We start from the raw sequence: 72,089 nt of genomic DNA, 5'->3' as shown, positions 1-72,089 counted from the left end.
CCCTACAGTCCAAAGACATGCGGTTAGGTTAATATGGGACGGCCTTGGGCTGAGGTGCCCATGAGCGAGGCACCTAACTCCCAACTGCTCCCCGGGTGCTGTTAGCATGGCTGCCCACTGCTCTGGGTGTGTGTGCATGTGTGTGTTCACTGCTTCAGATGGGTTAAATGCAGAGAGGAATTTCACAAGTGTGTGATGAACAAAGTTGTGCTTTCTTTCTTTCTTAAATTATTCACCACGATGTGCAGGGAAACTCTCAGTGGATGTGTATCATTTAACGTTGTTTTGCGCTACAGTATAGGCTAGAGATGCTGTGCGTAGTCGCAGATGATGTAGCAGGAGAAGGTGAAAATGCAAAGCAAGATGAAGGAGAAGTTGTTGAACAAGGGCAAGAAGTTGAGGAAGAAGAAATAGACATACAGTCCAGAGCCGAGGAGACGACAGGGTGAGACAGCAGAGCGGAGGAGAGACAGCCTGAGATTATCCCCAGTGGTCTCCATGGTAAGATGTCTGTCTGAATTTGAATATATGTTACAACCCCGATTCCAAAAAAGTTGGGACAAAGTACAAATTGTAAATAAAAACGGAATGCAATAATTTACAAATCTCAAAAACTGATATTGTATTCACAATAGAACATAGACAACATATCAAATGTCGAAAGTGAGACATTTTGAAATTTCATGCCAAATATTGGCTCATTTGAAATTTCATGACAGCAACACATCTCAAAAAAAGTTGGGACAGGGGCAATAAGAGGCTGGAAAAGTTAAAGGTACAAAAAAGGAACAGCTGGAGGACCAAATTGCAACTCATTAGGTCAATTGGCAATAGGTCATTAACATGACTGGGTATAAAAAGAGCATCTTGGAGTGGCAGCGGCTCTCAGAAGTAAAGATGGTAAGAGGATCACCAATCCCCCTAATTCTGCGCCGACAAATAGTGGAGCAATATCAGAAAGGAGTTCGACAGTGTAAAATTGCAAAGAGTTTGAACATACAGTATCATCATCTACAGTGCATAATATCATCAAAAGATTCAGAGAATCTGGAAGAATCTCTGTGCATAAGGGTCATGGCCGGAAAACCATACTGGATGCCCATGATCTTCGGGCCCTTAGATGGCACTGCATCACATACAGGCATGCTTCTGTATTGGAAATCACAAAATGGGCTCAGGAATATTTCCAGAGAACATTATCTGTGAACACAATTCACCATGCCATCCGCCGTTGCCAGCTAAAACTCTATACTGTAGTTCAAAGAAGAAGCCGTGTCAAAACATGATCCAGAAGCGCAGACGTCTTCTCTGGGCCAAGGCTCATTTAAAATGGACTGTGGCAAAGTGGAAAACTGTTCTGTGGTCAGACGAATCAAAATTTGAAGTTCTTTATGGAAATCAGGGACGCCGTGTCATTCGGACTAAAGAGGAGAAGGACGACCCAAGTTGTTATCAGTGCTCAGTTCAGAAGCCTGCATCTCTGATGGTATGGGGTTGCATTAGTGCGTGTGGCATGGGCAGCTTACACATCTGGAAAGACACCATCAATGCTGAAAGGTATATCCAGGTTCTACAACAACATATGCTCCCATCCAGATGAGGTCTCTTTCAGGGAAGACCTTGCATTTTCCAACATGACAATGCCAAACCACATACTGCATCAATTACAGCATCATGGCTGCGTAGAAGAAGGGTCTGGGTACTGAACTGGCCAGCCTGCAGTCCAGATCTTTCACCCATAGAAAACATTTGGCGCATCATAAAACGGAAGATACGACAAAAAAGACCTAAGAAAGTTGAGCAACTAGAATCCTACATTAGACAAGAATGGGTTAACATTCCTATCCCTAAACTTGAGCAACTTGTCTCCTCAGTCCCCAGACATTTACAGACTGTTGTAAAGAGAAAAGGGGATGTCTCACAGTGGTAAACATGGCCTTGTCCCAACTTTTTTGAGATGTGTTGTTGTCATGAAATTTAAAATCACCTAATTTTTCTCTTTAAATGATACATTTTCTCATTTTAAACATTTGATATGTCATGTATGTTCTATTCTGAATAAAATATGGAATTTTGAAACTTCCACATCATTGCATTCCGTTTTTATTTACAATTTGTACTTTGTCCCAACTTTTTTGGAATCGGGGTTGTCGAAGAGGAAATGCTATATTGACATTGTTATGGTTGTGGTGTTTGCTTCTGCTTGTGTTTCTCCCCAAGTACCGACTTCCTTTTTTCTCCCAGTGAGATGATTGGTCGAGCACATGAGTACTGAATTGATCCTCATCAGGGCCTTGAGCAGGAGTGCACATACGGTGCCAGTGGGTCAATTTGGCACCGTTTATTCTGTGTGTGGTGTGCAACAACCAGACAGTAGTTAACTCCCTCTAATATTTACCTGTGATGGTGTTTGCATGGGGTAGCATGGTGGTGTCGTGGTTAGCACTGTCGCCTCACAGCAAGAAAGTCCTGGGTTTGAGCCCAGTGGCCGACGAGGGCCTTTCTGTGTGGAGTTTGCATGTTCTCCCCGTGTCTGCGTACATTTCCTCCGGGTGCTCCGGTTTCCCCCACAGTCCAAAGACATGCAGGTTAGGCTAATTAGTGGCTCTAAATTGAATGTAGGTGTGAATATGAATGGTTGTTTGTCTCTGTGTCAGCCCTGCGATAATGTGGCGACTTGTCCAGGGTATACCCTTCCCCTTGCCCATAGTCAGCTGAGATAGGCTCCAGCTTGCCTGCGACCCTGTAGAACAGGATAAGCAGCTACAGATAATGGATGGATGGAAAGGTGTTTGCATGCTTTCACAGTGAAGTTCTTGTGGAAATATTTGTGTCATCTGTTTTCTTGGTGATTGAATTTCAGAATTTTTATCCTGAAAATACATCTGTTTTGTTCATATACTTCCACTTCCTCTCCTCCTTTTTCATTCAGGGCTAATTTTACTTTGTTGCTGCCTCAATCCCCTGGATTTATTCATTGGGGTCATAACAGACATGCAAGAATGAATTAGAGTAAGGTTTGAAATAATGTGTAAAGATTATTAGCATTGTGTTGCATTACAAAATTAACTTTTGCAGCGCTTATCAGATTTATTTGAACAATATCCAAATTCAGAAATGATGGCCGCACACAGCCACATGATCTGAGATGTCCCATGACATATCAAGGATGTGTCAGGAGGAGCTTCTGCCCAGAATGGTACAAAACAACACATCCTTGGTTGGAATATTCCCAGAGTAAAGACTCTTGTTGTTTTGCTTGCCAGCATTTCTCCCTTCCTTATGCCCCCAAAAGTGTATTTACTTCAAATGAGGGAAATCATAATTGGAAGAAAGCAGTGTTTAAAGCATATACGCAGAGCCATGGCCTCACTTTCGTTTATAAATGCCTTGAGACCTCAAGAATGGCACACAGGAATGAGAATTTTCCGCCAATCGGCAGATTTCCGACTTTTTCAGACCAAAATGATCGTTTTTGAGATTGATGTAAATCTGTTGAGAATTTTTTTTTTTTTTTTTGGGGGGGGTATGGTTAATGATCTGTGGTCACCTTATAACGTCTTGATTCTTGGTGGGCTCCAAGTTAACACACTCAAGTCTTTCGATATGTCGTAATTAACATTCACTTTTGCGACAATGTTCGACTTATTTGCGGTAGAATTTTCGGGAAGTCCCATCGCGTGCAGTGTATAAACACAAGTGCGCATGCTCTCCACGAATGGCTTGCAATCGCCGTTCAGAACACTGAATGTCGAGATCGACGAGCAGACTGTCACAATGAAGCTTGGTGATCACATACGGAAAATAGATGTCTCAGGAAAAGTACTTTGCTCATTGTGTTCTGACATGATAAACTACGCTAGTAGAGGGGCAAGGACTATCGAACTTCACATATACACCAAAAAACACAAAGGTAGGTCGATAATTATTTTGCCTGTTCATTGATTCATTATATTTATAATGTATATCACACGAATCAATGCCATGGTGTGTGTGTGTATCTCAAATACATGTCATATATGTGTATCTTTTATAAATGGGGTTAGCTTATCTAATGTAGCATGTTGGGGAGAATCATAGTATCATATCTATATTTCTGATAAAATTTTAGGTATGATACCATGTATAACACTCCTACTTATTGCTCATTTCATAGGGGGACGGTGGGTGGGGGTGGGGGGGATTGCTGGCATGTGCCGCGCGTGAACGTCTGCCCAAATTTTTTAGGCCGAGATGAACTTGTAGTTTTTGATTTTAAAAAAATTTCCAATATGTAATGCCAATTGTACATGCCTGTTCTTTCATTCAAAATCACCACCTTGATCTTCAAATTGACCATATGATATATGTATTACAACCCCGATTGCAAAAAAGTTGGGACAAAGTACAAATTGTAAATAAAAACGGAATGCAATAATTTACAAATCTCAAAAACTGATATTGTATTCACAATAGAACATAGACAACATATCAAATATAGAAAGTGAGACATTTTGAAATTTCATGCCAAATATTGGCTCATTTGAAATTTCATGACAGCAACACATCTCAAAAAAAGTTGGGACAGGGGCAATAAGAGGCTGGAAAAGTTAAAGGTACAAAAAAGGAACAGCTGGAGGACCAAATTGCAACTCATTAGGTCAATTGGCAATAGGTCATTAACATGACTGGGTATAAAAAGAACATCTTGGAGTGGCAGCGGCTCTCAGAAGTAAAGATGGGAAGAGGATCACCAATCCCCCTAATTCTGCGCCGACAAATAGTGGAGCAATATCAGAAAGGAGTTCGACAGTGTAAAATTGCAAAGAGTTTGAACATATCCTCATCTACAGTGCATAATATCATCAAAAGATTCAGAGAATCTGGAAGAATCTCTGCGTAAGGGTCAAGGCCGGAAAACCATACTGGGTGCCCGTGATCTTCGGGCCCTTAGACGGCACTGTATCACATACAGGCATGCTTCTATATTGGAAATCACAAAATGGGCTCAGGAATATTTCCAGAGAACATTATCTGTGAACACAATTCACCGTGCCATCCGCCGTTGCCAGCTAAAACTCTATAGTTCAAAGAAGAAGCCGTATCTAAATATGATCCAGAAGCGCAAACGTCTTCTCTGGGCCAAGGCTCATTTAAAATGGACTGTGGCAAAGTGGAAAACTGTTCTGTGGTCAGACGAATCAAAATTTGAAGTTCTTTATGGAAATCAGGGACGCCGTGTCATTCGGACTAAAGAGGAGAAGGACGACCCAAGTTGTTATCAGCGCTCAGTTCAGCAGCCTGCATCTCTGATGGTATGGGGTTGCATTAGTGCATGTGGCATGGGCAGCTTACACATCTGGAAAGACACCATCAATGCTGAAAGGTATATCCAGGTTCTAGAGCAACATATGCTCCCATCCAGATGACGTCTCTTTCAGGGAAGACCTTGCATTTTCCAACATGACAATGCCAAACCACATACTGCATCAATTACAGCATCATGGCTGCGTAGAAGAAGGGTCCGGGTACTGAACTGGCCAGCCTGCAGTCCAGATCTTTCACCCATAGAAAACATTTGGCGCATCATAAAACGGAAGATACGACAAAAAAGACCTAAGGCAGTTGAGCGACTAGAATCCTACATTAGACAAGAATGGGTTAACATTCCTATCCCTAAACTTGAGCAACTTGTCTCCTCAGTCCCCAGATGTTTACAGACTGTTGTAAAGAGAAAAGGGGATGTCTCACAGTGGTAAACATGGCCTTGTCCCAACTTTTTTGAGATGTGTTGTTGTCATGAAATTTAAAATCACCTAATTTTTCTCTTTAAATGATACATTTTCTCAGTTTAAACATTTGATATGTCATCTATGTTCTATTCTGAATAAAATATGGAATTTTGAAACTTCCACATCATTGCATTCCGTTTTTATTTACAATTTGTACTTTGTCCCAACTTTTTTGGAATTGGGGTTGTACATTACACAACATCCTGTCCAGATAAAACCTAGTTAGTACACACAACAGTTGAAAGGGAAGTGATAAGTGATGTTGAATGTTACCTGCTTAATATGCAAGACCTCCTGTTACCATGATAACATCAGAAGAAAGCTTAAGAGAATTATATGATAGAACGTTTTTCTGGTTTGCACTTCATTTTAAAGGATTAGAGTATCCAAAGACATGAATAGCAAAAATGCAGAAATATAATACTGTAGAGCTCGTTTATATTAAAAGGTGCATTGATTTTTTGAAATCATCAAATGTGAATTGATTAAAAACAAGTCTCTTGTACCATATTAATCATTTTCACTTGGTAGTCCACCAAGAAGGGGAATTTATTTCCAAATAAATTGCAACTTTTTACTGATAAAATTAATGGTTTTGGGGTAAAAAAACAAAATAGCCAAAAATCATTAGCTTCCGCACCCTGGGCCCCCACCGGGGCTCTGCCCCTGGGCCCCACTGGGTGCCTGCGGCCCCCAAACCCCCGGCTTTTTTCAGACTTTTTAAATATTTTTCATTCTCATCCCTGGGCACAGGAATAGTTTTAAGCATTAACAATGAATCTAATATAGTAATTTTTATGATTAAAGTGATTTATATAGGTAGTGGTCTGAGTGAATGACCTTGACGTCCGTAACGTCACAGCAGGAAGGCTATCAGTCTCATCGCCATTTCTGCTATACTAAAACGCAGAGCTGACTGCAACTCCAATCCTCCATTTTGAGGCTAATTTATCACCATACCACGTAGATGTGCTGCTGCACCCACCAGCAACTCAACAGAAGGTGGATTTATGTTGCATGCATGGTCCAAGAATGTTCAAACTGCAAAGATTTGAGCGTGCTTTGCAAGAAGTTCACGGGCACATTGGGTGCCTGTGAAGTGGTCTCTCCTCTGTTCTACACATTTTACTGAGGACTCGTACAAAACCTCTGATCTGTTGAGGAGCGTTGGCTATAAGCCCATATTGAAAGAGGGTGCAGGACCAACAATTAAAGAAAAAGAAACTACAAGAAAAGGAAAGTATTTATTTAATTTATTTATTTTTTTAAAAAGCAAAGTTCAGTTGCACCAGTCCTCCCGGAGTGAGCCAAGGGTTGTTGCTAAAACCCGGGATGGAACAGGATGTGGCATATCGCTCGGGCAGTGACCTCCCCGCAGTTGTTGCTAAAACCGGTGACGTCCTGTTCTGTCCCGGGTTTTAGTAATTGCCTGAGCTGAGCAGTAATGATGGAGTACTCCGCATGGACAAAACAGAGAATGAGTGGAGCAGCCGTCTTATTTCTAAATTGGATATTGCTGCCATCTCGCCCTTACATGGAAGAAGTGAATGAACGGAGACCTGAACGAACAACTGAAAATCAGATTGTTTTGAAACAATCAGCCACAAGATCGGCCTTCAAGAAGCGAGAACGCAGACGGGTAAGCTCCAACTCTTATTTGGATTAAAAAAACAACAAAAACACATTTACCTGCATTTAGATTAATACATGTAACTTGTATTGTGTATTTAATTTACGGGTATAAGATTATTTAATTTGCTTCAGAATGTGATTGTCTCAGTTCATCTGATTATTTAATTAGCCTTTTACGTTTTATCAGTGAAAATGCATGCATCTACATGTATGTTGCATAAGTTATAACACCTATCCTGTTTTAATGAGAGTCAACCCACAATCAATGAAGTCAAATCAGTCTTAGTTAAGCAAGTCGGTAACGGGATTTCTTACTTTCCCCATAAATTTTTATTTATATGACTTTGGTCTATAGCTGTAAAAGGCCTCGGCCTTAAAACTGGTTACCGCTGTGATGTCACGCACTCAGGGCTGGCTGGCTCAGCGGGGCAGCTCAAATGCCAATTTTGCGGTCGATTTTAACTCTCAATAATATGTTTTTTATTCCCATTTATGCAGCATGCAAGAGTCAAGGATGGAGATACTATCCACTCAAATTTATTTAAAAATAAAGGTTCTGTGTATTGGGTTCTGTTCTCATGTCAAATCTCAGCATCATAAAACAGCAATGATTGCATGGGTAGAGAATGAAAAAAATGAATTTCTCTTCTCATCTCATTATCTCTAGCCGCTTTATCCTGTTCTACAGGGTCGCAGGCAAACTGGAGCCTATCCCAGCTGACTACGGGCGAAAGGCGGGGTACACCCTGGACAAGTCGCCAGGTCATCACAGGGCCGACACATAGACACAGACAACCATTCACACTCACATTCACACCTATGGTCAATTTAGAGTCACCAATTAACCTAACCTGCATGTCTTTGGACTGTGGGGGAAACCGGAGCACCCAGAGGAAACCCACACGGACACGGGGAGAACATGCAAACTCTGCACAGAAAGGCCCTCACCGGCCATGGGGCTCGAACCTGGACCTTCTTGCTGTGAGGCAACAGCGCTAACCACTACACCACCGTGCCGCCCAAAAATGAATTTCTGATGACTGTAAAAGATGCCCATTACCAGAAACAGGTGCTTAAAATCAGGCATACATTAAAACCATAGCAGGAGCTCTAGAAAGATGAATTGTTTTGAGAAATTTGGGTACTCTTTGTGAATGTGTTGATATAATAAAAAGAAAATCACACTGTGGCAGCGGGGGGGGTGGCCAAGCGTTGGTTTGTGAATGGAGGGAAGGTGAGTGGTCATGTCACTACACCTGTTGTCAATTAACGTGTGTTTGTGTGTCTCCTCCAGTGACCGCGCCCTATAAAAGGAAAGTGAGAAGGGGAGGTCGGCGCTGAGGGCTTGCTACTAGCCTGTGTGTGTATGTGTGTGTCTGTGAGAGAGAGTCCTTGTTGTGTGCTGAAAAGCAGCAATAAAGGAAATACAAGTCGCAAACAACCACCTGCTGTGCTTCTGTGCTCCACCCACATCAGAGTCTCGCTACAGTGGTGCTGAAACCCGGGAGAGTGCAGAAGGGAACAACCCCATGGAGTCCTCGCTGTTTAAGGACCTGATCCATGCCCTCTCCACAGTCCAGCAGAACCAGCACCAAGCGCTGGTCGCCCTCCGAAAGGAGCAAGAACAATGGTTCAAAGCCTTGGTGCTGGTCCAACAGGAGGACCGCGAGGCATTCCAACACCTGCTCGCGTCAGCGGGGCCCACGACCGCCACCGGAGAGGACCATCCCCACCTTACCCTAATGAAGATGGGTCCGCACGACGACCCGGAAACCTTCCTCGCACTCTTCGAGCAGGCAGCAGAGGCGCGGGGTTGGCCAGTGGACCAGAGCACGGTGCGCCTCCTCCCCCTGCTGATGGGTGAGGCACAACTGGCCATGCTGCAGCTCCCCGCCAACAGCTGGCTCATGTACGCGGACCTTCGAAGAGCCATCCTCCAGCGTGTCAGTCGCTCCCCAGAGCAACAACGGCAGCTCTTCCACTCGCTGCGCTTGGAGGAGGTCGGCGGGTCAGCCGTTTGCGTTCGGGCAGCAACTCCAGGATGCCTGCCGGTGGTGGCTGAGGGCAGACGACCGTGACGCCGAGAGAGTGATCGAGCTGGTGACACTGGAACAATTTGTCGCGCGACTTCCGGAAGGAATGGAAGAGTGGGTCCAGTGTCATTGCCCGACGTCACTGGACCAGGCAATTGATCTGGCAGAGGACCACATGGCAGCCGTTCCAATGGTAGGACGGCGTGTCTCCTCTCTCTTCTCTCTCCCTCTGCTTCCCGTCCTTGCCCCATTCCCCCACCACGGAGGCGGGGGCCGGCTCCCCCCCAGCCGGCCCGGCGCACCCGTGGTGTCCTCCCATTTCCCCCTTCCTTGTCTGTGTCTCCTCCCCCTCAGGTGAGTGATGTTCGTAACACCGGTGCAGAGGGAGAGCCTGGGTCGGTGTGCTGGCACTGTGGGGAGCCAGGACATCTCCAACATCAGTGCTCCGCGATGGAGGTGGTTGTGGTGGTCCAGGTCCCCGACGTGCCAGAAACCGCCCTTGATCGGGCCAGAGCGTATCAAATACTGGTAAGTGTCCAAGGGGATACGTATCAGGCTTTGGTGGATTCTGGCTGTAACCAGACCTCAATCCACCAAAGCCTGGTGCAAGGTGAGGCATTGGGGAGATTACGAAAGGTGAAGTTGTTGTGTGTGCATGGGGATGTTCACAACTACCCTTTAGTGTCTGTCCACATTCTATTTTGAGGGGAAAAACATCCGGTAAAGGCAGCGGTTAACCCTCGTCTCACCCACTCGCTAATTTTGGGGACTGATTGGCCAGGGTTTAAGGAATTAATGACGCACATACAGTGGTGCTTGAAAGTTTGTGAACCCTTTAGAATTTTCTATATTTCTGCATAAATATGACCTAAAACATCATCAGATTTTCACAAAAGTCCTAAAAGTAGATAAAGAGCACCCAATTAAACAAATGAGGCAAAAATATTATACTTGGTCATTTATTTATTGAGGAAAATAATCCAATATTACATATCTGTGAGTGGCAAAAGTATGTGAACCTTTGCTTTCAGTATCTGGTGTGACCCCCTTGTGTAGCAGTAACTGCAACTAAACGTTTCTGGTAACTGTTGATCAGTCCTGCACACCGGCTTGGAGGAATTTTAGCCCGTTCCCCCATACAGAACAGCTTCAACTCTGGGATGTTGGTGGGTTTCCTCACATGAACTGCTTGTTTCAGGTCCTTCCACAACATTTCAATTGGATTAAGGTCAGGACTTTGACTTGGCCATTCCAAAACATTAACTTTATTCTTCTTTAACCATTCTTTGGTAGAATGACTTGTGTGCTTAGGGTCGTTGTCTTGCTGCATGACCCACCTTCTCTTGAGATTCAGTTCATGGACAGATGTCCTGACATTTTCCTTTAGAATTCACTGGTATAATTCAGAATTCATTGTTCCTGTTAAGGTTTTGCTGGGAATCGAACCCGGGTCACTGGTGTAATGATCTAACAAACCCCCACTAAGCCACCAGGGGAATGACTCAAGTGCAGAGGCATGAGGCGAAGGTAGAAAGTAGCAAAAAACAGTTTATTACAATATGTACACTATTTACAATCCAGGGCAAAAAACAAAAAGTATAATCCAAAGGTTCAGGGGCAAAAAACAAAAGGTATAATCCACAAATGAAAACAGAAGGGGCAAAATGCAAAACGCTCAGAAGATCCAAAAGGGTAGAAAAAATCCAAAGAAAACAAAATACCAAAAAACTCAAGAGCACAGGCAAGGTACATGGGACAGAGGAAACTTGCACTAGACAGCATAGCATAAAGACTCCGTGACTAGGGACTGAACTGAGGGAGTATATATACACAAACTAAATGGGAAACAGGTGAAAATAATGAGGACTAAACAGGCAATAAACACAAACAAAAAACACAGGAATAGTGGCGGCCTCTAGAGGCCAAAACAAACATGACATGAAAAGGAAATAACAGCGGCCTCTAGAGGCCAAAACAGTCCCAGTCCTAACAGTTCCATCAATGATGGCAAGCCGTCCTGGCCCAGATGCAGCAAAACAGGCCCAAACCATGATGCTACCACCACAATGTTTCACAGATGGGATAAGGTTCTTACGCTGGAATGCAGTGTTTTCCTTTCTCCAAACATAACGCTTCTCATTTAAACCAAAAAGTTCTATTTTGGTCTCATCCGTCCACAAAACATTTTTCTAATAGCCTTCTGGCTTGTCCATGTGATCTTTAGCAAACTGCAGATGAGCAGCAATGTTCCTTTTGGAGAGCAGTGGCTTTCTCTTTGCAACCCTGCCATGCACACCATTGTTGTTCAGTGTTCTCCTCATGGTGGACTCATGAACATTAACATTAGCCAATGTGAGAGAGGCCTTCAGTTGCTTAGAAGTTACCCTGGGGTCCTTTGTGATCTCACCAACTATTACACGCCTTGCTCTTAGAGTGATCTTTGTTGGTCGACCACTCCTGGGGAGGGTAACAATGGTCTTGAATTTCCTCCATTTGTACACAATCTGTCTGACTGGATTGGTGGAGTCCAAACTCTTTAGAGATGGTTTTGTAACTTTTTCCAGCCTGATGAGCATCAACAACGCTTTTTCTGAGGTCCTCAGAAATCTCCTTTGTTCGTGCCATGATACACTTCCACAAACATGTGTTGTGAAGATCAGACTTTGATAGATCCCTGTTCTTTAAATAAAACAGGGTGCCCACTCACACCTGATTGTCATCCCATTGATTGAAAACACCTGACTTTAATTTCACCTTCAAATTAACTGCTAATCCTAGAGGTTCACATACTTTTGCCACTCACAGATATGTAATATTGGATCATTTTCCTCAATAAATAAATGACCAAGTATAATATTTTTGTCTCATTTGTTTAACTGGGTTCTTTTTATCTACTTTTAAGACTTGTGTGAAAATCTGATGATGTTTTAGGTCATATTTATGCAGAAATATAGAAAATTCTAAAGGGTTCACAAACTTTCAAGCACCACTGTAGTAAAGAGTGGGTCCTGCCGTAATTCAGCTAGGGAAAGCCCCGGAGTAGCATTGGCTTGAGAAGCTGTCACAGAGCCGTCTACGTCAGCACCGCGTCAGGGCGATACGTGGAGTGAGGAGCGCCCCGCCCCTCCTCCCTCTCTCGGGGATTCCCTTGGGGATTTCCCGTTAGAGCAGTCACGAGACGGGACTCTGCGGCATGCATTTGACCAAGTGAGAGTAATCGATGGTCAAACTCTCAACCAAATGCGACGCCGGCCTTCCCCTACTTTGCTATTATTAAGGATAGACTATACCGAGTGACGCAGGACACTCAAACTGGCGAAAAAGTAACACAGCTGTTAATTCTTTAGAGCCACTGGGAATTCATATTCCAAGCGGCTCACTTTAATCCCATGGCTGGACACTTTGGGCAGGATAAGACACTAGCCGGAATAATGGCCCAGTTCTATTGGTCAGGGTTTCGCGGGGATGTCCGTCGGTGGTGTGCGGCGTGCTGCGAATGCCAATTAGTAAATCCCGCGGCCACTCCAAAAGTGCCTTTGCGCCCTCTCCCTTTAATCGAGACCCCGTTTGAAAGAATTGGGATGGATCTTGTCGGGCCATTAGATCGGTCAGCACGGGGATATCGTTTTATTTTAGTTCTGGTGGACTATGCAACGCGATATCTGGAAGCAGTGCCTCTCCGCAGTATTGCAGAGGCGATCTTCCACTTTATCTCCCGGGTCGGGATTCCGAAAGAAATCCTGACAGACCAAGGCACTACATCCATGTCACACGCACTGCGCAAGCTGTCTGGGTTACTGGGGATTAAGCCTATCTGCACCAGCGTTTATCACCCACAAATGGATGGCTTAGTAGAACGGTTCAATTGAACTCTCAAAAATATAATTCGGAAGTTCGTAAGCGAAGATGCACGTAATTGGGATAAGTGGCTTGAGCCCCTGTTATTTGCAGTACGAGAGGTCCCGCAAGCCTCCACAGGTTTATAGAATTATAATTATAATTATAATTAGGAGGAATTTCAGTCGCTCCTAACTTTTAAATTAACTGCTTGGCGGCAGTTTGGTACGTACTTGATAATAGAAATAAAAACCGGTTGTAACTCATTTGAGTTAGATCGCGCAATTTTTGGATTTTTACCATGGCCAAAGGTAAACAAAGAAATCACGCTGAATCGTGGATCTTGCAAGAGAGAAGAAAAGACATCTTATTTTGGGTTTGCTCGTGGAGCGAATCCTCTTTGTATCCAGACGGCTTGGAGTCCAGACGGAAAGAGGAGGAAGCGGAAACGTGTTCCATTACTTATGTCTTCATGGTGGATGTGACGTTGGTGATCCCGCCCCCACGTGACGCAGGTCAATGCGGAAGCTGGTGATGGGAAATGTAGTCCTTAAAGGGACTGTTGTGGTTCTTAGATGGAATGTACCTACAACCCCCCTTTTGGTCTCAGGGGTATGATGGAGTCGTAGCACTGAGAGCACAGTACCGTACAGTCCACATGTCCGTAGTCCTTGAGGTAGCCTTGCTCTGCACAGTCCATGGTGTCCTGTGAAAACTGTGTAAACTCATGAGTTCCAGTAAGACAGTTGGAGGCAGAGGCATTTTGGGCATATACTCAGGCTATGGGCATTTTGGGCATATAATCACTCTAGCTAACTAGGTCAAAGTCACCTCTAAAAAAAATTAAACATTGAACATGAAACATGTATACTTCATTTCCTACGCATAAAAAAAAGAAAAGAGAAGAAATGAAGGAAGAAAAGAAGTGTTAGTGTTTGGGTTGGTAAACCTAATCTTCTAGAAAAGGATTGGGTTGGTAAACCTAATCTTCTAGAGAGGTGATAGCAGCGGGTGGTCTGGCCAGAAAGCGTGTGCTACTGCGTCTAAAGCTGTCAGGGATGCAGACCATCTTATCCAGCTTGGCGTGTAGTGTTATGTATGGGTTGCCTGGGCAGACCCAGTGGATGTCTTTAGTGGAGGTGCACATCTCTAAGTCTTGTGGATTCACAAAAATGAGGATAGCACTGCCAAGACTATATGCCAGGTGTATTTGCGATGAATACACACTAGTAATAATAGCGGATTTTAGTATTTTATCTACCATGTTATACCGAAGGGTTATTACTTTATTGGGTTGGTAAGTCTGACCGGGAATGTTAGTGTATGCTTATGGGTGAGTGAGGCGTACAAGCTAGGTGGACAGGATGGGCCTAGCTATCGTCTCCCCCTCTTGGAGTGAGGACTGTTCAAAAGGCTTGATTTGATTGTTATGGAAATCGATATGAGAGCGTTTGATTGGGCCTGGATGTCCTAATGCGATACGCGACGGGGGACAGTTTTCCTACGATCAAAAGGTCCCGACCAGTGTGGTAGGAACTTTTTTTTTTTTTTAAACTCCTACCAGTTTGGTAAAGTTAAAATATAGGACTTTGTCGCCTATTTAATATTTGTGATGGGAGGCTTTTCGGTCATAGTAGGCCTTTTGTTCTTTTACGCTCATTTCGATTTATTTTGTTGAGGGGTCTGACCTCTTTTGTAACAGTTCTTTAATCTCAGCCAACTGGGCTTTTAAAGATTCTAGCTCTGAGCGGAACTCACCAGGTTGGTCTGAGTCACTGTGTCGGTCATCTCTACCCCTACGTTTAGAGTTACGGTCGGAACGCTCCTGCCGTCTCTGGCCAGAGCGGGGATGACGGTCTTGCTGCCAACCGCCTTGTTCCCTACGACCCTTTTCATGTGATGGGCGGTTGCCATAGTCACTGTGGACTTGCCTTCGGTCCTTCCTGGCCTTACCTTGCCGATTTCTCAGCTCACACTGGTGATGGCTCAGCAAGAGGTGGTTCAGACCGGGATTTCTCCAGGGGGGGTCCCCCTTTTGGAGCTTCGTCTCCTTCTAAGGCTAGCAGGGGCTCGTCTGCATCCTGGAGCCTAAGGACTCTGGGTTCATCATCGTTTCCATTTGCGGTTTTGACAATGGTCTCCCAGGTCATTTGGGCTAGTTGCCTAATTTCCCTCATCGAGTGGAAACCCTGTCGACACGTCAGTGCGACTTGAGTCCGCACACTTGGGTGGAGGTTATGTAAGAAGAGGGATTTGAAGCCTCTATCTTCTTCCAAGCCTGGTGCGCTACTACCCTGGAAATAGGCAGTACGTAGCCGTCTATAATATTCACGAGGTGCCTCAGACCGTTTTTGTTTGATTTGTAATGCACACAATGTCGCGGAGGTTTCGTCCGTGTACGGCGCATATTCTTCCCTCATGTAGTTGCGAAGTTTCGAATAACTATCGCAAATGTTTGGGGGTAGAGTCTCTAAAAGGGCCCGAACGCTGCTACTGGAGGTTTTCCAGATCAGCTTAAGTTTTTCTTGTGTTGTGGTGTTCGGCAGGTCCATCAGGCATTGGTCTATTTCTTGCAAATAATCATTCACATTTGTTCTTTGATTGTCAGGATCGAATCGCTCGACATCTTTGGCAAGTAGGTCAATTTGCCATAAGCGAAGAGTTTGGTACATGTCCTTGTGCGGCCTTCTTGGCTCTCCTGAGTACTCATTGTCTAAGCTACTCTGGTGTTGCTCCAGTTTCGCACTAGATTCATAGCCTGATTCATCCAACGATGGATCAGGGACACTGTAGCACACTGACTTGGCTGTGCTATGGGTCTGGGCTCAGGATGAGCACAGTACGGCTCCACCCTGGCTAAACGACGAAGTCGTGTAGCGAGTTGATGGAGTTTGGCGGGGTGTCTGGTCCTCGACCAGGTAATCTACGGTGTCCAGTTCGGATGCCTCTTCCCGCTCTGAGCTTCGGCACATTGTTGGGGGTCTTTCATGCCCCTCGCGCTCTTCTTGGGGGGTCTGCTCCTCAGCAGCCCTCTGGGCAGCCTTTTTGGCTTTCTCTAGCCTTTTGGCGCAATCAAGGGAGTTCTTCAAGAGCTCACGCTCCCTATGTAACTCATTATTATCGGCTGCCAGCTAGGCGTTGCTGGTGGTCAGCCTTTCAACCTCTCTGCGGAGGTGTCTGATTTCTGAATCAGTATCTCGGAGGTATGATAGGAATAGCTTACCTAGTGCCGCTTGGACACTAGTAGTTGTTTCTTTTGGATCTCTCATATGTTTGTTCGAGTTATCTATGTTGTTTTGGCATTCACTCTTACTCATGTTCCTAATGTTTGCCTTTTCGGAGGCAGAGCAGTGAATGAGGTCTGCAATGACCTCAAGGAGAGACACGTCTTGAGCGTTGTCTTCAATTTTTGAGACACGAGGGGATGCCATTTCGCTTAGGTTGGATATTGGATAATTAATTAATCAATGAGTTAATTTATTAATTAATTTTTATTAATTAATATTAACTACATAATTAATTAATCAGTTGATAAGGCTGTTTTTGCTGACAATGCTCTCTTATCCTAAGTTATCAATAGGTTATTAGTATTTTGTGATATGGTTATCACGCTACTGTTAACCGTTTAACACACCTGGGGATATACTTTAGCAGTTGCTTAAACAAACTGATGGTTTATCTGTTGTTGCAGTATTCAAGAAGTCAACAAACCAATCGCCTCACACGGGGCACCAATTTAATGTAGGTGCATTTGGGTAATTGAGTGATCAATCTCATTAAATCTGAAGGTTAATAATTAAAATTGAATCAGTCTCATTTGAATCATACCATTGAATCATTCTCATTGAATCAGTCTCATATTATCGTTTTCATTGAATCAGTCTCATATTATCATCAAATCACTCATGGAATCAGTCTGATTAATTAATACCATTAATTTTGGTGCTTAATAATAAATTACCAAACAGCTAAATTATGGTATTCCAATTATTATGATCACTTACCGTATTACACAACCTATATGCACCTTTAGAATTCTTTGGAGATTGGGCAACCTCGAGCATATTATTAGGCACAACAAATAAAGACACATAGTTTCAATAATAATGGAATTTATTATAACAAAGATAAAAATGGATAATAACAGTTGAAATCATTATATACAAATATGATATGGTGTGTGCGTGTGTGAAAGGCCCTATGGCCTGAGCAGAAGGCTAGCGTGGGATGCTAGCTAGGTATGTTCATGTGTGTCCACGTGGTGTAGGGATCACCACGTGGGATTTGAGGAGAACAAAGGAATTAGCCTTGTGTTGCTAAGCTGAGACAAAGGAATGCTAGCTAAGGTGTGTTTGTGAGTGGCCACGTGGCCTGAACAAAGAGTTAGCATGGATTGCTAGCTAAGGTGTGTTTGTGTGTGTCAGGCCTGGTGAGGCCTGGAGACCACGTGTTCGTGTAGGCCTAGATTAGCCTTGTGTTTAGCTAAGACAAAGGAATGCTAGCTAAGGTGTGTTGGTGTGTGTGTGGGAGGACCGCCACATGTTTCTAAGACAATACACTTAGCTTTGGATGCTAATGGGACAAAAGAAATTAGCTGTAGGCTAATTTCACTAGCTTATAACAGTACTGAATCCACTGAAACCTTGATAAGGTCAAAATGTGTGATAAGGAAATTAAAGTGTTAGTGAGGAATAAAGAGAAGCATGCACAGCCTATCTATTAAAACAACTGAGAGATTAAAACAAAATAATAATCAATTCAACACACTGTGTGTTTACAGTGTAAACAATTAAACCATTCCTGAGTTTAAATTCACACTACTTCAGTAAAAGCTAATTCCTAAGACTAGGTTTATCTGCCCAAATGCCAGTCTTACTCAGTATCTTGCCTTTAGCAAAATTATGAAGAGATGTTCCGAGACTTTGGAATTTCACCATTGTGAAGCCTTCCGTGAAGCAGAGGATTTCTTGGTCCGACGCGTGGTCGCTCGTGATGAAAAGAAAGTCTCTGATCAAACAATGTGCACAGAATTATAATTAGGAGGAATTTCGGTTGCTCCTAACTTTTAAATTAACTGCTTGGCGGCAGTTTGGTACGTACTTGATAATAGAAATAAAAACTGGTTGTAACTCATTTGAGTTAGATCGCGCGATTTTTGGATTTTTACCGTGGCCAAAGGTAAAGAAAGAAATCGCACTGAATCGTGGCTCTTGCAAGAAAGAGAAGAAAAGACGTCTTATTTTGGGTTTGCTCGTGGAGCGAATCCTCTTTGTATCCAGACGGCTTGGAGTCCAGACGGAAAGAGGAGGAAGCGGAAACATGTTCCATTACTTATGCCTTCATGGTGGATGTGATGTTGGTGAGCCCGCCCCCACGTGACGCAGGTCAACACGGAAGCTGGTGATGGGAAATGTAGTCCTTAAAGGGACTGTTGTGGTTCTTAGATGGACTGTACCTACACCCCCGGGGGTGGTAGTGCACAGCCGCCCTTACCGTCTGCCCGAACACAAAAAAAAGGTGGTCTGGGATGAACTTGAAGCCATGCTCAAAATGGGCATAATCGAGGAGTCCCACAGTGACTGGAGCAGACCAGTGGTCCTGGTCCCCAAGACCGATGGGTCAGTCCGGTTCTGTGTGGACTATAGGAAAGTCAATGTTGTGTCTAAATTTGACGCATACCCAATGTCTCGCATTGACGAGTTGCTCGATCGATTAGGCGCTGCTCGTTTTTATTCGACACTGGATTTAACGAAGGGATATTGGCAGATCCCCTTGACTCCTCTGTCCCGAGAGAAAACGGCCTTTTCCACACCGTTTGGCTTACACCAATTCGTAACACTTCCTTTTGGGCTGTTTGGGGCACCTGCTATGTTCCAGCGGCTTATGGACAGGGTCCTCCACCCCCACGCCACCTACGCAGCCGCGTATCTGGATGACATAATCATCTACAGTAATGACTGGCCGCGAACACCTGAGGGCCGTCCTAAAGTCGCTGAGGCGGGCGGGTCTCACAGCTAACCCAAAGAAATGTGCGATTGGGCGGGTGGAAGTATGGTATCTGGGTTTCCACTTGGGCCATGGGCAGGTGCGTCCCCAAATTAATAAGACAGTGGCGATTGCGGCCTGCCTGAGGCCCAAGACCAAAAAAGGGGTGAGACAGTTCCTGGGGCTGGCTGGCTACTATCGGAAGTTCATACCTAATTATTCGGCCGTCACCAGCCCGCTGACTGATCTCACTAAAAAGGGAGCACCAGATCCGGTCCAGTGGACGGAGCAATGCCAACAGGCTTTCTCGAAGGTAAAGGCTGCACTGTATGGAGGGCCACTGTTACACTCCCCTGACTTTTCTCTCCCTGCCTGACGTGCTTCTGTGCTCCACCCACATCAGACTCTCGCTACACACACCTTGGCTTGAAGATATTTAGTTTATCTTCTAGTATTGAAAAACTTGCATTTTTCATAAATACTTTGCAGATCTAAGTCTCATCTCATCTCATTATCTCTAGCCGCTTTATCCTTCTACAGGGTCACAGGCAAGCTGGAGCCTATCCCAGTTGACTACAGGCGAAAGGCGGGGTACACCCTGGACAAGTCGCCAGGTCATCACAGGGCTGACACATAGATACAGACAACCATTCACACTCACATTCACACCTACGGTCAATTTAGAGTCACCAGTTAACCTAACCTGCATGTCTTTGGACTATGGGGGAAACCGGAGCACCCGGAGGAAACCCACGCGGACACGGGGAGAACATGCAAACTCCACACAGAAAGGCCCTCGCCGGCCACAGGGCTCGAACCCGGACCTTCTTGCTGTGAGGTGACAGCACTAACCACTACACCACCGTGCCGCCCGCAGCTCTAAGTGACATATTTAAATAGTATTGGCTGGCTTTGAGTGGTATATTAGATATATTCCATTCAGCTCGTCTTTGACTCATTCACTATCATTCTAGCTGAATGAAATATATCTGATATACCATGAAAAAAGCCATTATTATTATTATTATTATTATTATTATTATTATTATACACACTTTCTTTTCCAGTTTTTCAATGTCCATTGGTATGTTTTTCTCTTGTAAACAGAGAGGAACCGTCAGGACCTTCTAGGCCTTCCAAGAAGGCCCAAGCATATCAGCATTTCAAATCTTTTATTTAATTTATTTCATTCTTTAATTTCTTTCATTCTTTTACAATTTAATTTAAATTTTTCTCTTCTAATTGTAACTTGGCCTCATTTTCTATCAAATTTGCTTCAGAAATGAAAGGGTTACTGTCCTGAAAACATTAGAGTTATCCAATGAGATTTTTTTGTTTGTTGTTCCTTGGCTGAGAAGAGTTTAGAGCTGGCTCACTTATTGGTTAGGACTTCAATGCCGGGACAGAAGGCCATGGCAGCATATGTTTATGTAGGAAGTGACAGATGAATTAGTCAATCAGATTTTGATTTATAGTGGGAGGGACCAAAAATTTATCACCCTAGGCTTTCTCGAAGGCCAACACTAGATTAACCATGAATCAGCGCCATCAGCACAGCAGTGAAGTCATCTTCTAGCTGGTGGAGCGTTTATCAATAGTGTTAGTGAATGCTAATAAAGCAGTCAGGCCAGTGCTATCAAGAGCAAGTAGCACAGGCTAACGACCGAGAAACTAAGATTTCTGTCTCCAGACTCATCTTCTGCACACGCTGGCCACAGTATTTTTCACTCAGACTTAAGTGTTCATTTCCTGACTGTGGCAGTGGGGGCGTGGCCGAGCATAAGTTTGTGAATGGAGGGTGGGATCAGGGAAGGTGAGTGGCAAAGTCAGTACACCAGTTGTCAGTTAATGTTGTGCACAGCAAAAAATGATATCTTAGCAAGGTAAAATATCTTGAAAATAGTTGAAACGATCTAGCATTTCCTATTATAAGAATGCAAGACACCAATTCTGAGATTATTAAACCTAGTTCTAGATTGCAACCAACTTATTCTAAGATGTCTTATCAAGTAAAAATATCTGTCCCTGCAGCAAGATAATTTAATTAGTATTAAGTATTTTTCTCCTCAAATTCAGCTTTCAATTTTTTGCAGTGTTCCTGTGTTTTGCAGTGACGACAAAGGGTAGAAAAGGAGGGAGAGAGCGAAGTGAGAGGATCTCTCCCAACCAGAGCACATGTCTGTGTGTGTGTGTGTGTGTCAAGCAAAAGCTGAAAAGCAAAAGTGAAAAACTCAAAATAAAGTCGGTGCTTAACCTCATTTCCCACCTACCGCGCTTCAGTATTCCACCCACATCAGGGTCTTACTACAGTGGTGCCAAAAGCTGGGATACTGAAGTGGACCACACATGGAGTCCTCCCCACTTAAGGATCTGATCCATGCCCTCGCTACCACCCAACAGAACCAGCACCAAGCACTGATCGCCCTCCGAAAGGAATAGAAACAACGCTTTAAAGCCTTGCTGCTGGCCCAGCAGGAAGATTGCCAGGCATTCTGGCAACTGCTCACATTGGCGGGGTCCTCGACCGCTACCACAGCAGACCCTCCCCACGTCATCTTCACCAAGATGGGGCTGCACGACAATCCGGAAGCCTTCATAGCACACTTCAAGCAAGCAGCCAAAGCATGGGGGTGACCGGTCAAGCAGCGTGCGGCGCTACTGTCTGAAGAGGCACAGCTCACCGTGCAGCAGCTCCCCACCAACAGTCGGCTCATCTATGCGGACCTGAAGCAAGCCATCCTGCAGTGTGTTGGCTGCTTCCCAGAACAACATCGTCAGCGCTTCCGGACGCTGACATTGAAGGACGTCGGCTGGCCATTTGCATTTGGCCAACAGCTCCAGGATGCCTGCCCGCAGTAGCTGAGGGCAGATGACCATGACACTGAGGGGATCATCGACCTGTTGAAACTGGAGCAGTTTGTTGCGCGACTTCCAGAAGGAACAGCGGAGTGGGTCCAGTGCCATTGCCTGGTGTCGCTGGATCAAGCCATCGAGTTAGTGGGGGACCATTTGGCAGTAGTTCCAGCAGCAGGCAGACCTGCCACTTCCTCTCTTTTTCTCTCTCCTCCTCCCTCCTACCCTCTCTCCTCTTCCCATCCCTGCCCTGTTCCCCCACCACGGAGGTGGGGGCTGGCTCCCCCCCATCCAGCTCACCACACCCATGGTATCCTCCTGTCTTCCCCTTCTGTGTCTGTGTCTTCTCCCACCAGATGAGTGACTCCCATAACACCAGTGCAGAGGTGAAGCCTGGGCCAGTATGCTGGTGCTGTGGGGAGCCCGGGCATCTCCAGGGCCAGTGCTCTGCGATGGAGGTGGGTGCTGTGGTCCGGATCCCCAATGCACCAGAGACCGCCCTCAATCAGGCTCAGGGATGAAAGTCTTCCGGATTTACTCGGAAATCCGGATATTTGACAAAACTCTTGAAAATCTCCAGTTTTCCAAATGGAGAAATTTATTTTTCAGATTTTTCGCATTCCTAGATGTGGCGTAATACTTCGCATCATCCTTGCATGGGTGCGGTCCTTAAATAGCCCAAACATAGTTCATTGATTAAAGACAGGTGTTCTTTGTTAACGGTGCGCGTGCCGGAGCTCGTTAGGCACACGCGCCCAAGGCACACCTTCAAGTGCACGTGCTAAGGCGCGCAGGACTGACACCGTTCTGCACAAGCGGAACACAATCGCACTAGAAAGCATTTTCAAGCTGCCAGTGTAGCTGCAGTCTTTTTAGTTGCAAATTACAAGTATTTCCTCATGTTAATAATTCGCCATGTCAAAACAAGCAAAACTTTTCTCCTTCTTTCGACGTGAAGAGAGGTAAGCAATTTATTATATATTTTTTTCCCCATCAAAGTTGCATTTTGTGGTTTTGAAGCTAAGTTTTAGTGCCGTTTCTAGAACACAACATCAAGAAAACGTGGAAGAAACAGCAATAATGGAAGAGCCGGTTTCTAAGCTACCTAAAACTAGCAATGGTAATTATTTTTTGTTACATAATGCACTCAGGCTGCCAGTCAGTGTGTGATCCCCCCCCCCCCGAAAAATCCTAGCTACGCCCCTGATTTATATGAGAAATTTGGTATTCATTAGTGTGTTTAAATTTACAGACAATACGAACTAATGTAAACAATTGGCTTCAACTCGCATAAATATGAATTGGAAATTTTTAGTTCACTTTAGCTTATGCAAACACACAACTCTACTAAAAGATTGATAAACGAGGCTCAATGACCCCAACATTGAAACCTGAAAGCTTTAGAAACTCTAACAGACATTTACTTTTTAACAGTAATGTTTTGGGATTTTGCTGAGTTTATCTTCAACTGTCTGATTTTTTTCAAAGTAATGAACTGTGTAGCCAGGAAAATCACCGCGTTTTCTAAATGCACTCCTGAAAATTACTCATTAACTAGGGGAATTAAATTTGATACTTTTGACATGTTAATCATTAATGCACATGAAAGAAAAAGGCTTAAAAGTTATAATTTGTTTTAGTGAAAATAAGTACTAAAATGCACTAGAATGCAGGGTTTTGCGTGTTATGTTATTAAAATATTTTCGGGGGACGTTTTCCCCCCCAATCTTAGTTTGACTTTCAAAAGTTCAGGGTTTTTTTCTTTGCTCCTTTTTCATCTCTACAGGCTGGAGTGTATCGTATACCGGTGAGTGTTCAAGGGGATACGTATCATGCGTTGGTGGATTCTGGCTGTAATCAGACCTCAATCCACCAAAACCTGGTGCAAGGTGAGGCATTGGGGAGAGTACAAGTGGTAAAGGTTTTGTGTGTGCACAGGGATGTTCACAAATATCCACTAGTGTCCGTCCACATTCTATTTCAGGGTGAAAAGCATAAAGGCAGCGGTTAACCCACGGTTCACCCACCAACTGATTCTAGGAACTGATTGGCCAGTGTTCAGAGGTTTAATGGAGCACATAGTAGTGGGCGGGTCCTGCAGCAACACGTCACGGGGGGATCCCGAATAATGGCCTGATTCTATTGGCCAGGGATTTGCGGGGATGACCCTCGGTGGTGTGCAGCATGCTGCGAATGCCAACTAGTAAATCCAATGGCCACTCCAAAAGCACCTGTGCAAAGCAGATGGGAAGAGGAGAGAGGGGAGGAAGGAGGAGGAAAGAGAAAAAGAGAGGAAGTTTTAGGTCTGCCTGCCGCTGGAACTACTGCCAAATGATCCCCCACCAACTCGATGGCTTGATCCAGCGATGCCAGGTGGTGGCACTGGACCCACTCTGCTGTTCCTTCTGGAAGTCGCGCAACGAACTGCTCCAGTGTCAACAGGTCGATGATCCCCTCGGCGTTATGGTCATCTGCCCTCAGCCACCGCCGGCAGGCATCCTGGAGCTGTTGGCTAAATGCAAATGGCCAGCCGACATCCTCCAATGTTTATTTATTTAGCTTTTGCCATAGGAAGATCTATATATATGTGTACATACATCATGGCATGGGAAACCACAACAGCTTGTGCCAATTACAGTGGCCCCATTGTACCAAATCTGCATGTCTTTAAACTGTGGGGGAAACCGGAGCACCCAGAGGAAACCCACGCGGACACGGGGAGAACATGCAAACTCCACACAGAAAGGCCCCCGCCGGCCGTGAGGTTCGAACCCGGAACCTTCTTGCTGTGAGGTGACAGTGCTAACCACTACACCACCGTGCCGTCAATGTCAGCGTCCGGAAGCACTGACGATGTTGTTCTGGGCCAATCAGACCAACACACTGCAGGATGGCTTGCTTCAGGTCTGTATAGATGAGCTGACTGTTGGTGGGGAGCTGCTGTGTGGTGAGCTGTGCCTCTCCAGACAGTAGCGCCACACGCTGCTTGACCAGCCACCCCCATGCTTCAGCTGCTTGCTTGAAGACTGCTATGAAGGCTTCCAGATTGTCGTGCAGCCCCATCTTGGTGAAGGTGACGTGAGGAGGGTCTGCTGTGGTGGCGGTCGAGGACCCCGCTGACGTGAGCAGTTGCCGGAACGCCTGGCAATCTTCCTGCTGGGCCAGCAGCAAGGCTTCAAAGTGTTGTTCCTATTCCTTTTGGAGGGTGATCAGTGCTTGGTGCTGGTTCTGTTGGGTGGTAGCGAGGGCATGGATCAGGTCCTTAAGTGGAGAGGACTCCATGTGTGGTCCACTTCAGTATCCCGGCTTTACCTCTCCCTCTAATCAAGACCCCCTTCAAGAGAGTTGGCATGGATCTCATCAGGCCATTAGATCAGTCAGCACAGGGATATCGCATTATTTTAGTCCTGGTGGACTATGCAACGCGATATCCTGGTGGACTATTCCAGAGGTTTGAGACTGGGACAAAGGTTCACGTTCCAGCAGGACAATGACCCTAAACATACTGCTAAAGCTACACTGGAGTGGTTTAAAGAGAAACATTTAAATGTCTTGGAATGGCCTCGTCAAAGCCCAGACCTCAATCCAATTGAGAATCTGTGGCATAACTTGAAGATTGCTGTACAATAATGCAACCCATCTAACTTGAAGGAGCTGAAGCAGTTTTGCCTTGAGGAATGGGCAAAAATCCCAGTGGCTAGATGTGCTAAGCTAAAAGAGACATACCCCAAGAAACTTGCAACTGTAATTGCAGCAAAAGGTGGCTCTACAAAGTATTGCCTTTTTTTTTTGGGGGGGGGGGGGGGAGATACTCCAGATTTCCATTTTTTCCTCTTAATTATTATTTGTGTCACAATAAAACAACAATTTTCACCTTTAAAGTGGTAGGCATGTGTAAATCAAATGGTGCTAATTCCCCAAAAATCCATTTTAATTCCAGCTTGTAATGCGGCAAAACAGGACAAACACCAAAGGGGATAAATACTTTTGCAAGAAACTGTAGATATGATGTGAACCGACTTACTATTACCAAATAACTGTCCTATATGTAAGATTGTTTTACCTGCTCTCTAGTTTACAGTTCACAGAAATAAAACACAGCTGGCTCATTAATTCATTCAGTCATTTATTTATTTATTTATTTATTCATTTATTTATTTTTATTAATTTATTTATTCACTTATTTATTCATTCATTCATTCATTTATTTATTTAATGGTCCATGTGGTTCCAGCACTTTTAAGATCTTTCTTCGATTGCTGACGTCCCTGTAGCCGTGTGGAAGTGTGAAACATGCTGCATATCTCTTACTTTGGTTCCAAACACTTTCAGCAAGGTGTTAACGCTCTCTGTCTCCTCTGTAAAGTACTGGTATGGAGAAAAATGTACAGTACAAACAAAAAATATTGAGAAAATTATTATTATTATGTATTAAAATAAGCATCATTATTTCCTTCACCATCCTTCAGAATGAATATAACATGTACAGTACATTGTCATAAAATGCATGCAGACAAAAAAAGACAGTAACCCACACATGGATAATGAGGTGAGCTTACAAATACAGTATGAACACAAACGTATTAACACACACACCGTTACCCTGGTCAGTGCCTTAATAAACTTCTGCAGTACAGGCTTTTCAAGGTGTGGACACTAAGGTGTCACCTGAGCCACACTAGCTGAGCAAACAATACAGAGTGCTACGCTGAGACTAAAATGTGCATACAACCATGACAAAAATGCACGCGTGCACACACACACACACAGAGCTGTAATTAACTATTTACTTAGCTATATAAAATTATTAGTTTTATAATTTCATGTTATGCAGATCACCTTGTGCAGCATTTTTAGGGGATTTGGACCAAGCATATTTGTTAGTTTACTGATATTGTCTGCATTCAGGACAAGATCCTGTTAACATATACGACAATACATTGCAAACCTTTACAGTGACTAGGTGAAACAATGTTTTAACTTGTTTTATACCACAGCGCAGTTGAATTCACAAATTCACCTTATTCCTAGGGACTTGTATTACAGCTGCTCTACATAAATGTATGGCGAATAATAATTGAACAAGCAGGATATTTAACAAAGAAAATGTATAATAACTGATATGGTGAACTTCTCTGTAAAATGATGCTTAACATTTATGGAAGGAGTCTCAAGTGTCAGTGCATAATGATCAGTAAGTTTTTTTATCATGGGAAAGTCTTCAGGACTCTGTTCTGAAAGATATGCTGGTGAAAGGGATGCTGGTGAGCAAATAACTGAGCTGCTTATACAATATAAGTGATAACAAGAAGTAACTTATCTCACAGGTGTTCCACAATTTTAAATTTAACTATAAACTGTTAAAAAGAACAATGTATCATTCATTAATAAATTGTTATAATGGGCAAATCACTGTGATATATAAGAGGAGTAAAACACTTTGGGATGTGCTGTTGCACTGAGCCATATCACACCACCCCATCATGGATTGATTTTTCTATAACAGCATAAAACCCTGTTATGTTTTATTCCTTACTTCAACATTGGTGGTAATACAGAGCAGGTATTGTTTGTATCCTAGTGAGATTCATCACTCGTCCAACTGGTTTCTGACCTTTAGTTTTTCTAACCAGATCCACATCAGAGCACTGAGAACTTTTGGGTTGATCTCCATTGCCAGTGTGGCCCATCCATAAGCACTGATGTTCATTTCCTCCTGTGGGATTGTGAAGCGTGTAGACACTATAAGAAAAGCCTCTACACATGTTCAGTACATATTATACGTTCTCATTCAGAAACACTGTGTTAACTAAAACCATAATACAAAATGCCATAAAATGATTATCAATAAAGATTAGGTATTTATGTATTAATTTATTGTTGTGATACAGAATACAAAAACTTGAGTCCGAAAAGTTTATACATCAAATATATTTATGTCACATTTTTTGCATGCTTGTATCAAATGAGTTTACTGGAAGCACGATACAGCTTTGCTTTTTTGGGAAAGACTTGTCAGTAACGGAGTCTAACCTGTAATATTGTGGCTCTTTGCAGGATTTTGCTGCCTATTGGTTCCTTTTGTGCCATTGCTTTCACAACAGCTCTTGATGCTAATGATGCTTTTCCATACTTGTTATTTTTATGGAGCTTAATACATAAATTAAAAAAAGAAGTAAAACAAAAACAATGCATTGACCATCATTGTATAACAGCAAATAAGAAACCTACACTCATGGGCTTGTTAGAAACTCGAACATGAACAATTCCACTAATCTTTACCTTTTGTGTAGAACTGTATGCTTGTCAGAGAATGGAAATGTAAACTTAAACTCACCGCAATACTGGAGTTGAATTTTGGGAATCCCTAAGATGCTTTCATCATGCACTTTGCCATCTTGGTAGCACTGAGCTTACACAGGTGATGATTTGATGATGAAATGTGTGTGTCTGTTGCACAGTTGGACTCATTTATCTAGACAGAAAAGGCAGGATTTGTTGATTTCTCCTTTCTTAAATGACTCATAATTCCTTTACAGACTTTACCACCATTCTCAAAAAGTGTGGAACTGTGTATAAATTTAATATATTGGAAAGAGAGAGAAATCTCAGATATATCAGGAACTGAAAAGTTTAGAACGTAATTTAAACATCCATCCATTATCTGTAGCTGCTTATCCTGTACAGGGTCGCAGGCAAGCTGGAGCCTATCCCAGCTAACTATGGGCGAAAGGCGGAGTACACCCTGGACAAATCGCCAGGTCATCTGCAGGGCTGACACACAGAGATAAACAACCATTCACACTCACATTCACACCTACAGTCATTTTGAGCCACCAATTACCCTAACCTGCATGTCTTTGGACTGTGGGGGAAACTGGAGCACCCAGAGGAAACTCATGCAGACACGGGGAGAACATGCAAACTCCACACAGAAAGGCCCCCATTGGCCACTGGGCTCAAACCCAGGACCTTCTTGCTGTGAGGTGACAGTGCTAACCACTACACCACTGTGCCGCCCCCTAGTTTAGACAATGTAAGAAAATCTGTGAAACTGAAAAAGCACCGATTTATGATTAAATTATAAGCTGACATGTGATTCATGCTAAAACATTATTGTAAGCATGTTTGTCAATCATCCTAATGTTTAGTTTCACCAAAGCATCTTAAAGTTAAACAATGCATTTTGGAAACACATTATAATTTGTTCTCACCTTGTGCAGAGAAATTTTGCTGACGTCTGATTCACTGTAACTGCGCTTATTCAAAAGCATTTCCCTCTTCCTTTCTACAAATCCAATAGGCTCATCCCAGGAAGGGACAGACTCGCAAGATTCTTCCTTATTCACCAGGACAGGCGCATACCACTGCACTATTAAACATTCCTCACTGCCTTCTGGAGAACCAAAATGTCTACTTTTTTCTCGAGTTCCTACTGAACTTCTGGAGGACTGGCTGTTCCCTGAGCGAGGGCTGTCAGCAGGCTGCAGAGAAAATGCAAGATCTTTGGTGTGTGTGCAAAGGAATGGACCTCTTCACCATGTAAGAGCATAGATTGGTGCTGAAGATACTGCCTCATACTGAATGGGGCACCATGCCGCATGTTCAGCATTGGGTATTGCGCCAGCTAGGAACCCAGGAGCCTTGCAAAGTCAAACACCAAAAGATAGTCTTTAAGAGATAAGAGTAAGGGGATGGTTAATCATCCATGTCCATAACTGGTGGGGCAAGATATTCTGAATGATGGACACCAAAGGTGAAGCTGGGAGCGCTGGATCGTGTCAAGATCACCTACAGAACACACACACACACACATATATTTTAAGGATCATTTGAAATTGTCTAGTGTATGTGTGTTTGTTTGGGGGGGATATGTATTTATATCTTAGTGGAGACAAATGGCTTCACAGATAGAGGAATATCTGAAAGTTTTTACCTTGTGCGGACATTCAGTTGGTCCTCACAAGGAAAACTGCTTATTGTTAACAGAAACAGTTTTTTCTTCAAAAAAATCAGAGTTCTCTTTTTACAGACTACTGAAAGTGAAAGAAAAGAGAAAAATGGAGGTACACTGGTGCTTCAAAGTTTGTGAACCCTTTAGAATTTTCTGTATTTCTGCTTAAATATGACCTAAAATAACATCAGATTTTCGCACAAGTCCTAAAAGTAGATAAAGAGAACCCAGTTAAACAAATGAGACAAAAATATTATACTTGGTCATTTATTTACTGAGGAAAATGATCCAATATTACATATCTGTGAGTGGCAAAAGTATGTGAATCTTTGCTTTCAGTATCTGGTGTGACCCCCTTGTGCAGCAATAACTGCAACGAAATGTTTCCGGTAACTGTTGATCAGTCCTGCACACCAGCTTGGAGGAATTTTAGCCCATTCCTCCATACAGAACAGCTTCAACTCTGGGATGTTGGTGGGTTTCCTGACATGAACTGCTCACTTCAGGTCCTTCCACAACATTTCAATTGGAATAAGGTCAGGACTTTGACTTGGCCATTCCAAAACATTAGCTTTATTCTTCTTTAACCATTCTTTGGTAGAACGACTTGTGTGCTTAGGGTCATTGTCTTGCTGCATGACCCACCTTCTGTTGAGATTCAGTTCATGGACAGATGTCCTGACATTTTCCTTTAGAATTCGCTGGTATAATTCAGAATTCATTGTTCCATTAATGATGGCAAGCCGTCCTGGCCCAGATGCAGCAAAACAGGCCCAAACCATGATACTACCACCACCATGTTTCACAGATGAGATAAGATTCTTATGCTGGAATGCAGTGTTTTCCTTTCTCCAAAGATAATGCTTCTCATTTAAACCAGAAAGTTCTATTTTGGTCTCATCCTTCCACAAAACATTTTTCCAATAGCCTTCTGCCTTGTCCACATGATCTTTAGCAAACTCTAGACGAGCAGCAATGTTCTTTTTGGAGAGCAGTGGCTTTCTCCTTGCAACTCTGCCATGCACGGCATTGTTGTTCAGTGTTCTCCTGATGGTGGACTCATGAACATTAACATTAGCCAATGTGAGAGAGGCCTTCAGTTGCTTAGAAGTTACCCTGGGGTCCTTTATGAACTCGGCGACTATTAGATGCCTTGCTCTTGGAGTGATCTTTGTTGGTCAACCACTCCTGGGGAGGGTAACAATGGTCTTGAATTTCCTCCATTTGTACACAATCTGTCTGACTGTGGCTTGGTGGAGTCCAAACTCTTTAAAGATGGTTTTGTAACCTTTTCCAGCCTGATGAGCATCAACAACGCTTTTTCTGAGGTCCTCAGAAATCTCCTTTGTTCAGGCCATGATACACTTCCACAAACATGTGTTGTGAAGATCAGACTTTGATAGATCCCTGTTCTTTAAATAAAACAGGGTGCCCACTCACACCTGGTTGTCATCCAATTGATTGAAAACACCTGACTCTAATTTTACCTTCAAATTAACTGCTAATCCTAGAGGTTCACATACTTTTGCCTCTCACAGATATGTAATATTGGATCATTTTCCTCAATAAATAAATGACCAAGTATAATATGTTTGTCTCATTTGTTTAACTGGGTTCTCTTTATCTACTTTTAGGACTTGTGTGAAAATCTGATGATGTTTTAGGTCATATTTATACAGAAATATAGAAAATTCTAAAGGGTTCACAAACTTTCAAGCACCACTGTAGCTGGTTTGTGTTTTAAGCTGACTACAGCCTTCACAAATGTTCATAAAGGTTTATTCAGAAACGGCCTATTTGTTATTAGCTTTTTAAATTTTATTAAAAGGAATATTTTAGTTAATAGGCTATTTTACGCTTTATGTTTGTGGGTAATTATTATTGGTTATGAAGAAAATGGAAAAGTTTTTTTTAATTATTATTTAACAAAAGGAATACTTAAGTTGATAAAGAACTGGAAAATAAGCATTGCAATTTTTTGGCAATAAAAACTTATTTGCTTTGTTTAATTTTTTTTTTCAAAAATATTGTGGGGAAAATTGAATTAACCCAGAATCATGAATCACTCCATGCCCATAAGCTGTATTAATAATTATGTCAATAGAAAGTCATCAGAAAAGACAGTAAAATAAATCTGTGACGTACCTGCTCTGGATAGTGAGCTCCAGGCCCTGGCTTCTTGGTTTTATCACCAGGCAAGCTGTTGCGGCCGAGAATGCTGTACTGTGCGGATTTTGATCTGTAAATGTTTGTATCTACAACTTTGTAAGTCCCAGGACCTGGAGTCTAAGAAAAGCAGAGGAATTTATTATCATGAAAACAATAAGAGTGAAAATGTTGACCTCTTGCATTTCTTTTATTATGTGTTTTTCATGTGATTCTTACCTTCTTCAAATCTTCATAGAAGGTGCCTATTTTGCTGCGGCCAGTGAGGGAGATGTTTGGGGCAGATCTTTTACACACTGATACTGGCCCCACCACTGGGGGAAGCATGTACGCAGCAGGCCCTGAGTGGAGGAAAAACAGAATCAGTGCATGCTCGGTGATAATAAACTGCACCTGGTGTGTGATTCTGAGGTAGAGTGTGTACCTGGTGTTTGGACTTTGAACAATTTGGTCCTTGCAGACATTGAGTATGCAGGGGAAGAATGAAAGGTTTTCAACGCTGCTTTCTCGGGGCAATGAGTCCCTGCAAAAATTAAAACCAAATGGTCTCTTGGATATTTATTTTGAGACTTTTCTTTAAACTATATTCTATTGCTTGTAAGTGGTTATATGTGTGTGCACATGTGTTCCCACCTGGTCCTGGGGTCTGGAAGGGCTTTAGTTCTTTGGGTCGACCATAGAGCGAATACGCAGGGTTGCCATGACGTCCATTTCTCGTGATATTCGAGGGTATGAGGTAGGCAGGTCCAGGCGTGCAGCTTTCTCTGAATTGCAGATGCTGTATTCCAAAGCTATATGCAGGAGCTTTCCATTTCCGTGGGTCATGCTCATTTACACCTGATCAACAAAAAGTACATCTGGAAATAACTTGCAATCAACTCAGAAAAGGTACTTAAACTGTATAATTCCTTGTCACTGGGGTAGTACAATCAAGCATACACCTTTTGTCCCTTCAGTATATCCTACTACTACTACTCTTACTACTACTAATAATAATAATAGAAAGAAAGCACAACTTTATTCATCACACACTTGTGAAATTTCCTCTCTGCATTTAACCCATCTGAAGCAGTGAACACACACATGCACAAACACGTGAGCAATGAGCACGCACACATACCCAGAGCAGTGGGCAGCCATGCTAACAGCGCCCGGGGAGCAGTTGGGAGTTAGGTGCCTTGCTCAAGGGCACCGCAGCCCAAGGCCGTCCCATATTAACCTAACCGCATGTCTTTGGACTGTGGGGGAAACCGGAGCACCCGGAGGAAACCCACGCAGACACGGGGAGAACATGCAAACTCCACACAGAAAGGCCCCCGCTAGCCGCTGAGTTCGAACCCAGAACCTTGCTGTGAGGCGACCATGCTAACCACTACACCACCGTGCCATATTAATAATAATAATAATAATTTTATGCTAAAAATTGCCGTGGTTGTGATCCGTAACCTTCTGCTTAACTGTATCCTGCATCACCCAAATGAGCATATGTACTGGATTATGTTTTATTTTATACTATAATTATATTTATAAGTATTTGACTTCCAAAATTTACAGCATATTACTGGAAACATACAGTAAGGTACTGTAAAAAAAAACAAAAAACAGGAATTATCTGTAAAGGCATTACACTGCTTTACTCTGAATGTTTCAAAGTTCGTCACTTTAAAGTCATTTACTAGTAAATCTACTACTAGTAAATTCCTGTATGTTTACAGTAAATGTTTTACAGTAATTACAGTCTTTTGTTTTTCTTCTTTGTCTTTATTATGACTTTGCAAAAAAAGTGCTCATCATATTAAAATATTTACAATTAAATATAAAACAATAATAGGTAATATTAAATGCATAAATAATTTAAATAAAACATTAAAAATTTTGAAATTTTTATAAAGCTAACTTATATTGAAAAATGCCATCTCTTAAAAAAGCTAGACTTAAAATGTTCAGTATTAACATGTGGAAGTAGACTTCCCAGATTTCTAAGGCAGAAGGAATGGTGTTTAATCTCATCTCATCTCATCTCATCTCATTATCTCTAGCCGCTTTATCCTGTTCTACAGGGTTGCAGGCAAGCTGGAGCCTATCCCAGCTGACAATGGGCGAAAGGCGGGGTACACCCTGGACAAGACGCCAGGTCATCACAGGGCTGACACATAGACACAGACAACCATTCACACTCACATTCACACCTACGGTCAATTTAGAGTCACCAGTTAACCTAACCTGCATGTCTTTGGACTGTGGGGGAAACCGGAGCACCTGGAGGAAACCCACACGGACACGGGGAGAACATGCAAACTCCGCACAGAAGGGCCCTCGCCGGCCACGGGGCTCGAACCCGGACCTTCTTACTGTGAGGCGACAGCGCTAACCACTACACCACCGTGCTGCCCACGGTGTTTAATACAAGGTAAAATATGTAAAAGAAGATGTCAATGCTTACTTGAAATTCTATTGAAAAGAGAAAGATTTGATTTTTCTACCAGGTCAAAGATAGTAATTGGTTGGGAAATGTACTTGCGTTTGTAGCAGCGTGTAAGGAAATTCTGTACGTTAGTAAGTTCTGGAGGAGAAGCGGGATAGACAGATAAACCATTTTTAGTAATTTTTGGTAAAACTAGATAAAAACAGAAAGTCGATATCAGGTTGCTGGTAACCTTCCATACATAAGGATCTAAGGACGTATAGACACTTGTTTGCCTCTGTAAGTTTTCCTTTAATATGCTCATTAAATCTATTATTACTCTGAAAGGTTACTCCTAGTATTTTAAGCTTCTCTACTTGCTTTATGCTACTAACTGAATTCATGTCTACCTTAGTTTTCTTAAGGATAACTAGTTCATTACATTTATTAATATTGCAAGGTATGCAATTGTCCCTAGACCAATCAAAATATTATTCAACAACTTCCTTACATATCTGATCATTAGTATTAGTATCCTTGCTCTTGCATACCTTAACTTGGATGGTAGTATCGTCTGCATATTTAGCTATATGACTCAGTTCATTTTCAACAATATCAAGATCATTAATAAACAAATTAAAAAGATGCGGGCCACTTACACTTCTTTGAGTTGTTCCCTTATTAACATGATGCTACTGATAACCATTACCCTTAAAAATGGGCATTTGTGTTCGATCTTTAAGAAAATTCAAGTACCAGTTAATTATGTAAGGGTCCATATTGAGAGTCTTAAGTTTTTCACCTAATAAAGAATGTTTAACATTGCCAAAGGCCTTAGAAAAGTCCATTGCAAAAAGTCTAACACACGTGCATTCCTTGTCATCTAGAGCCTTTAATTAGTTATGCTGCATTTCAACCAGAGCATCTGTGCAGTTACAGCCATCTCTGTAAGTATACTGAGTCAAAGTAAGGTTTCCCTTGAACACCCTTTTGCTGAAGTGGTGATAGACAGTTTTTTCAAAACAGCGAGCAATAACGGGAGTGACATTTATGCAGACATCCCAAGTCTCCCGGAAGTTCCGGGAGTCTCCTGCGTATTGATAGCAGCGCCCACAAATTACAAACAATCCCATGGAATCTAGAGCAAGCGAGCAAGGTCATCCCGAACCTATCGACTAGATGCAAACTTGTGTACGTCACAATAGCAGGCCCACGCAGCCTGTGGAAGTGGTGGCAGTGTGGCACACTATTGAGTAGGGTAGGGTGCGGTTTGGGATGCAGCCAATTTCACAATGCGTATTTCTGGTTTAAAGAAAAAACAAAACAAGTGTACGCACGGAGCGGCACGGTGGTGTAGTGGTTAGCGCTGTCACGTCACAGCAAGAAGGTCCGGGTTCGAGCCCTGTGGATGGCGAGGGCCCTTCTGTGTGGAGTTTGCATGTTCTCCCCGTGTCCGCGTGGGTTTCCTCCGGGTGCTCCGGTTTCCCCCACAGTCCAAAGACATGCAGGTTAGGTTAACTGGTGACTCTAAATTGACCGTAGGTGTGAATGTGAGTGTGAATGGTTGTCTGTGTCTATGTGTCAGCCCTGTGATGACCTGGCGACTTGTCCAGGGTGTACCCCGCCTTTCGCCCGTAGTCAGCTGGGATAGGCTCCAGCTTGCCTGCGACCCTGTAGAAAAGGATAAAGCAGCTAGAGATAATGAGATGAGAAGTGTACGCGCGTGCACTTGGGTTCATATGTGTGTGCACGTGCTTGCAATGTGGCGGCAATGGCGTGTAAGGCACGTTTTCTCCCGCCTCTGCGTGCGCGGTTTGGCCAAAGTAGTGGAGAGGAGATGAGATGAACCGGCCACCATCTTCCGCACACTTCTCCCTCTAATTTATGGGGGGCGGGGTGTCCAGATTCAATCAGTAAGGAGCTTAATATATGGCGCATTGTAGTTATCATAGTTTATGGGTTGGGGGCAGCTAAGTCCCCAAGTCAGAGTGTCAGCTATGACTCAGAGTGAACTGAGTGAATTTAGATATTGTTCATCTCCAAAAGGCCACCCCAAAATCCACCAGAATGCAGGAAATCGCATCAACCAAATCCAAAATTTTCTGTGGGAGTACCCCCATACCCCCAGCAATGTATTTGTCCCCAAAAACAAACAAACAAACAAAAAATTTCCTGGGGGGCCCTCCCTGAAATGAATTCTGTCAGGTTGGGATGTCTGATTTATGCCACAAAAATCAGGATACTCAGTAGGTGTATCACTCTTTGGAAACGGGTTGATGTTAGATTCCTTCTATACTATGGGTCAGGTGTGTAACGACAATGACAAGTTCCAGACAGCAGGGATCACTGGGACAAGAGTAGTACAGTTGTCTCACCACACCCAGTAAGGGATGTCATCCGGGCCTGACACAGTTGTCTTGATCCTAGAGAGTGCCAGCAGCACATCATACTCGCTTAACTTGGGTGAAGGATGTGTCTCACAATCTATAGCCAGAAGTACTGGTTCACTGTAGTCCTCATCTTTACACAGATCTCCAAAGAAATTGTTCAACCCAATGAGAAATTCCTTGTCCAAGCATGACTTTGACTTGTGCTTCCTAAGAGTGATGTTGTCCACTGTGCGCCACCATTGCTGAGTACCTTGGGCTCCACCAACACCCCAATTTCTCTGGTTCTCTGCAATGATCCTCGATACTTTCAATGACAGTTGCTTAGCTTTGCCTACTTTACCAGAGTCAACAGCTCTCTTCTTTTTCTTCAAAAGATATTTCACAAGTGATGTGAGCCAACGTGTTGACATCATAATAGTCCTGATAGGGAAGCACTTATCCATCACTGAGCATAAGGTGTCATATAACAAATTAGTGGCAGAGTCGATGTCAGGAGCATGGATCACGAGTCCAGTCAATATTCTGAAGCAGTAATGCAAACTTAATTTTCAGATCCTCTCTATAATCCCCAAAACTGTATTTAGTTTGAATGGGCTTTAACTTATTCCCAGGAGGGAGGACCACACCCCCATGATCAGTCTTCATCAGGGCTTGGAAAGGAACTGGATGATTATAGAGTTCAGCTTTGTTTGTTACACAGTTATCCAGGATTGAGTTTCCATGTGTAGGGAAATCTACAAGAGCAATAAGACCAGATACGGTAGACAGTAAGTCCAGGTTTAGTTTATTCCAAGCTCCACCACACAGTACAACCCCGTCTGGATGCGAGTCAAGAAAAATATTGCATCGTTCCGTTAGGGTGTTGATGAGATCACTTTTATCATAATTGAACTGTGGAGGATGGTATAGTCTAATAACAAGCATTTGATGTCCTGAAGGTAGTGATAATTGCACACTTAGCATCTCAAAAGACCTGTTCTGATATATATCAAGTACTTTGAGATTATCCTTCACATATACCGCAATCCCTCCTTTTTTCCGATTGTCATTTCCTACCCAATCCCTGTCCCTCCTAAAGATGTTGTATCCTTCAATGCCAACAGCAGAATCTGGTATTAGTCTATTCAAATGTGTCTCCGAAATCACACCTGCAATATCAAGACCGGAAGACCACAGTTCGCAGTATGTAAATCCAACAGTTGATTCCGAGAGTAGGAAATCACTGATGTGCATAGGGTGGTTTTCTGTAGTATGCAAATTTGCCATTGGTTCTAACTGCAGAAATGAATAAGGTCCAGGATTTTGAGATATTTTGATAGACAGTAATATCCAGAGGAGGCTCATGTCCCAGGATAGCCAGACTTGTATTTCCATGCTTGGTAGTCTTGCTTAGAGCTCGTCCTGTCTGATGAAATCCAATATTTGCCATTATCCTGAGCACAGTTCCACATTGACCAAAAATTATTTCAGTAAAATACTCTGTAGAAGGTCCCCAAAGTCCCTGATGCCCATTTCCTTTTGTAAAAATAAAGTTTAAAATACAACCCCGATTCCAAAAAAGTCGGGATGCTGTGTAAAACATAAATAAATAAAAATATATGAAGATTTGCAAATCATGCAAACCCTATATTTCATTGAAAATAGTACAAAGACAACATATCAAATGTTGAAACGGAGAAATGTTATTGTTTTTTGAAAAATATATGCTGATTTTGAATTTAATGTCAGGAACATGTTTCAAAAAAGTTGGGACGGGGCAACAAAAGTCTGGAAAAGTTGCATAATGCTAAAAAAAATAATCTGGTTAATTGTCAACAGGTCAGTAACATGACTGGGTATAAAAAGAGCATCCCAGAGAGGCGGAGTCTCTCAGAAGTAAAGATGGGGAGGGGTTCACTGCTCTGTGAAAGACTGCATGGGCAAACAGTGCAGCAATTTAAGAATAACATTCCTCAATGTAAAACGGCAAAGAATTTGGGGATCTCATCATCTATGGTACATAATATCATTAAAACGGTTCAGAGAACCTGGAGAAATCTCTGTATGCAAGAGACAAGGCTGAAAACTGACATTGGATGCCTGTGATCTTCAGGCCCTCAGGCGACACTGCATTAAAAGCAGACACGTGTCTGTAGTGGAAATCACTGTATGGGCTCAGGAACACTTCAGAAAACCATCATCTATGAAAACAGTTCATTACTGCATCCACAAATGCAAGTTAAAATCAGATATAAACAATATCCAGACACACCCCACCTTCTCTGGGCCTGAGCTCTTTTACGATGGACTGAAGTGAAGTGGAAAATTGTCCCGAGGTCTGACGAATCAAAATTAAAAATTCTTTTTAGAAGTCATGGACACCACGTCCTCCAGGCTAAAGAGGAGAGGGACCATCCGGTTTGTTATCAGTGCACAGTTCAAAAGCCAACATCTGTGATGGTATAAGGATGCATTAGTGCACATGACATGGGTAGCTTGTAAATCTGGGAAGGCATCATTAATGCTGAATGATATATACATGTTTTAGATCAATATGCTGCCATCCAGACAAAATCTTTTTCAGGGAAGGCCTTCCTTCTTTCAGCAAGACAATGCCAAACCGCTTTCTGCACATATTAAAACTGCATGTCTCTGTAGTAAAGGAGTCAATGGGCTAAACTGGCCTGCCTGCAGTCCAGACCTGTCTCCCATTTAAAACATTTGGTGCATTATGAAGCGCAAAATACGACAAAGGAGACCCTGAACTGTTGAGCAACTGAAATTGTATATCAGGCAAGAATGGGACAACATTTCTCTTTCAAAACTACAGCAAGTGGTCTCATCAGTTCCCAAACATTTACAGAATGTTGTTAAAAGTAGAGGTGATGCAACACAGTGGTAAACCTGCCCCTGTCCCAACTTTTTTGAAATGTGTTGCTGACATCAAATTCATAATGAGCATACATTTTTCAACAAACAATAAAATTTCTCAGTTTCAACATTTGATATGTTGTCTTTGTACTATTTTCAATGAAATATGGGGTTTCCATGATTTGCAAATTATCGCATTCTGTTTTTATTTACAGTTTCCACAGCATCCCAACCTTTTTGGAATTGGGGTTGTATATGCAAGTTGTATAATTGCTAGATTGTACCTTTACGGGGCTATTAAAAGATAATATAAGTAAAAATCCTAAGAGCAATGAAAACAGCAGAACAGCCATGACACTGGATCGGCCCAACGGCTCCCTCCACAGTGCCACCTGCAGTTCCGGAGCTCCCTGCAGTGTGCAGTTGCAGTCTAGATCAAATATGTATCAAACAGTCCAAATATGTACCTTATATGTTTTTTAAAGGTACACTATATCCACCTTTTCAGGTGAAATATACAAAGGAGAGTCAAATGAAAATATTATTTGTGTTATAAAATGTATTGTGCTCAATGGTCCAGAAATGTATTTCATTTTTTGAAAAAAAAAGTACTGTTTGTTTAATTGGTTTACAGTCATTTAGCACAAAAGTCTTTTCACACAAGTCATTTAGCACAAATTTAAAGTCCTACCTAAAACAATTGGATAGATGGCAAATATTTTCACTTTTGCAATCCTATTGCTCCCTTTCAAATGAGTACTCAGTTAAGGAATTTTAAAAGAAAGCTGTGATCCATCTGATTACTATAAAAGCAGAGGTTCACACAACTATAGATAATTCAGTCACTAGATTATACACAGAGAGAGTTTGAGGTTACATACAATCTTCACAAATTATGTCTTGTGCTGTCTGCAAGTTGCCTGTTTTGGAACGCCAAGAACCATGGTTTCTTAGAGGGGAACATATTTGTTGTTGTTGGCACCATAAGAAATATGTAAACATAGGACAAGTTGAGGTGCCATCATCCCCCATCTTCCGCATTACTGTCTCACCACCTGTTGCACAGAGCATGCAGATGGATAACATAAATGTCTGTTTTGCTCTTTCCACTTTTAAAAATATACTCCTTACATGTTTGTATCTATCAGCTCTTGTTTTTGTAGATAAAGATGACGACGATAGAAGTAAAAACGATCATTGCATGAAAAGTGATTCGGCTGAAGACAGTTTTGAAGGTTGGTAATCCTTAGGGGGTTTTTTTTGTTTGTTTGTTTTTTTGTTTTTTTTTTACAAAAGATTTAAGGCAATTCCTTTTCACGTCCCAATCTCATGCGAGCTATTCACTTGCCAAATATATATTCACATTTAATTAAATTCGCTGCCCTGCCCCAGGTACCTCGAGAAAGATTTGCTCTTAAAAGTGTCAACAGCATTCACACTGTTAATTGTGTGTTAAATCGTTATCTCATGCTGTGCTATGACTAGTGCATTATGAAAGAACATTTTGGGACCAAAATGTCACCGTTTTGATTCCCTGGACCAGCAGGAATGGCTGAAGTGCCCTTGAGAAAGGCACCTAACCCCCAACTGCTCCGCAGGGTGCCGTGGGGATGTTGTATGTTGCTCTGGATAAGAGTGTCTGCTAAATACCATTAATTTAATGTAATGTAATATCTGTCTATCAGCACAGCTCTGAGCTGGACACTCATTTGTCCTCCTTTTGAGATCAACTCTGTATTACACTTTATCTCATGGTATGTAATAAATAAGTGAACGAATTAATGAATTAATGAATAAATGGGCCTGAACAAAAATGAAACGAGTAATAGTATTAATACTGTCAGGGTGCAGGCACTTACAGATGCAAACGCAGGGGAGAGCGGATGTGTTGCAAACTGTAAACAAAGCCAAATTGGGAAACTGGAGACATAGTCAGGGACGGGCAAGGGTCAGTCAATTGGCAAACAAAATATCAGAGATCAGGCAAGAGAACGAAGACAGAAATAAACATAAGCAGAGTTCAATAACAGGAAGTCAGGCAGATAGTCAAACGGCTCGGTAAAGTCAGGCATGGGGACGCAGAACGATACTTCACAAAGTCAGAGTGTGAGAGTTGAGCTTATATAGGGAAGGTGATTGCTGGTAAATTAGAGACAGGTATTGAGGTTAGAATTATGGTGATGAGGGGTGCTGTGGCGCATGGTCCACAGCGGCCATGTTTGGAGGCTGCTCCAAACTCAGGTTTTCAATGCTGTTACTGACAAATACATAGGTTTTGTCTAATTATACACGCCATAAAGACTTTTGATTTAATAAATCTTCAGATGAAGGTGTCAAATAAATAATTGAAATTCCATTGACCAATAGCAGAATGTAACAAGAATGCACTGGAAAGGGGTTAACTGAGTAGCAGAGTGTTTTAGTGAGTTCTGTGCATATTTGGCCCAGGGGAGGAATCATGCTCAGTCTTTATGATTCCTCATGCATAAGATCCAAAGTAAGCAACCCACCTCTTGGTTTGTGCGCTCCACCTGGACATTGGATTGAGGGTGATATCCTGAAGTGAGAAATTACTGATACTTCTAGCCTGTCCATGAATTTGGACCACAGTCTGGAGATGAACTGGGGACCCTGGTCACTAACAATGTCTTCAGGAATATCATAATAGCAGAAAATGTGATTGAACAACAGTTTCAAATGCTGTGGGTAGGCCAGGTAACAGGATGAGCTTGAGTGCCTTGGAGAACCGGTCTATGATCACCAGGATGACTGTATTGCCTTGGGATTGAGGTAGGTCAGTGAGAAAGTCAATGGCGATATGTGACCAGGGTCGTTGGGGTACCAGTAGAGGACAGAGTTTACTGGCAGGTGGAGCTCGAGGTACCTTGGCTTGGGCACAGGTGGAGCACAAGGAGACAAAGTGGTTGATATCAGAGACCATGTTCTCCCACCAATACTTGCTCCTCAGAAGCTGGTAAGTGTGATGGCTACTGGGATGCCCTGTAGCTGGAGAGGAGTGAGCCCATGTGATGAGTTTGCCTCTGAGTTTTGGTGGCACATGCATGAGTCTGAGAGGACAGTTCTCAGGTGGGTTAGCTGGTTGAGATTGCCTGATATCTTTGTCAATGTCCCAAGTGATAGCTTGTACAAAACAGGCTGGTGGAAGAATGGGAGTGGGGTCGGATGTGTGAGTTGACGTGTTATGGATTCTGGAGAGGGCATCAGCCTTAGTATTTCTGAAGCCAGGGTGGTAGGATATTGTGAACTGGAATCGGGTGAAGAATAAGGCCCATCTGGCTTGGCAGGGATTCAGACATTTAGCTGTCTTTAGGTACTCCAAGTTCTTGTGGTCAAGAAGAAAAGAAGAAACCTTTATTCGTCACATGCACACTTCAAGCACAGTGAAATTCATCCTCTGCATTTAACCCATCTGAAGCAGTGAACACACGCACAGCAGTGGGCAGCCACACCAGAGCGCCCGGGGAGCAGTCAGGGGTCAGGTACCTTGCTCAAGGGCACCTCAGCCCAAGGCCGCCCTACATCAACCTAACTGCATGTCTTTGGATTATGGGGGAAACCAGAGCACCCGGAGGAAACCCACACAGAAACGGGGAGAACATGCAAACTCCCACAGAAAGGCCCTTGCTGGCCACTGGGTTTGAACCCAGAACCTTCTTGCTGTGAGGCGACCATGCTAACCACTACACCACCATGCCACCGGTGCGAGGATGGTGAACGGGTGTGCAGTGCTTTCCAACCAGTGCCTCCATTCCTCTCACATCAGTTTAATGGCCAGGAGTTCTCAGTTTCCAGTGTCATAATTTCGTTTGGTTGGGGTGAGCTTCTTGGAGTAGAGGGCAACGGGATGTAGCTTGGGCTTTTCCCCAAGACACCGAGAGAGAACCGCTCTGACTCCAGTCTCAGAGGCATCTACCTCCACAACGAACAGTTTCGTAAGGTCTAGATGTTGCAAGACAGGGGCCATAGTTAAGGTGGACTTGAGCCAGTTGAATGCATCTTCAGCTGCTGGATTCCACTGGAGGCAGCATGGTCTATTTTTACACAGGGTTGTGAAAGGAGCGGCAATTGTGCTGAACCCACTTATGAAGTGTCGCTAAAAGTTTGCAAACCTCAAGAAACGTAGCTCTTTCCTTGATGTGGGATTGGGCCATGACGTGACCACTGAGACTTTGCCCTGATCCATGCTCACACCCTCTGAGCTGATGATATAGCCAAGAAATGAGATTTGGTTGATGTGGAACTCACATTTTTTGGCTTTGACATACAGATGATTCTTGAGCAAACAGGAGAGCACTGACCTGACATGTTCATGATGGGTGTCCTCATCTTGGGAGTACATCAAGATGTCATCAATGTAAGCGATTACGAACCTCCCCAGCATGTCCCTGAGCATGTCGTTAATGAGGCACTGGAAGACACTTGGTGCACAAGAAAGGCCATAAAGCATGACCAAATATTTGAAGTGACCGACAGTGGTGCTAAATGCCATCTTCCATTTGTCACCCTCTCGAATCTTGACCAGGTTATATGCACTACAGAGGTCTAGTTTGGAGAAGATCTTGGCTGTTCTTAACTGTTCCAGAGCTGAAGGCACCAATGGAAGCAGATAGGGGTATTTGACAGTGATCTAACTGAGGCCTCGATAATCAATACATGGGTGGAGACCTCCCCCTTTCTTCTCAACAAAGAAGAAGCCGTCTGAAGCTGGAAATGTTGACAGTCTAATATACCCTTGTTTCAATGCCTCTTGAACATACTCTTCCACAGTCAGCTTGTTCAGTTATGGACAGTGGGTAGGTATGGTTGCGAGGAAGAGTTGTACCTGGGAGGAGGTATATGGTGCAGTCGTAGGGATGATGAGGCAGGCCACTGGCTTTATCCTTGCTGAACACTTCTTTGAGATCTAGGTAGCATGAAGGAACATTGTCTAGTGAATCGGGCAGAGGGCTCACCACAGAGGTGGAAGAGAGCGCAAGCTGGGGGAGTTTGAGGTAGTTCTGGAAACAAGATGGGGACCTTTGGAAGATTTATTTTTGTTACCAAGATATTAAAGGATCGTGAAGCTGAAGCCACAGGAATTACAAAATAAGGTCATGATGGGCAGTATGGGTGACAAACAGGGAAATGAGCTCAAAGTGGATTGCCCCCACCTGAATTTCAAGGGGTGACATGTGCACAGTAACAAGCCTGTCACCGATGGGACCCCTGTCGATGGCTTTTAATTTGAGTGGTCTTGTGGAAGCTTGGGTTCACCCCCAAGCTTCCACACAGAACTAGCCCACTGTAAAGCCTTGCCTGAAAGGAGATTTATTAAATTGAGCAATCTTCTGTTCTTCTGTGCCTCCTGTGAGAGCGGAGAAATACAGGGAGCTTTGGAGCAGGAATCCCTTGCAGTTAAACACTTCACCCAAATACTTTTCAGGTTGTGGAATCATCTGAGAAGCACCAGCAGAAGATGAGGGGCATGTGAGGATAGCCTGTGACATGACAGCAGAGAGTTGCAACATCCTGGTGTTGAGATCACTGATCATCTGCTGGTTGTGGGGGGGGGGGGCTGCCAAGCCGTAGCCATAGTAACCATCTTCCCCCTTTCACTGTACTGCATTGAACACACCAATCCCTGTACTTGATGCCATGTTCTATCTCCACCCATTCTTCTGACTCCCTGTAATGGTATTGGATACAGAGATGATACCGGATACCAAATACAGTGACGTCACGACTGTGCTTTAAACCCGCAGTGAAATCTAAATTCCTTCTCTCTGGTGGTGGGTTTTCACGCATGAAAGAGATGCCATTGCATTGGTGCTACAGAAGAACAAAGAACAAAGAACGAGCTATTGATACCGGACCTTTAGCCAAAGTTCAATGTATTTAATCTTCGCATAGTTGTAATAATAACTGAACCAGTTAGTTACTGCAGCCCACGCAGTATTTTTAAAGAGGAAAGGTGACCGGATCCCTTTTCCCTTTCTCAGCATCAACGAACTACAAACAAGATTCCTTCCAGATCATCGGACGACCAACGGGACACCGAAGATCTTCAGCTGACGAGCTGTAAAAGCAAAAGGAATAGAACTGTTTTCTCCCTGGATCTGTGCTCCATGCTGTCTTCAGATAACAGACAGCGCACTTTCAGTCACCAAGCAAGAGCCATCTCAAGTAAGGCTGGCATCTGGGCAATTGTTAGTCTTACTTGTGGCTAGTTAATGTGAAGAGTGTTGTTTATTTGAATTCATTAATGGTTTAAATGTACGCATTTTGATTCACATGAAAGTCGGTCTTAGACTGGGTGTTGTTTGATTTACTTTGTTTACTATCTGTATTTAGTTAGATCGTGCATGCGTTTTCTCTCTCTCTCTCTCTCTCTCTCTCTCTCACACACACACTCTTTTTAACTCCCTCCGTCGCACTACACTCCTCAACATTGGGATTTCAGGAGTAGCTAAGGATTGAGTAGAAGTTGGGTTTAAGGCCTAACCGAGACTAGTTTTTAAACTATAGATCCTTTGTCTCTGTCTCCCTCATGTGCTTTCCCTATTGCCCATCCCCCTTCAGGCGAGGCCTAGCACAAGGCTCACACATTCCATTCACATACTCACACACACACACACACACACACTCTTACACACACACTCTCACACACACACCTACTCATACACACACTCTCACACAGACACACATAAATACGTGATTTTCCTCTCACATTTTAACATCCACTCACCCCTACACTGTAACACTTGCATAGAGCTTATTACTTCTGATCACCATTAGTGCCTTAGTTATCATCATATACACTACTGATTCTTATTTGTATACATTGTATCACCATTTATATTGAATTATTCCTTGGCTGCTATTGTTGCTATATCTGATCAGTATTAGTTTGCTAATTAATTCATGTCAGCTATTTCAATAAATGGTATCTTTGGAGTAAACTGTCTCATCTCATCTCATTATCTCTAGCCGCTTTATCCTGTTCTACAGGGTTGCAGGCAAACTGGAGCCTAGCCCAGCTGACTACGGGCGAAAGGCGGGGTACACCCTGGACAAGTCGCCAGGTCATCACAGGGCTAACACATAGACACAGACAACCATTCACACTCGCACCTATGGTCAATTTAGAGTCACCAGTTAACCTAACCTGCATGTCTTTGGACTGTGGGGGAAACCGGAGCACCCGGAGGAAACCCACATGGACACGGGGAGAACATGCAAACTCCGCACAGAAAGGCCCTTGCCGGCCACGGGGCTCGAACCTGGACCTTCTTGCTGTGAGGCGACAGCACTAACCACTACACCACCATGCCGCCGGGAGTAAACTGTGTCCTGTCTATTACTACAACATTCACTGAGTGCCAACCTCTGCCAAACAAGTATTCTAATTGCCTTCACCGATTTGGTTGTTATATGAATGTTAAAGATCTAGAGTAAACGTATTACATTAGAGCTACAATACTCACTAAACTAAAGCAACATCACCACTAAGTTATTCCATTGATTTTAATAGTTTAGCTATAAACTATTAGACACTTGAATAAATGATTAATGAATTTATGAGACTGATCCCTTTTTACATGAGACTGATTTGATAAGCCTATTGCACCTACATGGTCTTATCCTAACAGACACCCCTGAGTGTTAATCGCAGTTTGCTTGGCTTCCTCTGCTGCATCCATTGATGGCAAAGTATCCTGTCAGGGTGCAGGCACTTTTGAATGCAAATGCAGGGGAGAGTGGGTGCGTCACAAACTGTAAACAAAGCCAAATCGGGAAACTGGAGATGTAGTCAGGGACGGGCAAGGGTCAGTCGATTGGTGAACAGAATATCAGAAATCAGGCAAAAGAACAAAATCAGAAATAAACGTAAACAGAGTTCAGTAACAGGAAGTCAGGCAGATAGTCAAACAGCTCGGTAAAGTCAGGCATGGGGACACAGAACGATACTTCGCAAAGTCAGAGTGTGAGAGCTGAGCTTATATAGGGAAGGTGATTACCAGTAAATTAGAGACAGGTGTTGAGGTTAGAATTCTTATGACGAGGGGCACTGTTGTGCTTGGGAAGTGTAGTCTTGAGCTGCCATGTTTGGAGGCTGTTCCGAACTCAGGTTTTCAGCGCTGTTACTGGCAAATACAAAGGTTTTGTCTAATTATACACTCCATAAAGACTTTTGATTTAATAAATCTTCAGATGAAGGTGTCAAATAAATAATTGAAATTTCATTGACCAAAAGCAGAACATAACAAAATTAGCCATGTGGCTTGAGGTCATGTCACACCAAATCAGAGATGGTTTAGCCAGCTACAGACCCAGTTTTGCGGAGATCATCAATTCATCATAAAAAGCAGAAAGGATGACTTGCTGTATGTTGTGTCAGTGCAATGTGGATGTAACCAGCAAAGGGAAAGGCAGAATTGACTGACATGCTGCAGAGACAAGCACAAAGACAACAGTCAGAATGCAGATGGATCTTCACTTTTATCATTTTTCCATGAAGCTTCATCGCCTAAAGATTACAAAATCTCCACTGCAGAGCTTTGTAATAGGGTAGTCACACTAGAGGCGGAATGAGCCGGAATGCTGTCGGAATGAAAATTCTTCGTATATTCTGGGATATTCTAAGTGCATTCTAAAAATTCTGACTGCATTCTGAGTGCATTCCAAACATTCGGGCCCATTCTTGTGGCCGGCAAGAACGTTTTGCTCATGCTCAAAACATTCAAGGTGCATTTGCAGAGGAGAAATATCGAACGGCATTCAAAGTGTATTCCTACTGTGTTCCAACTACATTTGAACTGCATTTGAAAGCTAATACACCCGGAATGTGCAAGAATCATTCGAGGCAGGTTTGAAGCGCATTCTAAAGCCTCTGTCACACTTATTCGGAATTAGCAGGAATCAAGCAGAACCAGCCAGAATGAAAATTTTTTCAAAATTCATGCCACATTCAGGTGGGAATTTCAAACTGACCAACATTCTTACAGCTTTGTAAGAATGCCATTCGAATACTTAGAATGCACTTTGAACCTGCCTCAAATGATTCTTGCACATTCCAGGTGTATTAACTTTCGAATGCAGTTCAAATGTAGTTGGAACACAGTAGGAATACCTAGAATGCTGTTAGAATGCAGTAAGAATATTAAGAATGCACTTCGAATGCCGTACGAGTGCGGTTCGATTGCTGCCCGAATACCACCCAAAGTCGGGTTGGAAGGTGCCTCGAATGCTGTACGAATTCACCTCAAATGCAGTCAGAACGCTCCCGGAATAGCCGCCGAATATGTTTTGAACGTCTAAGAATTCAAAGACAATGCAGCTCGAATACTTAGAATGTACTTCGAATGTGCTTAGAATGTAACACGAATGTCCTGAGTGTACCAAGAATGCCACTGGAATGGTCCCCGATAGGGTATAAAACGCTGCCAAATCTAGCATTTTCATCAGTCTCAGCCCAGACACCATAGAGTATGGACCCCCTGGACCATGTTGCTTTGCTCCAGATTGCTGTCCTCCAGCAAGACCTGCTTGAAAGAGATGTGGAGGAGGTTAGGAGAAGAAACATTAGGAGGAGAAAACCCAGAAGGTATCAGACCCGACCATGGCCGCGGCCAGTGGTGGAGTTCTTGACTTTGGCTCCCTTCTTCCTTGGCGGCATGACGTGAGAAACTTGGGAAGCGTTTTTAAAACAATGGACAAAAGGTTGATGTTGAGCAGGCAATGACTCAATGCAGACTGAAGTTCCAGTGGCAGCTAGCCAGGTTTTTATGCGATTCGGTGGTGTTCTGAATCACGTCCGGACTCATTCGAGGGCCAATTGGGACATTCCGACTGCATTCGAGATGTATTCGAGCGGCAATCAAAATATTCAGATGGCATTCTAAGTACATTCCAGCTGAACTATTTTAATATCGAAATAGATTCCGGCAGCAATCGAGATGCACTCGAGGTGCATTCCGGCTCATTCGAGGCACATTTGGGACATTCTGGCAGGATTTGAAGTGGCATGCCATTTCAATTTTTCCCTCGAATGCGATCAGAATGTTTCGAATGCCATAAGAATATTTAGAATGCAGTTAGAAAGTAGTTAGAATACACTTCAAATGCTGTTCGATATTTCTCCTCTTCGAATACACCTTGAATGTTTTGAGCATGAGCAAAACATTCAAGCCTGCCACAAGAATGGGCCCGAATGTTTGGAATGCAGTCAGAATTTTTAGAATGCACTTCGAATATCCCGGAATATACGAATAATTTTCATTCCGACGGCATTCTGGCTCATTCCGCCTCTAGTGTGACTACCCTATAAGTATTCCAATGGCATTCTTACTGTACAAAGCTGTAAGAATGTTGGTCAGTTTGAAATTCCTGCCCGAATGTGGCACGAATTTTGAAAAATTTTTCATTATGGCTGGTTCTGCTTGTTTCCTGCTAATTCCGAATAAGTGTGACGGGGGCCTAAAGTTTATTGAGAGATAAGCTGACCAAGAGATCGACACCGACTCATTCACTGCAAAAGGGGTGACAGGAAAGGCCAAAAGTATCAAAAATAAACATCATTCATGGTAAGTGCACCAGAGGCTCATTATGTGTCACTGGTTTGGGATTATTTTTCCATTTTTGTCTTGCATCATTGCACCGTCCATAAAAAAATTCATCAATTATCTTTAAACATGATCAGAAGGTATTTAAAATAAAGATTAAATGTTCTTAGAGCAGCACGGTGGTGTAGTGGTTAGCGCTGTCACCTCACAGCAAGAAGGTTCTGGGATCGAGCCCCATGGCCGGCGAGGGCCTTTCTGTGTGGAGTTTGCATGTTCTCCCCGTGTCCGCATGGGTTTCCTCCGAGTGCTCCGGTTTCCACCACAGTCCAAAGACATGCAGGTTAGGTTAACTGGTGACTCTAAATTGACCGTAGGTGTGAATGTGACTGTGAATGGTTGTCTGTGTCTATGTGTCAGCCCTGTGATGACCTGGCAACTTGTCCAGGGTGTACCCCGCCTTTCACCCGTAGTCAGCTGGGATAGGCTCCAGCTTGCCTGCGACCCTGTAGAACAGGATAAAGCGGCTAGAGATAATGAGATGAGATGAGATGTTCTTAGAACTTGTGCAAAAGGACTTTAGATTTATGCAAAAAGACTTTTGTGCTAAATGACCAGATACTATCTAATTTATGTCACACTTTTAAGGTTTTCATTTGACTCACACTCGTATCTGTCAAAGGTAAAGGCTGTATGTTTCTTTCCGAGAGTGTACAAGCTGCCAGGAAGTCCAGTAGCCAGGGGCATTTGTTTTGGGTTTGATTGCTCGGTTGTTTACCTGTAACCACTGGGAGGGCATACTTGGGCCCGGGACTGCTGTACATCGCAGCAATTGGACCTTTTGCCCTGTGAGGCCTCCAGGAACCAACCCACACATCACGATTGCTCATAACTCACTCTGCAGAAGACCAACAAATCAGACAGACATTCCAAAATAAGGATTCTCCTCAATTAACACTTTTATCAGAATAAGAATATTTCACTCATCCTGGGTTAAGAACAAATGTGAAGGTGAGTTCCTATCCTATCCTAACATTCAGCTTGAAAAGACAAGAAACAGCAAGGAGCTCTTGAAGGCAACATTATCAGAGCAACAAGGATTGTGACGTACACGAGGAAGCAGTAATAACATTTACGGTTATTCTTATCTGAATTAATTTGTAGAACTGAAATGTAACACAAGTTATATTACATCTTAACTTTAAAGTCGTCGAAATATCCTCTAAACACAACCAACCCAAGTAATTATATTACATTTAGAATCTCTTTAGACTACAGATTTTGCTGTCTACTGACATGTTTGTTCAACAACTAGCCTACATTTTTTTAAAATGCTATTCTTGACACTCAATTTAAATCAGAGAACTTGCTTGAACAGAACAAAAACTTACAGTATGCTTTTTTCCAATAAACAAGAACAAGAGCCAGGCGGCAAAAAGAAAATGATTATTCTTTTACAGTTCACTATTGAAACTGTTCCCATGGTTGCAGAGAATCAGAATCAGAATCAGTGTCAGTGCAGCATATTTAAATATTCAACAATATTATTCTGCAAAACTACTTTATAGTGCCAATGAATGGCAGAATAAAATTATATTCCATGGTGATCTTTATTAATATTTATTTATTTTAATTAAATGAGTGATGAAGTACTGGCTCACATACCAGTGTAGCATAGCAATAAACATATATCTGAATGCCATCACATTTTAGCCCCTTCAGACCTGATTTTTTTTTCTACTAAGCAAAATTTTTTACACAGCTGATTTTTACTCTTCTTCAATGTATAACTGAAGTCTGAATATTTATTTTTTGCCAACTCATGTTTTTCATTTTTCCCCATGTCCATTACAATGGACACACAACTAAATGAACATAAAATATCAAGAAACTTTCAGAACAAATTGCCATATTATTTTAGTAATCATGTCACCAAATGATCAGGTGTGAACTCAAGATTAAAGGATGTGTGTGTGTGTGTGTGTGTGTGTGTGTGTGTGTGTGTGTGTGTGTGTGTGTGTGTATCATTAACTCATTTTCAATGAGCTGCTTTGAAACAATTTCTGTTTGGTAAAAAGCACAGGTGAATGTTGCATTTGTCACAAAAGATGCGGGTTTTTTTCTGTACAGTACAGCTTCTTGAATATGGTAGCTTCTTTCTTGTCATCATAATTTGGCATGTGGTCCACCATGTCAAACTGTGTTTCAGGGAGGGGCCTTACTGTATATCCTGATCTTGTTTGGGCTGATGGACGTGAACTGGCTCAGGAGACATGCTGGGCCTTCCACATTTCACCCCCACTGTTTTTTCCACTCTCACAAGACATTTGGCCACGTTCATTTTAAAATGAAGGAGATCCAGGATGGTTGTGAATGGCCTACAACGTGATTTAATCTCTTCCTTCCAGGTAACTGTCAGATCCTCATGCTCCTCTGTCACTACACTATGTTCAACCTCAACCTCAGCTGCTAACTCAAATTCTTCTGGCAAATATCAGTGTTATAACATCCCTCCCTCCTTAAGCAAGTTCTATCCACCTCACAGGAACATTATAACTGTTTTTCCCCCTTTTTTTATATAACCCATTTTTTTATTTTCTGTAACACTTTTTATAACACTTCTTTTTCAGGTGCCAACCCACACTGCTAATGAGTCTCTCTATCTCTTTTTGTTCAACTGAAAGTCTAAGATAACTAGGCAACTTCTTTTCCCTTTTTGACAGTCTCTTCACTAGAGTTGCATTTTCCACAGTTCTTTGGTCTGTCCCTGAGCTTCCTACATCTTCAGTAGTTGCTGGCTCCTCCAACTTGTCACCACTGAGCCCCACCTCCTGATCAGCATCAAGCCATGCATCATTGTTTGTGTTGGCCTGACTTAGCTGAGTTGAGGCAGCCTGTTGGTTTTCACTGCTTTTTTCTGGTCTCTGGTAGTGAGCATGAATCTGGTCCACATGTCTCCTCACTACTCTCCTATCACCCAGCATCAGTTTATATGACACTGGTCTGGTCACCGGCTCAATGATTCCTGGGATCCACTTGGGTCCTAGACTGAAGTTCTGGGTCAGCACTGAGTCTCCTATTTTGAACCAACGTCCCTTTGCCTTTTTGTCTTGATCTTTTATTCTGGGCTGCCAACTCTCACGCAATAAGCGTGAGACACACGCATTTGATTGTCTTCACACGCTCACACACCATACCTCCAATTTCTCACGCTAGAAAAAAATCTAGTTTATCTATCTAATCTAGGCTACCCATTGCGTCGTGCCAACCACTTGCGATCGATCAATTACGTCTTACACACGGCTAAACAGGCAGAGAGGTGTTCCCTTCTGTACACACTCCCCTATGGTAGGTGGCGCATCTAATGATGCTGCACTCGCCGGAAGTTGGATAATTGCCTACCGTCAACTTAGAGGAAGAGAAGAGAGAAGAAGGTATCCGAGTTGAAGACGGGTGTCTCAGACAGGTTTGTACATATGCACGCCAATGTGTGGTGTTACTGGCGTAATTATGAACTTATATAAAGTTTCTTAATCGTTTTAGCCTATAAGTGTTGTGAGAATATTTAATGCCATATCGAGAGCTGTGTACTAGGCATGCTAAATCATTATAGGCCTCCTGCCATGCCACAGCCTCTATCTTCCCCAACAAGCAGCATGGGAGAGCACCTCCTTAGCACACGTTTATTAAGGCGCATTTTTAGTTTGTTTACTGTATGTTATCATACTTTGACTTTATTTGAAGCCATACTGGAAATGTTGTAAAATAAAGCAAGTAAGAGATAATATTACAAATGCAAGAAGAGCCATTAGCCACCATACCTATTGTTTATTTACAGGGTATTTATTTTTAATTATTTATGATGTATGTAATTGCTCAGTTAAAGTAAATAAAGCATGGTCACCTGTAATATCAAAGAATATGAACTTGTGAATAATTAAAAAAAAAGACAAAGAACAATATACTGAGGAGACAGGGTTTCAAAGAGGGCAAGACAGGTAGAGAATATTTGTCAGAGAACAGGCCCTGATGAATGCTCTATTACTAATAAGAAACATAGATAAGAAATAAATTAATAAGAAATATATTAATATAGCTTATTTAAGTATGACCAAAATTTTTAAGCAACTTTGTGTGCACATTCCCACCTATGGCCAAGGTTCAGCTTTTTGTGTTTCAATACTGTTCAAACTTAATCATTTTAATGTTTCTTGTAGCACATGCACATTTTGCTTACTGTTTAAGCATTTTATTTGTTCTTTTGCTGTTGATATTTTTCCCCATGCCAATCTTCTGCTGGACCCAGTGGTGGGGAAAGCCCTTAAATGCATAATGAATAGTCAGTGAGGGATAATCTTATTTTTTTTGCAACAGTTATTAAAAACTTAACATTTAGTTTCAATTCAGAAGGTGTTTAGGCTTAGCTGATGAAATATTTTCAAACATGAACTTGCCTTTAAATCTGAAACACAGGTCTATAGGGCTACAGGAACATTGGCAGTCATCTGTAGTTTTCTAGTGTGGGGGCTTTTAAGCCAAAACTTGGTGCTTTTGTTGGCCACAAGCTGAAGGCCTGGCAAGTCAGGGTGTGTAAGAATGTAGGTATGGCACAGCAGGCCACTCCAAAAATCCACCAGAATGCAGGAACATCTACTAAATCCAAAATCTCAAACACCCCCCCCATTGTCCATCTCCAGCTGGAGGACCCACAAACAAAACACCAGAATGCAGGGGGACAAGTGAATATCAAACTGAATAAAAAATTCCCACTTACTGCATGCTGTGCGGAAAAATTTTGCCGTCGACCGCCCCCCCCAAAAAATCTCACTCCAAGGAATTTCAAAAAGTTGGCAGCCCTGTTTTATTTGTCTTTCTTGTTTTTCCTTCACCTTCCCACTCAGGTCCGGGTGGATTGAATCCAATGTGCAATGTAACTTCCTCCCAAGAAGCAACTCTGCTGGTGATAGACCTGTTGTAGTGTGAGGAGTCACTCGGTAACTAAATAACACTCTGCCTACCTTAGCTGTCAGCGTACCCTCTGGACATTTTTTCAGCATTCTCTTAAATGTTTGTGCCCCTCTCTCTGCTAACCCATTACTGGTGACATGGTAGGGTGCAGAGGTCACATGAAGGATACCTTTTTTTTTTCATAAAGTCTTTGAACTCTGTGCTGATGAAACAAGTGCCATTATCAGACACCAACAACTCAGGCAGTCCATGGTTACTGAAACTGGTACGCAGGCACTCAATTGTGGTGGCGGAAGTGGCAGAGTTCACTGGATACATGTCCATCCATTCTGAATGTGCATCAATGATCACAAAAAATTTTTTTTCCCATAAACGGTCCCGCATAATCCACATGAATATGATTCCAGGGCTTGTCGGGCCACTCCCAGGGGTGTAATGGAGCTGGTGCAGGGATGTTACGATGCTCTTGACATGTTGTATAGTCCTTGACCATATCCTCCACCTCTTTGTCCAACTTTGTCCACCATACACAACTCCTAGCCAATGCTTTCATCCTGGACACTCCCGGGTGGCACTGATGAAGCTGTCTTATGACATTTTCTTGACCTGGTTTAGGCATAATCACTCTTGACCCCCATAACACATACCCCTTCTGGATACTGAGTTCATGTTTTCTCACCTCATAGGGCACAAACTCCTCCCCTTTTAGTTTTGATGACCAGCCGTTGTGTACCATCTCCTGCACCCTTGAGAGTACTGGATCTTTGTCTGTCCATGCTTTCACTTGATCAGCCGTCACCAGTGTGATATCTGAGCTCTCCAGCATGCAAACCTGCTCCTTTGGCTTCTCCACTTCAGGTTTCACAGGTAAGGGAAGGCAGCTCAGAGCATCTGCACTACCATGGTACTTCCCTTCTTTATACACTTATGTATTCATAGGCTCTCAGGGTTACCACCTACCTTTGGATCCTGAGTAAGGCCATTTGTGGTACGGCTTGCATCTCACTGAAAAGGGATAACAAAGACTTGTGATCTGTCACTATGGTAAATTTCTGTCCATAAATGTACTTGTGGAAGCGTTTTACTCCAGACATCACCGCCAGTCCTTCCTTATCCAGTTGTGAGTAGTTTTTCTCGGCAGCATTTAATGTTTGTGAAGTAAATCCTATGGGTCTTTCTGTTCCATCTGCCATTTGATGTGATAGCATGGCACCTATTCCATGTGGTGATACGTCACATGGCAACACAAGGTCCTTCTCTGGGTTGTAATGCACAAGCACCTCTGCAGACTGCATCATTTCCTTTGATTTTTCAAAGGCAGCTTGTTGTGCCTCTCCCCACTGCCACTTTTGGCCCTTTTCCACTACCCTTTTTCAGCTCGCTTCAGCTCACTTCAGCCCGACACGGCTCGCGTTTCGACTACCTTAGAGCAGCACAACTCAGCTCGCTTCAGCCCTACTTAGCACCCAAAACTCGCACGGTTTTGGAGTGGGGCTGAAGCGAGCCAAACCGAGCTGAGTGAGGCTAGGGGTGTGAGGAGACACTCCCCTGTGCACTAATTGGTGAGGAGGAGTGTCCTCACATGCCCACACACGTCCCGCGAGCACGCTGGGATCTGTAAACCTGGAAGAAGAATTACGAGAATTTCTGAAGCCTTATGCGCCTCGCCTCATCTATACGCTCTTGCCAGTGTCTGTTGGCGTTGTCGGTGACAACAAGCCACAGCACCAAGACCAGCAACACTAACGACTCCATGCCCTCCATGTTTATTGTTTACTATCCGGGTCGTGAGACTACCGCTTAAAAGGTCACTGATGTCACTGTTTGCGCTGCCTAACGACATCACGTGACGTCCACCCACTTTTGCTAACTCCACCCAATGTGTCCACCCACTTCCAGCCAGCACGGTTCAGCGTGGTTGTAGTCGAAATGCAACCCCAACAGCCCCACTCAGCTCGACTCAGCCCAACTCAGCACGGCACGGCTCAGCCCAACTCAGCCGTGTTGGTAGTGGAAAAGCGGCATTTGTGTCTTTTTGTAGTAGTTTGTGCACCGGGGCAAGGACAGTAGACAGATTTGGTAGGAACTTGTTATATTAATTTAATAGTCCTAGATATGCCTTCAACTCTGTCACATTTGAAGGTGTGGGTGCCTCCCATTTATTTTTAATGCAGAATGGTTCATTACTGTTACCCCACAACCTGAGTCTATTTCAAAGTGCATTTCCATCTCATTAACTGTCAGTGTCTCTACAAATGGCTCTTCTGCTGGTATGTCTAGTTCCTCTATTTTGTACAATGTGAACATGACTTCATCTGTGTCAATGTCATCTTTTTTGCCCTCCCCCGGCTGACATAATTTGCTCCCTGAGGTCTCCCCTGCTTGCCTGTAGGTACACCACCCTCTCTAGTCTTCGAAGCACTAGCTGAGCTCTTGGACCTACACATTTTCTGAATGTGGCCAATTTTCCCACACTTGTGACAGGTATCTTGAATAAACCTACAGTTCCCAGCCCTGTGTTGCTCACTTCCACACCTGTAGCAAGCCTTATGCTGGTGCTGCCACTTACTGGGGGTCTGCTTTGATGACATTTTGTACACTGCTTGAGGTGCCGTCATGTGTGAGGGTGTAAACTCCACTGATTAAGTCCTTTACATCCTTGCTGGCTGTCTCAATGGCCTGGGCCAGCTTCAGTGCCTTGTCGAAGGTCAAATCCGACTCTGACAACAGTCGGCACTGTATGTGGTCATCTCCGATCCCACAAACCAGTCTGTCACGTATCATCTTTGACAACTTGTCTCCATAGTTGCAATCCTGTGCTAATTTCCTCAGCACTGCAACATATTCCACTACTGTTTCTCCAGGTTTCCTATTTCTTGAATTAAACTTGAAATGCTGCACAATCTTGCTGGGTTTGGGCTTGAAATGGTCCTTTAAAGGAGAACTGAAGTCATTTTTAAACTTGCTTTATTTCTTAATTAACATGTTATTCAATTATGTTTTCGGTTTTAGTAACCTTATATCGTGACTCGTATTGGCAACTAATTGTAATTAAATATTATACTTATCGGCCTATTCAGTTTTTAGCCATGTTGAATTTAGTTTGTGTGGTCCATGGCAGGCGTCACTTATCCGCACGATCTTCACGAGACTTGTGTGAGACTTCGAAACGTGAAGTGTCAGCCAGGTGTCAGTGCCGCCATTTTGAAAACTGTTTTCCAAACGAAGTATTGCACAAAAACGAGTTTAAATGATGATTACTGCCTACTTTTTGCAAACTTTCCTGATTGCTATCAAAACAAACAAAACTTCCAGCTTGATTACATCAGCATTCAAAAGAGGGCACGCGCATCTTTTGACAACGTTGGCAGATGTTGGTCACTTTGATTTGTGCTGTACATTTTACTTCTGTTCTACGATGTCTCACACAGGTCTCAAAAAATCTCATTTGCGGTGATTGCTTTCACATATGGACTGATAGATTACATAGCATATTTCAAACACTCATAACTTGCTATAGCAGTAACTAAATAGCTATCAAAAATGCATTCCTATATTTAATAAAATGAGAAATAGAATTTTGATAAAAAATTTGCCTTCAGTTCTCCTTTAACAGCTTTACAAGCTCATCAAATGTCGTCTCCTGGCTTAGTGGGGCTGACAAGGTTTCTCATGAGGCTGACTGCCCACTGAACTGAGTAACATAGCTTTCTGCCGATTTGTACGGTATCATCTATCTCATTAGCTTCAAAAAAGTGGTGGAGCACCTCACAATATTCCTCCCATGTCTGGGTCTGACTATAAAAAGGAGCAGTGCTTCCTACCATGGCCGTCGCCATGCTTTTTTCGTTAAAAAAAAATCCAGTTTGTTATGCTAACGTAGCAACTTAGCAGAGAGGCTTACTCATTTGCCTGCATTCCCACGATGCATCCACTGTAACTTTAACCTCGTTGCCATTTATGTAGTAACTTATGGGAGGCTTTTTACTGAACATTAAAAGATTTATTTATATTTCTAAGGAACACGGGGTACCACTTAGTCACCTCATTTCTCACAGTACACCACACAAACTGTTTCTTTTTCTACTGTCTGTTTAACCCCACCCGGTAACAACTAAAGGTCGTCGCACCCCTCGTGGACCTGCAGACTAACATGTATACTGTCAAATATCACAGTTACAACAATTTGACAAATACAGACTTCTTGGCTTCTCATTTCCTGAATCCAAGCAGTCAATATCAGAGGTTCAAGAAAATCTGTGACTTTATCCCCTTCGGACATAATGTGTACAATTGCACACATGAAGTTCCATAGCATTTTTCCTTGTGTCTGAAGGGGTTAAACTCTAAAAGTACATTATAAAAAATTACTTTGATAACGATTAATATATTGTCAAACTACATGTTAGCTCTGAAATGCTTCCAGAAATTCAGAACCTGGTATGCAAACACTAAAATCATCAAGTGCCTGCTGTTGTCTTTCAGGACTGGATGTCCATTGTGATGGATATTACATTTTTTAAAAATCCTGTGCTTTAGAGTTTTGAAATATTCAAATTAACTTTAAATACAATTACTTGATATGATTAAGATTATATTTAGTGCAAATATGTTAGGCTACCATCGACAAAAATTAATATTTGAAAGGTGAGAAAGGTGCTTGCTCCTCCTCCTGTCCAGATGGTGAGCCATGCTTGTCTTCCGTGATGGTTGAAACTTCCTCAGAGCAAGTTACAGGTCATAGCTTCATTGTGACTGGATAATCAGGAACCAATCAGTGACCAAGCATTACTCAAATTGAAAAAAATACACATTTTTATTGGTTTAAACCCAAGAATATATCATGTCCATTCCAGTGGACACAAAGTCTGAAGGGGTTAGATAATTATGTGAACCGACTTAACTGCTGTGAACCGATTCTTCAGTTACAGTTATTATTACTAACTGTCCTGTATCTAAGATTATTGTACTTGCTCTCTAGTTTACAGTTCACAGAAGGAAAAAAAAAAAAAACACACACACACACACAGTGCATTTTAATTGACTGATTGATTTATTTATTTTTGGTTCATCTGGATCCAGGATGTTAAGATCTTTTTTCGATTGCTGACGTCCCTGTAGCTGTGTGGAAGTGCGAGAGATGCTGCATCTCTCTTACTTTGGTTACAAACACCTTCAGCAAGGTGTTAATGCTCTCTGTCTCCACTGTAAAGTACTGGTACAGAGAAAAACAGAGAGGACAAATAAAAAATACTGAGAAAATATTTTAACTTAATAATAATAATAATAATAATATTTCCTTTACCATCCTTAAGAATGAATATAACATGTACAGTACATTGTCATAAAATGCATGCAGACACAATGAGACACTAGCCCACACATGGATAATGAGATGAGCTTACATATACAGTATGAACACAAATGTATTAACATACACTGTTACCCTGGTCAGTGCCTTAAAAACCTTCTGCAGGACAGGCTTTTAAAGTTATGGACACTGAGATGTCACCTGAGCCACACAGCTGAGCAAACAGCACAGAGTGCTACGCTGAAACACACACACACACACACACACACACACACACACACACACACACACACACACACACACAGAGAGAAATAGTGAGAGAATTAGCTATTTACTTAGTAATATACAATTATTAGTTTTATAATTAATTATTCACCAAAGGCGAAGTGAATATTAGTGACTAATAACTGAGACACAGTTGAGGTTATTATTCACCGATATTCACAAAGCCTGAGACAGATAATTGTTTTAGTATAAATACACAGGTGATTTTTTTTGTGGATAGCGGATAGCCCAAGCCTCACCCATCCACTTTTCCTGGGGACAGATTGGCCATTGTTTAAAGCATTGAAAAAAAAAAAAGTTAGTAGTGGATGGGTCCTGTAGTAGCATGTCATGGGGGAATCTTGCCACAACATTGGCTGGGGAGGTGGTCCCAAGGCCATCTGCGTCAGCTCAGCATCATGATGACACAGAGTGGGGGGAAGGCACCACCCCACCTCAGTCTTAGGGAAATCCCTCAGGGAGCAGATGCAAGACAAGACTCTGAGGCACACTTTTGACCAGGTGAAACTGGTCAAAACCTCCAGCCTAATGTGGCACTTTACATATTTTTCCATTATTAAGGATAGGCTATATCGAGTGGTGCAGGACACAAACGAAGGAAGAGACAACACAGTTGTTGGTCCTGAAGAACCAGAGGGAACTTTTATTCCATGCAGCTCATTATAATCCTATGGCTGGGCACTTAGGTCAGGACAAAACACTAAAATCAACTCATAGCCCATTTCTACTGGCCAGGGATTCACGTCGATATTCGCAGGTGGTGTGCAGTGTGTCGCGAATGCCAGCTGGTAAACCCAGCAGCCATGCCAAAAGCACCACTGCACCCATTACCATTGAGATCCCCTTTGAAAGAATTTGCATGGATGTTGTCGTGCCATTAGGTCAATCTGCACGTGGGTATTGCTTTGTGTTAGTCATAGTGTAACACGATACCCGGAAGCAGTACTTCTTCACAATATCTCTGCACGTAGTATTGCAGAGGCACTCTTCTGCATCATCTCCTGAGTCAGGATTCTGAAAGAAATCCTGACTGATCAAGGCACTACTTTTGTCACGTACACTACGTGAACTGCACAAAATACCGGGGATTAAGTTGATTCGTATCAGTGTTTACCATCCACAGACGGATGGGCTGATCGAATGATTTAATTGAACACTTAAAAACATGATTCGTAAGTTCATTGACGGGGACAACAGAAACTGGGATAATTGGCTAGACCCTCTTTTGTTTGTAGTATGTGAGGTGCCACAAACCTCCATTGGGTTTTGCTCGTTTGAATTGCTGTATGGGTGCAAGCCCCGGGGCATCTTAGATGTCATAAAAAAATTGGAAGGAGGGACCGTCTTAAAGCAAAAATGAAATTCAGTATGTTCTTGACCTGAGAGCAAAACGCCATGCACTGAGTCGCATAACACAGGAGAATCTGCTACAGGCACAAGAACATCAATCCTGCCTGTACAACAGAGTGACACCGCTAAGGGAATTTACACTGGGAGATAAAGTGCTCATTTTACTGCCCACATCAAGCTCAAAATTACTCACCAAGTGGCAAGGGCCCTTCAAGGTCACATGGCAAATAGGTGAAATCAACTGAGGTCAGGCATACAGACAGAGGTGATGCATGTCAAATTTACCACATCGATCTCATGAAACCATGGAGAGAGGAGGTTCCTGTAGGTCTGGTAATGGTAGCTCCCAAGAAGGTGCAGCTGGGACCAGAGACAAGTCCAAAAGGTGTGGCCCAATTCACTCCAGTCCCCTGTGGAGACCTCTCACCGTCCCAGAAAGCACAGGTTATCAGGTTGCAGGAGGAATTCTGTGGTGTTTTCAGTCCTCTGGTCACATCAACCTCATAGAGCACCACATACAGACTCCCTCAGGGGTGGTGGTGCACAGCTGCCCATATCGGTTCCCCAAACACAAGAAAAATGTGGTTCGGGATGAACTCAAGGCAATGCTTGGGACGATCCAGTTCTCTGTGGACTACAGAAAAGTCAACACTGTAGATAAATTTGATGCATTTGAGACATTGCTCCATCAATGATGGCAAGCCGTCCTGGCCCAGATGCAGCAAAACAGGCCCAAACCATGATACTACCACCACCATGTTTCACAGATGGGATAAAGTTCTTATGCTGGAATGCAGTGTTTTCCTTTCTCCAAACATAACGCTTCTCATTTAAACCAAAAAGTTATATTTTGGTCTCATCCGTCCAGAAAACATTTTTCCAATAGCCTTCTGGCTTGTCCACATGATCTTTAGCAAACTGCAGACGAGCAGCAATGTTCTTTTTGGAGAACGGTGGCGTTCTCCTTGCAACCCTGCAATGCACACCATTGTTGTTCTGTGTTCTCCTGATGGTGGACTCATGAATATTAGCCAATGTGAGGGAGGCCTTCAGTTGCTTAAAATTTGCCCTGGGGTCCTTTGTGACCTCGCTGACTATTACACGCCTTGCTCTTGGAGTGATCTTTGTTGGTCAACCACTCTTGTGGAAGATAACAATGGTCTTGAATTTCCTCTATTTGTACACAATCTGTCTGACTGTGGATTGGTGGAGTCCAAACTCTTTAGAGATGGTTTTGTAACCTTTTCCAGCCTGATGAGCATCAACAACGCTTTTTCTGAGGTCCTCAGAAATCTCCTTTGTTCATGCCATGATACACTTCCACAAACATGTGTTGTGAGGATCAGACTTTGATAGATGCCTGTTCTTTAAATAAAACAGGGTGCCCACTCACACCTGATTGTCATCCCATTGATTGAAAACACCTGACTCTAATTTCACCTTCAAATTAACTGCTAATACTAGAGGTTCACATACTTTTGCCACTCACAGATATGTAATATTGGATCATTTTCCTCAATAAATAAATGACCAAGTGTTATATTTTTGTCTCATTTGTTTAACTGGGTTCTCTTTATCTATTTTTAAGACTTGTGTGAAAATCTGATGATGTTTTAGGTCATATTTATGCAGAAATATAGAAAATTCTAAAGGGTTCACAAACTTTCAAGCACCACTGTATTGTAAGTGATAAGAAGGAACTTGTCTCACAGGTGTTCCACATTTTTAAATTTAACCATAAACTGTTAAAAAGAATAAGGTACATATATTGTACATCAACTGTAATAGTTGGCAAATCGCTGTGGAATAAGAGGAATTAAACACTTTGGGATGTGCTGTTGCTTTGAGCCATATCACAGCACCCCATCAGGGATTGATTTTCCAATAACAGCATAAAACCCTTATTCCTTATTTCAACATTAGTGCTAATACAGAGCAGGTACTATTTGTGTCCTAATGAGATTCATCACTAGTCCAACTGGTTCCTCATCTTTAGTTTTTCTAACCAGATCCACATCAAGACACTTATAACTTTTGGGTCGGTCTCCATGGCCAATGTGGTCCAGACAAACACTGATGTTCAGTTCCTCCTGTGAGAATGTGAAAAGTGTAGACATTATAGGAAAAGCCTCTACACACGTTCAGTACATATTGTACGTCCTCATTCAGAAATACTGCTATAACTAAAACCTGAATAAAAAAAAAATGCCACAAAATGGCCTAGAAATGTACAAAAGATAAGGTATTGGTGTACTGATTTATTGTCGTGATACAGAATACAAAAACTTGAGTCTGAAAAGTTTATACATCAAATATATTTGTCACATTTTTGCATGCTTGTATCAAATGAGTTTCCTAGAAGCACTATGCAGCTTTGCTTTTTTGGGAAAGACTTGTCAGTAAAGGAGTCTAACCTGTAATATTGTGGCTCTCTTGCAGGATTTTGCTGCCTATTGGTTCCTTTTGTGCCACTGCTTTCGCAACAGCTCTTGATGCTAATGACGCTTTATCATACTTGTTATTTTTCATCTCATCTCATCTCATTATCTCTAGCCGCTTTATCCTTCTACAGGGTCGCAGGCAAGCTGGAGCCTATCCCAGCTGACTACGGGCGAAAGGCGGGGTACACCCTGGACAAGTCGCCAGTTCATCACAGGGCTGACACATAGACACAGACAACCATTCACACTCACATTCACACCTACGGTCAATTTAGAGTCACCAGTTAACCTAACCTGCATGTCTTTGGACTGTGGGGGAAACCGGAGCACCCGGAGGAAACCCACGCGGACACGGGGAGAACATGCAAACTCCACACAGAAAGGCCCTCGCCGGCCCCGGGGCTCGAACCCAGGACCTTCTTGCTGTGAGGCGACAGCGCTAACCACTACACCACCGTGCCGCCCCACTTGTTATTTTTACGGAGCTTAATACGTTTAAAAAAAAAGAAGTCAAACAAAACAATGCATCAACCATCATTGTATAACAGCAAATAAGAAACCTACATTCATGGGCTTGTTAAAAATTAGAACACGAACAATTCCACTCATCTTTACCTTTTGTGTAGAACTGTATGATTGTCAGAGAATGGAAATGTAAGCTTTAACTCACCTCTATACTGGAGCTGAATTTTGGGAATCCCTGAGATGTTTTCATCATGTACTTGGTCATCTTGGTAGCATTGGGGTCACCCAGGTGATGATTTGATGATGAAATGTATGTCTGTCTGTTGCACAGTTTGATTCTTATCCAGACAGATAAGGCAGGATTTGCTGAGAAAGAGAGAAATATCAGGTATATCAGGAATTGAAAAGTTTACCTAGTTTAGACAATGAAAGAAAATCTGTGAAATTGAAAAAGCACTGATTTATGATTAAATTATAAGCCGATATGTGATTCATGCTGAAATGTTATTGTAAGCATGTGTTTGTCAATCATCCTAATGTTCAGTTTCCCCAAAGCATCTTAAAGATAATCAATGCTTTTTGGAAACAGTTATATTATAATTTGTTCTTACCTTGTTCAGAGAAATTTTGCTGAATTCTGAATCACTGTAACTGTGCTTATTCAAAAGTATTTCCCTCTTCCTTTCTAGAAATCCAAAAGGCTTATCCCTCACTGCCTGCTGGAGAACCAAAATGTCTACTTTTTTCTCGAGTTTCTGCTGAACTTCTGGAGGACTGGCTGTTCCCTGAGCGAGGGCTGTCAGCAGGCTGCAGAAAAACTGTAAGATCTTTGGTGTGTGTGCAAAAAAATGGGCCTCTTCATTGTGTAAGAGCATGGACTGGTGCTGAAGATACTGCCTCATACTGAATGGGGCACCATGCCGCATGTTCAGCATTGGATACTGCACCAGCCGGGAACCCAGGAGCCTCGCAAAGTCAAACACCAAAAGACAGTCTTGAGGAGATAAGACTAAGGTGATGGTTAATCAATGATGTCCATAAATCAGCGGCGCAATGTATTCCGAGTGACGAACACCAAAGGTGAAGCTGGGAGCTTTGGATCGTGTCAAGATCACCTACAAAATACATACATACATACATAGCTTTTAAGCATCATTTGTAATTGTCTATTTTGTGTGTGTGTGTGTGTGTGTGTGTGTGTGTGTGTGTGTGTGTGTATGTTTAGGGGGGATGTATTTTTAGACCTTAGTGAGGACCAAATGGCTTCACAAGTAGAGGGATATCTGACAGTTTTTACCTTGTAGGAAAATTCAGCTTGTCCTCACAAGGAAAACTGCATATTTTTCACAGAAATAGCTTTTTTTTCTTCAAGTGAAAAAAAGAAAATCCCCTAAAGTTACTTAAGTTAAGGTTGGGGTTAACTTTGGGCATAACATTCATTCGCTTCTAGACATGTAATGATAAATTGCTGTGATGATAAATTGCTGAAATTAAAAAATGAATTGAGATTATTATTATTATTATTATTATTGTGCTGTTTTGACAGCAGATGGTGGAATAATGTAAAATAGATCTGAAAATAGAATGTGTGGCTTCACCCTAGGCAGAAGTAATACAGCTCGAATGCCCAGAAAAATAGATTTAACAATAAATCAGAGCTCTCTTTTTACAGACTACTGAAAGTTAAAGAAACTAAAAAAAATGGAGACAGTTGATTGATGTTTGAGCTGACTATAGCCTTCACAAATGTTCATAAAGGTTTATTAAGAAAAGGCCTATTTGTTATTAACTTTTTACATTTTTATTAAAATAAATATTTTAGTTAATAGGGTATTTTTCTCTTTATAAACATAGGCAAATCATTTTTGTTGGCTATTAAGTAAATGGAAAAATGTTGTTTTTTTTATTATTTAACAAAAGGAATATTAAAATGGATTTAAAAATAGGAAAATAAATATTACAATTTTTGATAAATTAAAATAAAGAACTTTTTAAATTTTTATTTTTTCAAAAATATTGTGGGGAAAATCAAATTGTTAACCCAGAATCGTGAATCGTTACATGCCCATTAGCTGCATTAATAATTATGCCAATTTGTTATTAACTTTTTAAATTTTTATTAAAAGAAATATTTTAGTTAATAGGGTATTTTTCTCTTTATAAATATGGGTAAATCATATTTGTTGGCTATTTGACATACCTGCTCTGGATAGTGAGCTCCAGGCCCTGGCTTTTTGGTTCTATCACCAGGCAAGATGTTGCGGCCGAGAATGCTGTACTCTGGGGGTTTTGATCTGTAGAGATTTGCATCTACAACTCCGTAAGTCCCAGGACCTGGAGTCTAAGAGAAGCAGAGGAATTTATTATCATAAAAAATAAGCATGAAAATATAGACTTCCTGCATTTCCTTTATGTTTTTCAAGCGATTCTTACCTTCTTCAAATCTTCATAGAAGCTGCCTATTTTGCTGCGGCCACTGAGGGAAATATTCGGGGCAGTTCTTTTACACACTGATATTGGCCCCAGCACTGGGGGAAGCATGTACGCAGCAGGCCCTGAGTGGAGGAAAAACAGAATCAGTGCATGCTCTGTGATAATAAACTGCACCTGCTGTATGATTCTAAGGTGAAGTGTGTACCTGGTGTTGAGTCTTTTTGGAACAATTTGGTCCTTCCAGCCAGTGAATATGCAGGGGAAGACTGAAAGGTTTTTGATGCTGTGTTCTCAGGGCGATAAGTCCCTGCAAAAAATTAAAACCAAATGGTCTCTTGGATGTTTATTTTGAGACTTTTCTTTAAACTACACTATATTGCATGTAAGTGTTTATGTGTGTGTTCCAACCTGGTCCTGGGGTCAGGAAGGGCTGAAGGTCTTTTGGTCGACTGTATAGCGAATACGCAGGGTTGCCATGACGCCCATTTCTCGTGATATTCGAGGGTATGAGGTAGGCAGGTCCAGGCGTGCAGCTTTCTCCGCTTTGCCGATGCCGCATTCCAAAGCTATACGCAGGAGCTTTCAATTTCCGTGGGTCATGCTTATTTACACCTGATCAACAAAAAGCACATCCAAAATAATTTGCAATAAACTTAAGAAAGGTACTTAAACTGTATCATTCTCTGTGGGGGAGTACAACCAAGCATACACCTTTTGTACCTTTAGTATATACTACTACTACTACGGATAATAATAATAATAATAATAATAATAATAATAATGCTAAAAGCTGCCATGGTTGGGACCTTAACCTTCTGCTTAGTTACATTTGCATCATCCAAATGAGCAAATGGACTGGATTATGTTTTATTTTATACTATAATTACATCTACAAATATGTGACTTCCAAAATTTACAGTATATTACTGGAAACATACAGTACTGTCAAAAATAACAGGAATGATTTGTAAAGGTATTGCACTGCTTTACTCTGAATGTTTCACAGTTAATCACTTTAATCACTTTAAATTTAAAGTAATTTACTTGTACATCTCCTACCAGTAAATTCCTGTATGTTTACACTAATGTTTTACAGTGATTACAGTCCATATATGTGCCTATTATCTTTTTTTAAAGGTACACTATATCCACATTTTCAGGTGAAATATACGAAGGGGAGTCAAAAGAAAATCTTAGTGTTATAAAATGTGTTGAGCACAATGATCCAGAAGTGTCTTTTTATTTTTGCAACAACACAAAATAATGCACTGTGTCTAGTTTATGGTCATTTAGCACAAAAGTCTTTTTGCACAAGTCATTCAGCACAAATCTAAAGTCCCATCTCCAACAATGGGATAGATGGCGAATATTTTCACTTTTGCAATCCTACTGTTCCTTTTCAATCGAGCTCTCAGTTAAGGATTTTTAAAAGAAAGCTATGATCCGTTTGATTAGTATAAAAGCAGAGGGGTGCATGGGATGTTACAGGAGAGGTAATAACTCTGATGGGGGAACATGTCATGCTCTTCGGAGTAGTTCATCCTCTTTGGTCCTCACCGTACACTCAGCTCTCACCTGTGGCTCCTAGTAGCTGTTTGCATGCAACAGTGGCCGCACCCTGGACAACGGCTTCAACTGGCCAGCTAAACCTGGTTGAGGGTAGCTGATGGGTCTGAAACCCTCAGCGAGTTAGGGTTTGTCTACCTATGCATACGAAGACTGGACTCGGCGGACTGCGCGGAGAAGACCACGAGCTGGTGGTTCAACAGGCAGGAAGGCAGACCCAGCAAGCATTGTGGAGCACAATCAGGGCACAGTGAGTCATGAAGGAAACTGCTGGCCATCCACTGCATCCCAACTTATCTTCAGTCGTCCTGACTTTTCTTGCCACTGGATACAGATGGGCTGGGACGAGAGAGTAAGGCTGGCGACTGTGCACAACTCATCCTTACTACAACCCCGATTCCAAAAAAGTTGGGACAAAGTACAAATTGTAAATAAAAACGGAATGCAATGATGTGGAAGTTTCAAATTTTATTCAGAATAGAACATAGATGACATATCAAATGTTTAAACTGAGAAAATGTATCATTTAAAGAGAAAAATTAGGTGATTTTAAATTTTATGACAACAACACATCTCAAAAAAGTTGGGACAAGGCCATGTTTACCACTGTGAGACATCCCCTTTTCTCTTTACAACAGTCAGTAAACGTCTGGGGACTGAGGAGACAAGTTGCTCAAGTTTAGGGATAGGAATGTTAATCCATTCTTGTCTAATGTAGGATTCTAGTTGCTCAACTGTCTTAGGTCTTTTTTGTCGTATCTTCCGTTTTATGATGCGCCAAATGTTTCCTATGGGTGAAAGATCTGGACTGTAGGCTGGCCAGTTCAGTACCCGGACCCTTCTTCTACACAGCCATGATGCTGTAATTGATGCAGTATGTGGTTTGGCATTGTCGTGTTGGAAAATGCAAGGTCTTCCCTGAAAGAGACGTTGTCTGGATGGGAGCATATGTTGCTCTAGAACCTGGATATACCTTTCAGCATTGATGGTGTCTTTCCAGATATGTAAGCTGCCCATGCCACATGCACTAATGCAACCTCATACCATCAGAGATGAAGGCTTCTGAACTGAGTGCTGATAACAACTTGGGTCGTCCGTCTCCTCTTTAGTCCGAATGACACGGCGTCCCCGATTTCCATAAAGAACTTCAAATTTTGATTCGTCTGACCACAGAACAGTTTTCCACTTTGCCACAGTCCATTTTAAATGAGCCTTGGCCCAGAGAAGACGTCTGCGCTTCTGGATCGTGTTTAGATACAGCTTCTTTGAACTATAGAGTTTTAGCTGGCAACGGCGGATGGCACGATGAGTTGTGTTCACAGATAATGTTCTCTGGAAATATTCCTGAGCCCATTTTGTGATTTCCAATACAGAAGCATGCCTGTATGTGATGAAGTGCCGTCTAAGGGCCCGAAGATCATGGGCAGCCAGTATGGTTTTCCGGCCTTGACCCTTACGCACAGAGATTCTTCCAGATTCTCTGAATCTTTTGATGATATTATGCACTGTAGATGATATGTTCAAACTCTTTGCAATTTTAAACTGTCGAACTCCTTTCTGATATTGCTCCACTATTTGTCGGCGCAGAATTAGGGGGATTGGTGATCCTCTTCCCATCTTTATTTCTGAGAGCCGCTGCCATCCCAAGATGCTCTTTTTATACCCAGTCATGTTAATGACCTATTGCCAATTGACCTAATGAGTTGCAATTTGGTCCTCCAGCTGTTCCTTTTTTGTACCTTTAACTTTTCCAGCCTCTTATTGCCCCTGTCCCAACTTTTTTGAGATGTGTTGCTGTCATGAAATTTCAAATGAACCAATATTTGGCATGAAATTTCAAAATGTCTCACTTTCGACATTTGATATGTTGTCTATGTTCTATTGTGAATACAATATCAGTTTTTGAGATTTGTAAATTATTGCATTCTGTTTTTATTTACGATTTGTACTTTGTCCCAACTTTTTTGGAATCGGGGTTGTACAATCCAACTCAGACGCAAGTCACAACTTCACCCAAGCCCTGCGGCAATAGAACAGTGGCGAAGCGGTAGGTGTGCATACACTGGCAGCCATAGCCACAACTCTACACATAGGTGGCTCAGGCCATCAGGTCATTTTCCATCGACGAAGCAGCATTGGAATTCAGCAGCCACCTGAGTGATGGCACAGCCCCCTTTAGGAACACACTGCTGCCCACCTTTGCCTGGGGAAGGGGCTAGAAAAAGTGCCTTAAACATTGCCTGCTTCACCCCTACCCTGGCCAGCACGCCGCAGCTGGCAGGGATCCCATCATAGCAGTAAGAATAAATCAAGAAAATCTGCAAAAGTGACTTCGTTCACCTTGGGCACATTGAATGTGTGCATTTTATTGGACTGTGTCGGGGCCAACAGCCCAGAGAGGAGGACTGCTCTTATTGCCAGAGAGCTGGCTAGATACAAAGTGAAGACTGCTGCCCTCAGCGAGACTCAGCTTCCTGACAAAGGTCAGTTGTCGGAGATACAGGCTGGCTACACATTCTATTGGATTGGACACAGAGCAGATGGGCACCGCGAAGCAGGAGTTGGGTTCACCAGTCCACACTAATCAACAAGCTGGCTGCACCTCCCAAGGGTGTGAACGATCGCCTGATGACAGTCAGACTACCAGTTCCAGGAAAGTGGTTTGTCATGCTGATCAGCGCTTACACACCAACCATGACCAACCCTGATGAGGTCAAAGAGAGATTCTACAAGGATGTGAAAGTGACCATCTCAGCTGTACCCAGAGCAGATAAACTAATCATACTTGGTGGTTTCAACACCAGAGTTGGTACAGATCACACTGCTTGGGAAGGAG

At 42.6% G+C, this 72,089-nt stretch overlaps 2 protein-coding genes and 1 pseudogene across 2 annotated transcripts in view; all 3 read right to left on the bottom strand.

Moving 5' to 3' along the window:
- Positions 1 to 21,913: 21,913 nt before the first annotated feature.
- On the bottom strand, positions 21,914 to 29,789 carry LOC132888266 (uncharacterized; annotated as a pseudogene).
- Positions 29,790 to 29,809: 20 nt separating this feature from the next.
- On the bottom strand, positions 29,810 to 51,324 carry LOC132887419 (ciliary microtubule associated protein 1B-like). The gene is made up of 6 exons (XM_060922894.1): positions 51,213 to 51,324; positions 32,865 to 33,068; positions 32,656 to 32,754; positions 32,451 to 32,572; positions 32,211 to 32,351; positions 29,810 to 29,902 (listed from the first exon to the last, which is right to left on the bottom strand). Exons 1-6 carry the CDS (start codon positions 51,322 to 51,324, stop codon positions 29,810 to 29,812), a joined length of 771 nt encoding a protein of 256 aa, XP_060778877.1.
- Positions 51,325 to 66,279: 14,955 nt separating this feature from the next.
- Positions 66,280 to 72,089, bottom strand: part of LOC132888265 (ciliary microtubule associated protein 1B-like) — a 17,667-nt gene continuing 11,857 nt past the window's right edge. The window contains exons 2-6 of the mRNA XM_060924339.1: positions 68,096 to 68,299; positions 67,893 to 67,994; positions 67,688 to 67,809; positions 67,455 to 67,595; positions 66,280 to 66,369 (exon numbers count right to left, since the gene is read on the bottom strand). Of these exons, the coding sequence (XP_060780322.1) occupies positions 66,280 to 66,369; positions 67,455 to 67,595; positions 67,688 to 67,809; positions 67,893 to 67,994; positions 68,096 to 68,299 (659 nt within the window). The remainder of the gene's footprint in view (positions 66,370 to 67,454; positions 67,596 to 67,687; positions 67,810 to 67,892; positions 67,995 to 68,095; positions 68,300 to 72,089) is intronic.

The sequence above is a fragment of the Neoarius graeffei genome, chromosome 6, assembly GCF_027579695.1.
Source record: "Neoarius graeffei isolate fNeoGra1 chromosome 6, fNeoGra1.pri, whole genome shotgun sequence".
NCBI classification, from domain to species: domain Eukaryota; kingdom Metazoa; phylum Chordata; class Actinopteri; order Siluriformes; family Ariidae; genus Neoarius; species Neoarius graeffei.
Note: the sequence above shows the minus strand (reverse complement) of the source record. Positions and strands in the feature narration are given on the sequence as shown.

What these genes read in the sequence shown, in the direction of transcription:
- LOC132887419 (XM_060922894.1), bottom strand. Translation starts at nt 51,324, where the DNA reads ATGAGCAATCGTGATGTGTGGGTTGGTTCCTGGAGGCCTCACAGGGCA. An exon ending in TGCCCTCCCAGTGGTTACAG is followed by an intron (nt 33,069 to 51,212) that starts GTAAACAACCGA and finishes TTTGTTGATCAG; the next exon opens with GTGTAAATGAGCATGACCCA. An exon ending in GAGCTCACTATCCAGAGCAG is followed by an intron (nt 29,903 to 32,210) that starts GTACGTCACAGA and finishes TGTGTTCTGTAG; the next exon opens with GTGATCTTGACACGATCCAG.